This window comes from Lytechinus pictus, chromosome 18 (genome assembly GCF_037042905.1).
Source record: "Lytechinus pictus isolate F3 Inbred chromosome 18, Lp3.0, whole genome shotgun sequence".
Classification (NCBI taxonomy): domain Eukaryota; kingdom Metazoa; phylum Echinodermata; class Echinoidea; order Temnopleuroida; family Toxopneustidae; genus Lytechinus; species Lytechinus pictus.
The window spans coordinates 22,353,559-22,425,647 of NC_087262.1; the positions used below are offsets into that span (position 1 = coordinate 22,353,559).

A 72,089-nucleotide genomic window follows, 5' to 3' on the forward strand; every position below is an offset into this window, starting at 1 on the left:
ACTACTGATGTATTATTATTATTGTTTCCACCTATACCTCCTACTTGCTCTCCTCATTTGTCTCCTTTTCTCCCTAGTCCTTAGTCTTATTTTACAATGTTAAAAAACAAATAATTTCATTGGAGCCAAATTACACAGTTTTTGTTTTTCAATGTCAAGTATGGCGCACATTTCATTAAAATTTGTATTCGTAAAATCAATATTCTACAGCTGTTATATTTCATGTATTATTAAAGGAAACAATTCATTATCCCAGTCTTGATTCAGAGTAATGGCAAAAGAATGCTGCAAATATTGCTTGTCAGATGCGCTCTAATAGTGCACGCTTCATTCATTTTACATCCAAATCAGCATGCTCCTTCACAATCCCGTCATATATTAGCCATGGATTTGAGCACATGTATTGGCAAAAATAATCCAATATGAGGCATATTGCACTATTACCCCTTTACGCTTCATTCCAATTCTGGCACTCCCGCCCCGGAGCGTGAGGAGATGAAAATTGGGGGAAAGGCGGAAGAATGCAGGAATGGTGTATTTTAGAGGGGTTTGATTAAGATGAGAGTGGAGCGCGGTCACCAGAAAAGCAATTGAGCGTTGCCGAATCCCCCACATGCATGCATTCTGGTTTTGAAATTTGTTGTCATCAATGAGAATCGGGATAGAACATCGCTCCATATCCCGATGCATTCGGTGAATGAGCAAGTGCATCTTCTGGATGCCTGGTTAGTTCGGACGGATGGTGTGCAGTGGTTGAATGCAAACTTTCAAGGATTTTCTTCCCTTTCTCTGATGCAGGGACGCTTTGATTGACTGAGGAGTAAAGTGAAAATTGAGAAGAGCGATACAATGGAGTGTTTGCACACTTGTTCTCTCGTTAACAATCGTGGGTGCCTCGATTGCTAGGTGGTGGTCGGAGCAGGTGGATGCCTGTGTAGCTCGGGGTATGCTGGTAGTAGTGCATGCATCAACAGTCGGATTGTGCAACTTTCTTTGGTTGGTAGTGGTTTCACTTGGGCCATGTGGATGATACAATGGAAGTATACTTGATGGAAAGCCTTTGGACTTGATGTTTGCAAGGTGGATTCATGTATTCTGATCCTGTGTCTTAGAGGCCGTTGTGTAGCTTCTCATGGTCTGCATTTGTTGAAGATCTATAAGTGGAAATGGGATTTTGAAATGCCACATGATGGTGTCTCATATGTTGGTGTTATCACTCAAGTAAACCAAATCAGTGTGATTTTCTATACAGTTGGATTGGGTTAGGGTTTAAAATCGGCAAAAAAAATTGAGTGAATTCAGCTTATCGTAAAATTTTAGTGTAGGATTCATTCTTTTTATTCTGGAATGGGGGGGGGGGTGGGCTAGAACTTGTGACGATTAGATATTACGGGAATGGGAGGTGAGTGAGAAGGGGGGGGGGACAAATATGAATAACACATAGGAATTACTCACACATGATGGGAGGGGAATTTATGGTTTTAGAGATGAATTGATTTCAAATTCAAGATAAGCAAAGAGTACATTTCATAATGAAAAAGTACACTTATATTGAATATTTAAAGCATTATGAATGTGTAGATGAGATATTATGACAGAATATGGGCTTACAAATGAACAAAAAGATGAGATTTAGCCTGGAACTTTCAGTAATTTCAAGAAAATGCAGGTGAAAAGGAAATAAAGACTGGTAAATATCAATGAGAGGAAATGGGAGAGAGAGAGAAAATGGAGGGAGGAGACAAAAATAGAGATAGAGGCATCTCATTTGGATGTGTTTTCTTCTGTGCAGGCAAGCGCATCTGAATGAGCATTCATGCTTGCATCCCACCCTTCCTATTTCATCTGCCAGAGATTTATTAGATGTGTGACATGTTTGGCTGCACCTCACTAGTTAGGCTAGATGTGTGTTTGTCCCATCTCTGTCTCATCACGCTCCGAGGATCTTAACTTAGAGATCTGTTCTCTCCGGGGTTTCCAAAGCTGCATATTTTTTTTTCTAAGTTGAATTTAAATGTTTTATTTTTTATTTTCTAAAGATAGAATCAAAAGAACAAACCTTTAGCTCTCATCTTTATACAGGTCATTAGTCATTGGGACTTTTAGATTATAGAGTACCACAAGGGTCAATTATGGGTCCACTTTTATTTTTCAAAGACATGTGAAAATCATGTGATTTCACAAATCATTTTGAGTTCTGACAATATGTTGGGATAACTTGGAGAGAAATGCACCACCAACCACAACTTGAATTATGCTTGCATGTGTTGAGATGATTAAAAAAAATCCTCTGAAGTTGTCAGATTAGAATTAAATTCCCTGCAATGTGACTTGGTTTTGGAAAGGCATTTATCTGTATCTGCCACAATCAACACAGATGTGGTCCATAGGTGGGAACATGCATGAGATTCATTCTTTAGAAGCACTGATTGTTATGGTTTAAGGGATTCTTCGAAACTGAAAGAGATGTAAAGAGAAATTTGATATGCACCGTAAGAAAAAGAAAGAACAAGAATGGTGTAATTTCATATCCCCTCAAAAGTTAGGATGTTTATGTTTCTTTTACATCTAATGTTTAAAAAATGGATATGTTCAATCTATGAAAATTTTCAACCATATCAAACTTTTACTGGCTTTACTTCATAATTCTCTTATCTTCATCTAAATGTGTTCTTGATCTGCGATTCAAGTAATATGTGAAGCTTCATATTCAAGAGGATTTATGCGTTATATGACAACAAATAATTGCCTTTCCATTGCCCGTTCAGCTCCTCATCAATCAGGAATGTTTATACCATCATGATGTGTATGGGTCATGAATACAAAATTAGCAGGCATTATTTTTTGCTTTCTACTGGTATGAACTAATTTCCAAGTAAATCCTGGATACGAATTAGCAGGCATTATTTTTTGCTATCAAATGGTATAAAATTATTTTCAAGTAAAAATTGATATTCAATATCATTTATTCAGCATACTAATGGGCTGTTTGTGTGAATCCATGGTTCAGGATGGTTTGCTTATGCATCCATGTACATGTATTTGTAGAAAAGGCCATAAAAAAAGCTGTTAGGGTTTGCAGTGTTGTGCTTCATAGGGGGTATTGCAAGAAAATACTTGCAATCAATTGCAAATATTCTGTTGCAATTTTACAGCTCATAGAATGACATAAGTTGTAGCAAATCAGATTACACTCTTTGTTTCATGGAGCAATGTGAGCAATCAATCACAAATTTGCAATTAATTTCAAGACATATGATTGATTTAGGGACCAAAATTAGACTTGATTGAAGTTTCTTGCAACACCCCATTAGTCTAGATTTGAACTAAATTCTTTACACACATTTTTTTATAATACACTTTATATGTTTGTCATTTAGCCTCCGACGAGGATTCTGCTAGGATCGAAAGCTTAGGCCCCTTTTGACTCTCTCTTTATAATACATTCTCAATTATAATAATGATATTACCAACATGCTTATATAGCGCAAAATGCGTCGCTATGAGCTCAATTGGATATTATAACCCTAGCTTTAGACCCACAGCCTTTTACAGCGCGGTGGCATTTCAAGGAATAAATTCCTGCCAGGTACCCATTTACCTCACCTGGGTTGAGTGCAGCACAATGTGGATAAATTTCTTCCTGAAGGAAATTACGCCATGGCTGGGATTTGAACCCACGACCCTCTGTTTCAAAGTCAGCAGACTAATCCACTGGGCCACAATGCTCCACAATGACCTATAGATTCATACTTTACTTTCAGATATTAATAATTTAGCTGTGGAAATGTATGCTTAGAAAAATATACACCAATACACATGTGTATAACTCTCAATTTGCTTTTAAAGTGGAAACTTATGTTTGGTTACAGCCGCGGAACGGTTTTCAAAGTGGGGGGCTGACCATGCAAAAAATCACAATCATATGGTAATTTTTACGTTTTTGTACGCGGTTTTGGAAAAAAGTGGGGGGGCTGAAGCCCCCCAGCCCCCCACCCCCCCCCCACTTCCGCGGCCCCTGGGTTGACCAAAGTTAGTGGTAAGATTGGATTTTGTTTGAAAGCATATTAAGACTACTTTACACAAAGTCTAATTATTCATTTATGTAGACAATTGATATTACAAAATGATCAATGTAATAAGTCTTAAAATCAGTCCTATATGATCATTGTTAAGTTTTGTGTAATGATGGTCTTGTGTTGCTCTTCGGGAACAGACCACTTAACTAATCGTATTGGTGAAATTGGCAATCTCTATGCATTGTCACACTGCTCTAAACATTTATGGCCTTTTTGAAAAGAGGGCACTTTACAGGCTCCAACAATCCTCCTCGTACTATCCACTTCAATGTTGGTTTGTTCCTCTGCAGGATTGGCTGTGAAGATCTGCTATAAACATAGCCTGCTCTCAGAAAGGACCTTGTTTTGTTTTTGGGGGAACAGAGAAGTACCATTACGCTGATTTGACTGAATTTATGCGCTGTGCCACTTTGAGATGTTTACGAGAGCGTCGCCAATTGATTTCCTAATGCACAATCATGCCTGATGCCATTTGCTTGGATGTGTTTGGAGCAGTGTTTTATTAGAGGCCAAAGACAGTCTCTCGGCTACTCGAAATTATTTTGTCAATATTTGTGCCAAAAAAAATGTTCTCTTGAAGAAAAATATGGGCAATATCATCTGTTCTCATCAGAGCATCAGAATGTTAAATTGTATTCTTTAAATGCCAAAGTGATTTTGCTCTAGGCTTTAGTCAGAGATGTATTGAATTCTATCCATAACAGATAATTTGCTGAACGTTTCTCCAAAGTTCCTAAAGCATGTTCCAGTTCTCATTTGTTTTTATTTTTTATTTTTGTAAATCTTTTTAAATCAAATATTATTTGAGCTGGGGTTATGTGGGTGTGTGTGTTTGTGATGAAATAGCTAGAGACAGGGTGGGGGATGATATCTACATGTATGTGTAAAACATGGTTCCTTTGTAGTGTATGATTTCTATGTATTGCCTGGGACATTGCTGAAGCACTTTACAGATTATTATTTCCAAGTTTTCAAGTTCTAACATGGAAAATTGGATTGAAACCGCTGACTGCGTAATGCGTATCATTCATGAAAAGTACCGACAAAAGCAGATTGAAAAATCTTTAGAGTGGTGGTTGCCATGGTTATTGGAAAGTGAGAAAATATATTCTTGAAAACTCTTATCCTTGTTGTAACCAATACGTAGGTGTCTCATGACTTCAGGGTTTTCCTTGGTGTTGCTGTTAATCCTGCTGATATTGCTTAATGATGCTCTAGCACATGGAAAGGTAGTCTTTGGCTCTTCTTGGAGCTGTAGTAAAGTCTGCCCATTTTCTGAACAGCATCTCATTGGAGATGTTGGAATATAAGTTATCGGAAGTGTAGTTTTATAATTTCAGAGTACTTTTCACTTTGAGTATTTACTTGTGATTTGTTTTGCATCGTAGCAAAATGACTTTTTCCAATGAGTAAAGCAAAAGCATGAGCATAATTTCAATAGTTTTTCACTGTCCTCACTATACTAAAAGGGGATACTATGATGACGTTATGTGGCGAGGATCAACAATACTGATCAGAAACAACAACAGAACTTCGACTAAATAGGACATTCATCTTCTGACTTTATTTTATGAAGATCCTTTATTTGATAAACGAAGCAGAGTGACATCTTTTAGGAGAGAACTCTTCTTGGTAGCATAAGATGAGCATTGACAACCACTGTGGAATGGAGTTTAATCAATGCTAAATGCAGTAGAAGTGGTATAGAACACCAAAAGAGGACAACGCCTCCAGAATCTATCTACCTATTTGGCCACCTTCTACATGGTGGAGACCCACCATGTATTAGGAGAACCATGCATGGAAATGGGAACTCACCACCGCATGACCTCACCACCTTCATCTGGGATAAGGTGTGTCATTGCAGTTCAGTAGCCTTCAATTTTGGGGCGGACGGATCTTTCGCGCCCAAGCACGATGCTCTCCACCTGCATCACTCCTTGATACGGGAGGACCTCTTCCGATTTGGAGTGGCCCTTACAGTAAGTGCTTGTTGTTTAGGGTGTTGAGAATAGGGAATTGGATGTACTATAGATGTAAAATCGTTCCCTGAATGCAAACTCACAATTATTTTCAATGAGACAATATTCCTACATTGTTTTTATGCCTCTGTTTTGTTCAGTGAGACTATATTCCTACATTGTTTTTATGCCTCTGTTTTGTTAGATATCAGAGGGATTATCGATGTGACTAGGTTTACAATAAATTGATGTTTTTGATGGTATGATAAATGAGGTGTAATTAATCAAACCTAAGAAAAAAAAACCCAAACGGTAATGAATGAACATATTACATTAACAATATGCACAAAAACAAAGTGAATACAAATACATTTTAAAAAGGATTTTTTTGTTTACCCGTTGCCTTGTGGAACAGGGTGTTCCATGCACAAAGCCTATGGGAATTGCAGAATCCAGTAGTCAATGGGTTAAATGTATTTACATGTATTTAGACTATAGACAATTTTGATAAATGCTAGCTTTTTGTACTGTAAGGGAATTACATGCACACTACTCATTATCTTCTTCAACAGTATACAACAGTATAGTATTCACATTGTTTTTACATCCAGCATTAACCAATTTACCCTTGGATTCTTTTATTTTCAAAGGCTTAATGCAGGTACGTTTCAGTTTCCATAGCGAATGTGTTTAATCAAACAACCACAGGTTCAAGTAGAATTATCAGAATACCTTTAACTGCAACAGGGGATTTGAAATTGTACTCATGGGGAACTACCCTGGATTTCTAGTAATTAAATGGCTCACGGCACACCATATTACTGCATGCATTCCTAATTGTAATGTGATCGACTTTTTAGCTTGAACTGAAATTGATGGGCTTTTCACATACATGCATTATCTTCATGTCATTTCTCAATACAGTTTGGATCAGGTATCTCCTTTAGATGTGGAGTTATTGAGCCACATTTCTCAAGTTTAAGAGTTTTATTTCACTTTCATTTATATTTGTAGTAAGACATATTGTGGAGTCAACCTTTAGGTAGACTATATAGAAAACTGGTCTTTCTGGCAAGTGGTCTTTCATGACAGGTTTCATTTAGCATTTGCTCCAATGAGGAGTCAAAAATGCCTGTGGGAAAAGAAAATAATTTGTTATTACCTTTTATATGATAGTGGTGATTTGTTTTTACCTACTTTTCATGTATCAGATACAATTTTTTTTAGAGGAACCAGCTACCTTTTTTTATAAAATATAATTAATATATATTGTTTCGTCTTGTCATCTTCCTTAGATATTAACCCATTGATTTTTTTTATTTAAACAACTTAACTTCTTTGTTGATTCTAATTACCACCTTTACCTGAAAAGAATATTTTTATTAAAATCGTAACTGCTCAATTGTTTATTCTATATATTAGTGACTGCATTCATTTTTGTCCTTTTTTTAATGTACTATTTTTATATGTTTGTACATCAGTATTTTAAATGAGGATGGTTACTAAATGTTTTGATCTTGAGCTAAAGTCAACAGTTTTAACAAATTTTAAATTTGAATTTGAAGTAACATTATTTTCATGAGAAATATAATGTTGCATGCTATCCTACTTCATCTTCAATGCTATACATTGTACATATGATATCAATATGTAATCTTACAATGACCAATCCTCTTTCAATGGCTTCTTTTCCAGGCATTTGCTTCATTTTAAAATTTCTCAAATCATGACTAATCTACAGTTTGTTTTACAGGCATCTGCTTCATTAAGTAATAACCATTGTAGCATTGGTTTATGTATTTCACCTGCCTCTTATTTCTTTTCCAGGTCTGTTTAAAGGAGCAATTGTTGCCAAATTGAAGATCAGTATATTATCATCCAAAGTAATGCCTAAAGCATGTATTCCCTGCCCGTAGGGTATTGTCACAGGTTTTTATAAGTATCTCCATTTTGTTTCCCCCACAGCCGACGATCTTTGGGACTCTCGCGAAGGATAAACCCAAGCAAGATGGTAGCCCAAAGGTAAGGAAATCATCTTCTTTTCTTTCCATCGTTTCTGTTGTTGCTCTTTTGTTGCTTGGAATCGATTTTATCCACATTCTCCATCTTTCTGTTCCCCCATCTCTTTACCTTGTCTATTTCAAAAGAAATTAAAGATTCGCAACAAAAAAATCTCCCAGGATGAAAATGTCTCAATTTAGAGAGGTGTTCAGTTTTAGACAGAGGCTTTATGTCAATTTGCAGATTTACGTCATGTGAAACATAAAACCCCCTTGCTATGTCAAGTACATATTTGCGTCTCCTTCGTTTGTAATATGACTCATGCAGAGGAGCATCGCTCCAGTTTGATCCAGACTGTATATAAAATGAGTTTCATGTCCCCCATTTCTACATTAGGTATTGAAGTATCTTCATCTCCCCTGCTCTTCTACAAAAGTTTGTTTTTCTTTTCATTGTTTTTATAAGTTTTCTTAAAATTTCTATTCCTATTCCCTTCAAATCTTTCTCGTACTTTTTCTGCCCTAATTTTCCTCCTAGTCTTTATTTTTCTATTTTCTCATATTACTCTTCCTCATTTTCCTCTTCTTTTTCTTGTCCTCTTACATATCCTTCCTCCTTTTTCATCTTCTACTTCCCCTTCCTTATCCTTCTCTTCCTTCTTCTCCTTATACTTCTATTGGCCCTTCCTCTCCTGCTCATCCTCCTTCTTTGCTATCACCTAATTACTTACATTATAATATATACCTTTCAACTCCTGTTCCTTCTTCTCTGTCTCACACCTTCTGTCTTTATCTTTCTTCTCCCTTCTCTCTCATCCAATCTCTCCATCTCACTCTGTGTAACTTAAATTCCTTTTCTTTCTCTTTCGTAAAAATGTCATAAACATATATCTATTTTTGCTTTCCTTTCTTTACCTCCCTTTATCCCCTCTCAATTGCACTCATCTTTTTTTTCAATTTCATGTAAGTGTATCTTCTGTAAAGAGAAGAATGATGCCAGATGAATTCTCAGACGTTTCCTCTTATATTGATAGACTTGTTTTCTACCAGTAAAACAGGACATTATTGAATGTTGAGCCAGTGTAAAGAGATAATGTTTCTCAATTTGATGACTAGTGGCTGTCTCCTGATGATTATTCGAAAATGATATTCCAATTTTATCTCATGCCTGAACATCAGTGATGATCGAATTTATCTGGTTTAAAAATGAAAATATAATTAATCTTGTCATCTAATAGAGCACATTGTCCACTTCTTTTGGAGTAATTCCAACTAGTAGGGAATGTATCACAAAGAGTTGATTATGACTTAAAAGCTTTCCTTACGTCCAACGCATATTATATTTTACTTCTAATCTCATTAATTGTTACATAGTACAGTGTGTCCCATAAAAAGTGATCTGACAAACTTGTTGATGTGGTATATATCACATGCACCTGTTAATTCATGCGCAACTTTTATTCAACACTTAAATATTTTTTATGAAGTCCCCAGGATTTGGCGCTCTTTCGATACAATATAGCAAACTGTTCTCATTGAAGTAGGCATTTATTTATTCAAGACCTGGATAGAGAGTGGAAATTATTAATGAATTCATTCTGAAGAAAGACCTGTGACTTGTAATTTAAAAATCCTTGAAACCCCTAACATCTTTAAAAAAGGACAAGTCCACCCCACAAAAAGTTGATTTGAATTAAAAGAGAAAAATCCAACAAGCATAACACTGAAAATTTCATCAAAATCGGATGTAAAATAAGAAAGTTATGACATTTTAAAGTTTCGCTTAATTTTACAAAACAGTTATATGCACATCCTGGTCTGTATGCAAATGAGGAGACTGATGACATCATCCACTCACTATTTCTTTTGTATTTTATTATAGGAAATATGAAATATTCTAATTTTCTCCTCATTGTCAAGTGATACAACGATTAATTCCTCCCTGAACATGTGGAATTAGCATTGTTTAATACTATATGGTTCAGTCAAGTTGGTCCTTCTTGTCAAATCTGTAAAAAATTAAATATTGTATAATTTAAACAATCAAAAACAAAAGAAATAGTGAGTGATGGACATCATCGACTGACTCACCTAGTTGTGCATATCACTGTTTTGTGAAAAATAAGCGAAACTTTAAAATGTCATAACTTTCTTATTTTACATCCAATTTTGATGAAATTTTCAGCACTATGCTAGTTTGATTTTCTCTATTTATTCAAGTCAGTATTTTACTGGGGTGGACTTGACCTTTAAATTCAATTCATTGTTGCAAAGCTCTTTATAAAAATCAGTCAAGGAGATATAATTAGACTTTTTTGCCTATAAGTAAATAAAGTAAATATCTTTACATTAATGTTTGTTCATTTTATGATTTACAGACTGTACACATTGTTATTCATAAACTGAATATATTCAGTGGGCATCATTTGCAGTACATAAGTGTAAACACCTCAGTTACCCTTATATGCATCCACCTATACCTGGATGGATCATTAATCAATTAAATTGCCAATTTAGTTGAATCAAATTACTTAATTCCCAATTAAAACCCTGTCAAGTTTTAATTGACCCTGTGCAAACATTCAGGAGAGGCTTGTTTTGTTGGTTTTAGGAGGTGCGTGTACATAAAACAATTGGTATCGTGTATGCTGGAAAGCAATTGCCGCATTTGCCTTTGTGATCTCACCCTCCAAGGGTTGTCATATGCCTGGAAAGTGTGACATTTTCGTTCTTTTTGACGATCTCCATGGTTATGCATGGATGAGAGGCCAGACGAAACATTCCCATGAAACTTGGTCTCGGCCAGGTTTTTGTGATAATGATGTTTCTTTGAACTCTCGTTGTGACTGAAGTGATGATGGGTGTCTTAATCCAAGCTCCCTTGATGTAATGACTCAAAAGGTGAGAAAGTGAGGGAGGAGTAGGTGGTAAAAGTGATAAAAAGAGAGAGAGGGGGGAGTAAGAGAAAGGGAGAGAAATAGAGAGGGGGAGAGGGTAAAAGAGAGAGACATGATGGGGTGGTATGCTGGTACAAAAATTACAAAATTGAAAGAAAATAAACTTTAATGGTTAATTTCATTCCCAATCAAAGAAGAAGTATAGGGGGATCAGTTCAATTTTTACTTTGGCCCTGCAGAGATACTCTGCTGTGAATGATGAGGGAGAAACAGAAGAAAGAGATGAAGGATGTGAATTGAAGACAGAAAAAAGTGAGAAAAAGGAAAGAAAAGAGGTGTATAATCTCCTCTATATATTTTCCCTAAATGATAATAGATGACTTAATCCCATCTCCTGTGGTAAAATGACTCAAATAGATCAAAAGATTGATACGAGGGAGTGGGATATTTAAGGTGAAACAGATTGAGTGAGGGAAGAAAGAAAGAGAGAGAGAGACAAAGAAAGAAATACAGACAGACAGACATAGATACAGACACAGGTGGATAGACACATGAATGTTTTAGGGGATGGGGTTAGAAACAGACATCAAGATTGAAGGAGGTGTGTGGGAGACCCCTATGTCATCACCTTTGATCCTTGTCTATCGGTCTGGTGTCCCTCTGGTTCAATTATCACCCGATGACTAATGACTTGATCATGGCTAGTTTAGCTTTCGTTTTGATCTCTTTATCCTCACCTGCCAAACTAAAACCATCTTGCCAATTTGCTCATCTTTACCTAATCAGTTTGTGATTTGTTCACACATACTGAGATACAGAGGTTTGGCCAGGATTGACAGATGGAGGGGGGAGGGTAGTTAAGGGGTCCACTTTTTAAAGGTACTTGGAAGATTGTGCATTAATTACAATGTATTAATTTATGTGTCTTTGGTACAAGGAAGATTCATGATTATTTCCAAAGATTAAATTATAGTAATGGTTTATTGAAAATTCATTCGCAGCCAAAGGCTGAATTGCAGAATATTTTACAAAACAAGTACAAGAATATTTGATAATCAATTGCATAATGACATAAAAAGATAATGATAATGATATTTAAAAAGAAACTTGCCTAAATAGATGGATACATGATTTTTTATCCATGCATAATCAAAATTAATATAAACAGTTGGTGTTATCATATATACAATGAGAATATTCATAACAAATACATACGTCAAATCTATCAAGCAAAACTAAAAATCGTGAGAGTAGGTTTAGCAGAGGTGAAAGGAGAGCAGAGATAGAACAGAAATGCGAGAAAGGAAAGAGAGAGAGAGAGGGGAGGAGAGGCAGATAGAGAGAGAAAGAGAGAGGGGGAGCAAAGGGGAGGAGTGGAGCAGAAAGTCGGAAGAAAAAAAGGTACAAACATTATGAAAGGGGTAAAAACATGAAGTTGTAATACAGCAAAATTTTACGCTAGAATAAAAAAAGTTGGAAGAATTTGAAAGTAAAATATTACCCTTAACACATATTGGTATATTGGTCCAGATTGTGAATTTGAGAGTAAATAATAATAATAATAATAAACAGTATTGTAATTTTTTTTAAATTCCAGATGGGTCTGGAATTATGGTTCATTCATGATAAAATATGATTGTTGGCTTGTCTGAATGAGTTGGGTAAAGGACTCAGGAGGTCATAATTGACGTGTTAATCTAGTGCAGTCTGTGTCTTGTTAAGATCATCTTCTATGACTATTGGCACGGAAGATCATTTAGGTTAACCTCAGTCCAATAACTCAAGTGAAATATTGTCTGCATTTTGCACAAGAAGTGACTATCAGTATCTTAATGATGAAATACTAGTTTCTAAAGCCCCTTTAGATATGAACTTATGAATATAATGATTTCCATCGTCTTGACTTTCATTAGTAGCTTGTTTGCTTAGATTTATGAGTTTGCCAATCTCATATTTTCTGTGGTGGGAAAATCATATCTGGCATGAGCTCCTATCCTGTAATCTATTCAGCTACATAAATCCTTTACCTTTGACCTGATATATTATCTGAAATAGTTAAACAAAAAAATGGGTTCTACTGATCTCATAATTTAGTAGAAATATGAGATCAAGTTACTTGTTTTTTATTTGCATACCTTAGATAATGCACAGTTTCGAGAGTAGCCATAAAAATTCATACTTTCACTGATAATTTTTGATAAATTTATGACCATATTTGGAATTTGTAATGAGTCAAAACTTCAAGCGATCCTCAAGCGACTATGTATCATTTAATCTTTATGGTATGGTATAGCTAGATTATGTGAGCCTAAATATATAACATGAAATCAATTATTGTATCATGATTGCTTTTAGTTATTGGCACTGATGATTCTAAATGTACTTGCCATACAGATAACTCTGACTCTACATTTTTGCAGACACCATAAACAAATCAGAATCCTTTAAATTACCCTCATTCCATATCTCATATGTCATTTTTCTCCATAACCTCAATTCCTCTGGCTTCCTGTATTCATTCATTTCCTGTGTAAGATATCAATGTCTAATGAAGAAGACATAAATTGGATTTATCATGTCTGTTCTTTCTCCTACTTGTCAAAATCTGAGACAAAATTGATATATTTTTCTCAGAGGCTGATTGGTTTGATGTAGAATATATGCATCTATGTCATGGGTGCCACTTTTGATACTGTATACCATACTGAGTTTGCTTTTATTTTTTAGAGGATAATGAGAATTAATTACTGTTGGTGAAGGTGATGGAATGAAATATCAGGAATTAATTATTCCTGATTGATTTTATATCTTTGTAAATAAATTCACTGTCAAGTTTAAAATTAATCTATATAATTCAGTTCTTTTTTAAAATCTGAAATATTATGCATAGCTGAGTGTATTTATCAAAAATATTTATACATAACTTTGGGAATGAAAAGAAGATGTGTTACCCATCCCCTACCTCCCCTGAAAAGATTCTAATATTTGAATACAAGATTAAAGATTCTTGACTTTATTAACCCTTTTTAAGACTTTTTTTGGGGGGGGGGGGGGCTGCTGAAATCTAAACAGTCTCACCTATTTATTGAAGCGGGGAGCATCTGTTTAGGTGTTTATATAATTTGCTGATAGTGAAGTTTTGGAATTTATTCTATTTCAGACGCTACAAAATTTGCTGACCTAACCTTCTTTTAGATCTTGAATTTATACCTCATTTCTCTATTTAGAACTGATATTTTTGGTCACTGCTTAACGCGGCGTGAGGGACCAGCACGCTCTCTCTCTTTAATAAATCATCAACTTTCACGATGTCAGAGTTTTCTATCCTTCCTTTTCCTTCCACTCCCTTTCCTTTCCCAACCAGACCTGTTTTGCTCTTAATAGATTCAATCATTCATAAGACGTACCAGTTTTATACTCCCAAGGTCATTATTCCATGCATACTATTTGCGTATTAATAAGATTTTCTGACTCGTTGACAGAAATATGTCACCTGTTTATTTTCCTTTCCCTTAATTTTTGAAGTGAAACGTTTTCAAATAATTACCCTTAAACAAGGGTCATGCTCAACTTGCATCTCAACCTTTCAATGGAGCTACCCCCTCCCCCTTTACATAATTTTCTGAGGTCAGTGGGCATGGGGGGGGGGATTGTTGGAAGTTTCTAAAGAAGTTTCTTCAGGGTACATCCTAAGTGTCTTAATATTTATTTTCTTCTCTTCTGAACTGATACTTTCCAACATTTCTGTAGAGAAAAGAAGATGCCCTTCAAGTACTTCAAGAACTGGCACAAACCTCGGCTCGTCCCCAAAATATGAGATCGAGATAGTGGCTTAAAAAATTTGATGTTTTTCAGATGCTAATAACTTGGCGCTTTGAAAGAAACCAGAAAAATTATAACAATTTAAAGTATACATTCTATCATTTTATAATATGCAAAATAAATATTTAAAATGAAGTGCAGGTATGCATTTCAGAAACTGTTTATTTTAAAGAAATATAGGGAGTTTCCATGCGCATTGTTAATTAAATACCAAGTTTTAGTGACACAAACCAGTTTGTAAAATCATTCAATGCATACGCACAACATCTAGGTCAGGTTATTGACCTCTGCACGCCATTCCGGAGACTGCTATAGAAAGAATGGTTTAGGCCGCTTTGTAAAATCAAAGGAGGAGTATGTGCTGTTTTTTTGCGAGATTTATATGTGCTGTTATTCTTAAAAAATCAGAATCTATATGATCTGAAATTTGGTAATTCTATAGAGTTAATGACAGGCTTGCAGAAAATGAAAAAAACTCAAGATTGAAAATTTGCCAAAAAATTAGGTTAGTGCAGGTTCATAAAATCACTGACGAATTCAGGAGTTGACAGTATACATGAACTGGTAGTTATGATAGGGATTTTTTGAGACATGAATTTCTGAGGTTTATTGCTGCATATTGCTGGTAAAAGAGTTGATAATTTGGGGGAAAGATTTGTATTTATTGTTTAGACTTTTGTTTGTACTATGCATTCTTTCTGCAAATTGAAATACTCATTATGCCAATCTGATTATTATTTTTCATTGTTAGAAAATAAAACAAAAAATATTCAAATCATGGTGCACATAAATTACTATTCCACTTATCTTTCTGATTTTGTCTTTTGTCCCCCCCCCCAAATGCTGATGCCTGTATTTATTTGGAGGTCTTGGTCTCACACAAATAAAAATGAAATGGAAATTATTTTAGCCATGATGGTGATAGATAATTTGCTGCAAACCTGAACAGCCTCCAGCAAAGTTATACTGTCCTTTACCAAGAGGGGGAGCTGTTTAGAATTCAGCTCTGAACTGCTAAGCATTTTTCTCGAATTTGCATTCCACTTCAAAGCAAATGATTTCTGGCTATTAGCCAAATAAGAAAACATCGATTTATAATTGGTTCACCATCTCAGTTCAGTCAACTTCTGGATGATGTGTCAACATTCCAACTTGCCAATATTTTTGTATAGGCATACAATCCACATAAAATCAAATCTAGAACTTTTTTTTTTTTTTTTTTACATATCATCAATAGAACTATTTTTTCCAATACCCCAAATATACATGTGTATTGATATTTTGTAGGGTCATTCATAAACTGCACAAGATGAAATAATCAAGAAGTTTATAAAAAAAATATACAAATTTTTTGTTGTAAAGTCAGTCAGTCATTCACCCATGAACTACAGTTATTAAATACCCATTTTAAAGAAGAGAAAACAAAATCCAAAAAACACGTCATCTCAGATTATGTAATGTATGTTCAATACCAAAAATTATACACTAGTATAATGTTCATATGGTAATCTGTCGATCTAAGTAATCATAATAATGTAATTAATTAGTTATGCTCTATCTTTGACTAAAGCCTCAGACCAACCGCACCATCTAAATATACACCATACATCATGACTACGGGCCCGATGTTGCAAATTACCAAAATCCCCCGACGGACTTCAGGACTTACCCCTAAGAATGTGTAATGAGGTTGTCATGGTAACGGTATTATCTTTGTGTCTCGAGAGCAGGCAGGAAACTTTGGACTATAGTGAATCAGCTTAGCGGATATCTGACCCTAATTTGAATGAGTGGAAGACAAAAGAAAGGTGTGTTATATCCCTTGTGATTATTGTGCATCAGTGAGAGGAATTATCGTATCGGAAATGTATCTCGGATCGAGATGATGAATTGGTTGTAAGTAGGGCCTTTAACTTTCACTTTATTTACAATGTATAAAATTGTTATTGGTATGTGATAATGACATTAATGAGGATATATAAGAATACTATAACTACTTCTATTCGTTCGCGAGTACTTAAAATATTTTTTTCTTCAAAACTTCTTACCAATGAAAATCGACTCCAAGTGACCCCCACAAACAATTTGCAAACCTTTTGAGCATGTACATGTAAGCACACAGTTTGAGGAGTTAAAATACAAATGTTTGACTTTGACATTTTTTTACATTCGCATCTTTGCAAAACTTTGTCAAACATTTGAGCCCTGAGAAAACTAGGCTTTTCTCACATGAACATAATGCTCACATGCATGCCGCAAATTCAGGTTAAACATACAAAGAAAGAAGTCACAGGTTGTATGTTGTCTTGGGAGCACTTAGCCCATTTGGAGGTGAATTATTGCCTATTTCTCTTGCCCCCCCTCTCTCTCTCTCTGAAAAACCACCTCCCTCATTTTCTTGGAACCAATTAAAAGGTGTCTGCACTTGCAAACATCCAACACTTGCCCTCAAACTTCAGACACGTCAAATCAATTTCTGAAGGTCTATTCTCGAACTTTTTTTGCGGTGGATGACATCATTGTCAGTCATGCAAGAGAAACTCCCTTCCATGTGGACATGTATTCCACATGATTCTTCCTGGAGTTCTTGTCCATTTTTTGTTTCTTCTTCTCTGGGCTGCGGTTATTGTCATTTACCCAGTCTAACATGCCAGTCAATGACAGAAGGTCGCAAGTAACATGCATCAATACTTGTTCAAAAAGATGCATGAGATCATATGATAATCCTCAAGATTTCAGTGTATATCTGAAAGGAGCATTGTGTGTGAGTTCAGCTTTTCAGCTTAATTTCATCTTTTTGTAGCTTTCCTCTGGACAAAAGTATAAGAGCTCTTTCAGTTTCATTTTCAGTGTATTTCTGAAAGGATTGCAATAATTTATGTAACATTTTAATTTTTATTGACCCACACATGAGTGAAGCCTTTTCCACCATGTAATCCTGGTCATTTGCATAATGTTCATGCAAGGGGTCGCTAACTATTGAGATGAATTTTCTTCAAAAACAAAATAAAAGTTTAGATATTGTAAGCACTTGGAGAGCAGTATTTCTCTATGTTTATCTTAAAATGATATTATTTTTTTGTGCATTTAACTTTGGAAATGCATTAATATGAAAGCCAATTGTATGTTTGTTAGTCTCAAAAGCAATTGGGTCCAACCACAAAATGTGATCACTTTTGCTCATTTACCAAAAATTAAACTATTAATTGTCACTTATTACTTTTTTCCACGATCAAGCAAGGACATTCAGAGGTAAAGTTCAGTGACAGTTCAGGCTTTATGAAATGATCTTTCACCTGTTCCCCTACTTACTTTGGATCACTTTTATTAGTTTTACTCCTTTATCTTATGAAGAAAACTGAAAAAGCGTAATACAGGTGTCCCTGCCTTCTGATGTGAAAAACCACCTCTGCATGAGTTCATTCGTTCATTTTGAATCTACTGTGGCTGTTTCTTTCAAGAGATGAATAATATACACTTATAATGTTGTAGAACAAACTGTTCTCTTAATTGAATAAAGGAATTGGAAGAGCCCTATACTGTTTGAAGTTTTAAAAATAATAATAATGATTAAGGCCTATTTTTGCATTTGAACTATCACTTTTTCTATCTTCTGAAGTCTAATTGCTCTACAGTAATTTGGCATAGTTACCCTGGCTTTTGCAGAGCAGCTGCTATGCACTTTTGCATAGGGTGAGCCATTAAACGCATGAAAACTCCTGCTCAGTCCCCTTTTGTTTGACCCTGAACTTATAACTTTTATTCTGGGTTCTCCTAAGTGAATTTAACCTACTTATAATAATTTATGAAGATTAGTCAGAGTTAGATATTAAATTTTTTCAAAATATTCAACTGACTTTTAGACTGCAAAAAGATGTTTGACGGATATTTTCATCTAATTCATTCAGAATTCTGAAGACAAGGGCTTTTTATCCTTGATTCATCGTTGCTCCCTTCGGAAATTTATTTGTAATTAAGATTTATTATCACATAGTAGTTTTAGGGTTACGGACATGCCCTGCTTTGCTCTTTTCGTATGATTTCTTAATTTTCATGATTTATTTCAAATATGAATTCCTTGACCGGTTATAATGAATAGTCCAGCTGACTTCATTAGAATGAGAGAAATGTCATGGTCATTGTAGAACAAGGCCAGTAATGGCTGCTTTCTTAATAAATCGCAGATGTTCTTTAGGCTCCTGGGTGATCATTCAGCATGCATTTGGTCTGAATGGCTTTTTGAAGACTTGATGAGAAAGTGAGATATGCATATTTGTCATCATTATTGCTTATTTTGTCTGAATAGCCTTTTAAGTTTCAATGAATAATTGTATTATACATATTTGTCATTAGTCTTATCACCATCATTACAATCATTGTAATAATCATTTTCAATCTCCTCCTCCTCCTCATCATCATCGTCATCATTTTCATCATCATTTTCATCATCATCATCATCATCATCATCAACATCATCATCGTTATCGTCATCATCATCATTATCATCATCATCATCATCACCATTATTATCATCATCGTCGTCATCGTTATCATCATCGTCATCATCATCACCGTCAAAAGCCACACCCATCACCGCTAACACCAAATCACAACCTTCTTTCTTTTCCCCTGTTTTTCTGCATTGTCATACTTTTCATAATTCCCCACATCCTCTTATTACATCATACCAGTTACTTAAAGTTTATGTCATGAAATAACTCGATAAAACAAAAAACCCGCATGTTGAAGGTCTATGTGTGGCTATGAACATCCTAAGCACCCTCTTCTCACGGTGACGTCAAAGACTGCCCCCCCCCCTTTGTTTACTCCATAGAATATTTGCGGAGATGACCACTCCATATTTTTTTATGATATTCCCACTTTGTAATTTGTAAAGTTTATTAGAAACCCTTTGTTCTCTACAAGGAAATTCAGTTTCTTTGGAGGGGGTTTACTTTCAAGGAAAGCAAGACATTTGCCTCTTAGTAGCAATTAACCTCCTTTTGCCACTCTTCCATAAATGGATCGCCTGTGAAGCATGGCAAGGTATGTATGTATTCCTTATCTGATGGAAGTTGTTTGTCTCAAATTCCTTTAGAGAAAATCCTATTCTGCTTGAAGAGAGGCTAGAAAGTCTGGGAGTTTGTAAACACTGTTCTCACACTCCTTTTAAAACTCTTTTGTGTTTTGGCAAAATTAATTTTGTGGAAAAAAAACCCCTGCTCTTCTGAAAAAGATGATGAATATGTGTTATCTGCTTCACACTATATTGTAAACTCACAATTTGCCCAGATTGAAAGCACTGACCTGCTTTTAAAAAATGTGGGAGTAGTGAAAGAAGGGGACATTTTTTTTTATAATGAAGTCACGCTGCATTTAAATTATATCATCCCTCTGTTTTAAAGTATGTCTGGATATAAGTGTCAGTTTGAAGACTGTTTAAAGTGGTAATAGTTTTTTTAAATAAAAATGAATATTTTTTTTCAATGCAAGAATTGTTAATTTCTGTTATGAATTTCCTTTAAAAAAAATAATCTCTCTTTTCCAACATTCATAGAAGATATTTTTTAATGGATTAAGTGTAAGATAAATAAACTTTAAACTTGAATGCAAATATAAGCATATCTCTTTATAATGGGTCGACACCCGATAATATGAACAGGAATATTTTTTGACCCCCCCTACTGCAATCTCAGCTGGGCACTAAACGAATTCAGCTCTCGAGGTTTGAAGTAATTACTTTCAAGTAGCAAGTGACATCCGCTGATGAGAAACGTGTGTTTCTCATTATATTCCCTAATGGCTTCTGCGTATCTTCGTCAACTGACAAATATTAGATGTATCTACTATCTTAGCAGACTGATAATATTCGATTTATACAAAACTTATCTTATCACAGATTAGGAATCCTCTTCTTTTCAAGTATGTTGTTGGTAAAGAGAGGATAGTTAGTCATTATTAGAAGAAAAAAAATTTCTATGATAATCTAAATAACCTAAAATGGATGATAATTATGAGGCAGTGGTGATGATAGCAATTATTTTACTGCTAAATAAAATAAAAGAAGAAAAAGAAGGAGACAAAGACAAGAAGGAGATGAAGATAAATAGGAAGAGGAGGATACAAATAAAAACGTAATAAAGGAATGGAAAATTAGGTACCAATGTAGGCCTAACTGGAAAAATCCAAATAGAGAATGTGTTATATGTTTAAAAAAATATCTCTGCAATGACAGTAATGCACATTTTAATAAGAACTGAAGATTCTGTTGTTGTTTTTTGACAGAAAGATAAAATGCAATAACAAAATGATCATGAAATAATAAAATACAGCATCTATATGGTGTTTATTTGGTTCCAGATTTTTTTCAAAGATCTTGAGATACAGGGAAGATAGTGCCCTCACAGATTTTTATGTTCAGAAGTACATTTGGTTTGTGGATCTAGGGAAATGTTTGATGATTCGAAGAAGATGATTGGTTGTTGTGGGAATTAATGAGTCATCATCATTGATGTCACCTCGTGTCGATACAAATAACAGAGGGGATACAAATTCTTGTCATTAATGAAATGAATACTTCTGAATTTAGAAGGCAGTGATGATCGTGAGTGATAAAGTAGTGAAGAATATTATTTCCTGATTTAAGAGGAGATGTTAGCATGATAAGTTCAAGAAAATTGTAAGCATATGCTAAACACATCTTTTTAATGGTCTTTATTATCAGCAACAAAGTTTACTTATTTTGGTAAACATGAAAGTAGGCTGGGATTTTTAAATGATCTTTGAATAGATATACATAGTAGAAAACAAATGTTTTCAACAATTCTTTTTTTAAATGCCACTAATGCAATCATTATGATGTATTGTTATATTTATTATTTTTTCTTCCTAATGTTGACAAGGTTCTTTAAGCATTTGATAGTTAAAGACACGTTTATTTCTCATCTGCGGACAAATTCAAGAAAACTCAATTAGGGAAAGACATCAGAGGGATCCATTAGCGTGCTCTAAAGCCAACGCTCAGGTCCCAAGGATAATTGTCAGTGTTGGCTCGGGTGCAAGTGGTACAGAATTTTATATCCTTTTATATACATATATACCATGTTGCGAAGATCTTTTTTTTTCTTAGGTGATAATTCATTAGTAATACATTTTATAAGTACACTTGTGAACGACTTAATGAATGATTGGAGCTTTTTGTTGTAAAGAGGTCAAACATAGTCCCTTTTCAATTTTGTGCATGGTTTTGAAATAAATTGTTGTTTGAATTGCATGAAATTGAAAAAAAGGGATTTTTTATGATTTACTGCATCCACCAACACCAAGCGATTATTTGTGAGAGTGAAATCTTATGCTTTCACTTGGCAAGAAAGGATGCATGTGTATGATGGAGATGCTTGTATTTTGCACCTTAATATTATAGTTAATGAGATATCATCAGTTGATTTGTGGAAGGGGGGGGGTCATTTTTGCAACTCATAAATTTTGAAAGGTGGAAGACAAAAAATTGACTTGCATGTGTTTTTTTAGGGGATTGGGTCATCATGTTCTCTATTCATTGAATTTTGTAAGCATCACAAAAAGTAGCCCTAAATTCTGATTAGGAGCCTTAGTAGAGCTGAATTATCTTTGTGTGTGTGGGGGGGGGGTAAATCACAGAAGGTGTAAACAAGGACTGGTAAAAAGAGACTTGGTAAAATGATCGGGGGTGGTGTATGGGAAAGGGAGTGCAGTCATTTATATTGAAAAAGGTATTGGGAGTCTGGTAAGAAGACTCAATAGATTTGACTTGTGGCCTCAGTGGCATGCTCTTCTTCTACCAGCTGAGAGAAACTTGACACACCTCCACCCTCAGGCCAAGACAGAGCCTGGAGTAGAAGAAAATTAGTATAGGAGTTCAGACTTCAAATATCAATCAATTATTCATAAAGCTTGAATACTTGGATGAAGACTAGCAAAGTGATAATTTTAAAATTTGCAAGACCCAGGTGTTGTTACAAATTGACTAATGTGTCTAATTGATTTCGTCTGATGAAGATTGAGATTATATTTACTGCGTTTTCAGTCTTGTTGGTAAGAAAGTGTCTGAGCAATCAAATGAAAATGAGAGACATGGTAAGAGAAAGAGAGAGAGAGTGATGGAAAGAGAAGGAGAGACAGATGGAGAGAGAGAGAGAAAAAAAAAAGCAGAGAAAAGGATGATTCAAGAGATACAGAGAGAGACAGAGAAAGAAATGCAAGTGAAAGAAAGTAAGGCAAAAGAGTGGGAGAAGACAAGGGGATGGATAAAAGAGTATAGAGAATTAATAGACAGATTAAAACAGAGAGAAGAGGGATGTAGTTAAGGTGATGATGATGAATAAATTGGGAATGGAGAAGAGAGGAACAGAAAAGGGGATGAGATGCTTGCTCATTCAAAGAGTTAGGAAGAGAGAGAGAGAGATGGAGAGAGGAGGAGGGAAAAGGAGAAACAGACACCAAGAGAGAAGGTAAGAGAGCTAGGGGGCTGGTAGAGATCGGATGCACGCATCCCTCTGTAACATCATCAGTCTGACTGGTTGGGAATCACACGGTCACGCATTATTGATCGGGCCCCAAAACATCCCAGCTCTCTTACTACCAGTACCGGTATACACCTCCTCATCACTCTGTGGAATATAGTGCAATCCCAATCTCTGGAACTGTTGTGTAGGCCTACATCAGTGGATTTTCCTAGTAATTTTTCTCTTTTTCGAATTTAGCACCAATTAGGAGACTGCTCTTAATCATCTGTCGTCATATATCTTTGAATCATTGACATTGTTTCTTGTGTTTTATTTTGATTGCTGGACTGCATCCCTGGGATGCAGTTCTTCGCTGATTATGTAGAGTGTTTATGAAGACTTCAATAAGGTGAACCTGTGCGATAAATCCCTCATGGTTTAGTAGTGCCTATATTGACCCCCAAGGAACCATGGTAGGATGTTAGTAAGCACCTGGCGACTGATAGCTTTGCATCCTATCCAAGGGACCTGGTAATAAGGATTAATGCTTTGCGGATTGGCACTGTGGATTTAAGAGAATATTTCTTCTCAGGAAAATAAACGTGTTTGGTGATTCCTTAATTGCTCTTGCCAATTGTGCTTTTTAAAGCAGCTTGATAAGAAAACTGTCCTTCAGTTCTTTGGGATGTTTGGATGGTTATATTCATCTCGGTGTATGTTTAGACCGGTAGATTCTTGTGTACCTTCTTGGAAGATACTTGGAATATACATAGTGACGACCTGGCATATCCTTGGCGGTAAACATGGAGCTCTTGAATGATACACAAACAAGGGCTTTGCTTTGCCAATTGTTCGGTTCTATAGTGCACATTTACTCTTTTCTGTTTAGCGAAATGGCATCTGATAAAGTTTTTATAATGATGTTTAGTTGTTGGTAGCAGTACTCTAAAGATGAACATGATGAAAGTAGGCCTAATCATAGTTGCATGTTAAAGAAGGCAGATGCATTTTTATGCCTGTCTCGATTGTAATGTCACTTAGACTGTCTGTAGAACTTTTGAGAGAGTAACAAATTCTAGTATTGAATTGTATCTTGATATCTGCCTGATTTCTGTATGTAACTTGATATTTGTTTAGCATTAATATGGTAACATAATGTGAGATAATATTGGGAAGTTGTTATGAAGACAGGCAGTTTGCCATGTGTCCGTTAAGTTCTACCATACATCAAGATGATGAAGGTGGTGTATGTAGAAGGCTTGCTGAGGGCATTGGTTGCATACATCAGTTCATCCATCTGAAACTTGAATGGATCAGTTTAGAATCAAGATCAAGCATACCGTTTATCAGAAGCAGAGGGGCATTAAGTATATAATTTGAAAGAGAACTAACACCCCTATTGCTTCAAAAAGAATGTCTGCCATTGCATATGTTTGACATGATATGCTTCTTTGGTTTTCATGTTTTGGAAATGTAATGGAGTCCATCAGGGAGTTGTTTAGATTGGGGTATGATGTCATTTTTGTAAGATCTGGATTTCAAGTCTCAGTTTTCAGGAGTACTCTCCTGTATTTGTCGGTGAGAAATACATTGTGTTAAATGATGGGAAAGATTAAAGTTTTCTTTGCCTCTAGAGACAGTATAAATATGCACCAATTGAGTAAGATATGATTATGATTTTCACTTAGCCTTACAGCATCCCTTGTTCTGGTCAAAATATTATTGATATCTGCGATTATTCTCGGCAAACAAAATGACAAAACAAAATAATATGCGATTATGTCGTGGCTTTATTCAATAGAGATGAACGCTTCCCGAAATTGGTGTCACAATCACATAAGTATAAAACATAGATATGAATACCTCTGATTAGAGACTTACATTCATGTATATCTGAAACCAACCGATAGCCTCGAATTAGCTCCCCGAAGGGGGGTTAAACCCCCGGCTAGAAGGCCCCCCTCCCAGAAAATTCAACGTTAAATTTCGCGGCTGCTTTCCCACTGGTTCTCTGCTAGCCGGACAGGAATACCAGCACAGCTATGAACTACATTTATGAGCTACCGGCAAATCGTTGGATTACAGATGTCATACTTATATCATATAATATACATATATATATATACCAGCCTTCCCGCATGAGAACTTGGGTGAGGCCTAAATTTCACGAAAAATATAAATGTATACAGAATACCAGCCTCCCCGCCTATGAGATCAGGTGAGGCCTAAACTGAAAGTTCGAGCGTGACACCCTTACATAAAATATAAATGTATACAGAATACCAGCCTCCCCGCCTATGAGATCAGGTGAGGCCTAAACTGAAAGTTCGAGCGTGACACCCTTACATTCAAATCTACAATTGCGTTCTTAAAGTACTATGTAAAGTTATAAATAAATCCCCTTCGTCTAGGTACCGAATGAGGACCCGATTCAATATGAAATATTAATCAACGTACATGGCATCAAAGTGGAAAATCTAATAACTAGAGGCGAAAATATAATTCACTGCTTTAAACACCTTGCAAAAGTGACCATTGTGGATTAAAGAACATATGCCATGCCAATATATCTTATGTCAACAGTGTTTAGGCGGCATAATTTGACAAATTACCGCCAAACGAGAATATATTTTATATATATGATCGGCCGCCAAACACTTCATTCATTTTTTTTAAGCCTTCGTTCATAATTTAGTCTAGTTTTGCATTAGCTGGCCAAGCTAAATCAGTTATCATGCATATGTAGTCAAGTAGGCCTCCAAGCCCTCCAATAATTTTAAATGAATTTAAAATATATCATCTTTGTATAAAATCTTTGTACAGCCTTGACGTCGCTGTCTTACATGACACAGTTACCTGAAGGCTGGCATTCTTTGCCTCTAGCTATTCTGGCTGATATAAGAGTGATCATTTTATACGCAGTATACCTGTTTTCTATTCTTGACCAACATACCAGCCCGTTTTAAACCAGCATGAAATGACAAATACTTTGCACCTGAATATTTCACTTATTGCATTCCAAAACCAGATAGAAAAATTCAATTCAAGTATATGAACAAATATCCATCTCAAGTATAATGAGAGCATGAAAAACACTTCAATGTATTCAGCTGTTGGAAAAATCTCCCAATAGAAATACATTAAAACATAACCGTGTCAGAACTTCATTCACAATTAAAATCTGATTACCATGCGCAAAACTAAACAAAACATATGAAGGAAGACAAGATAATATGCCATTTGAAGTATCATGATTTTGATACGAATCTATTGCAATCTTCAAAATTGAAATTCATTGCATCACCAATTTTGATAAGTTATCAATGGTGGCTGAACGCCTTCAGCTTGACCATATAATTAACAAATACTGGCATCCCAACATTGCTAAACTAGCAATGCATGCCGCACTGAGGTACTGCCTCTGTCTTGTTGTCCCATTTGCCATATGTATAACAGTGCATAATCTAACCCTATGCACACAAATAATTCAATTGTGGACAATCGATCGATAAAAACCAAACACGGCATTTAGCTAGTCACTTCACACTTAATTCCAACAAATACGGTACATACCATACTTTATTTTATTCATTTTTTCATTATTAGTATTTTTTTTTTTTTTTTTTTTTTTTTTTTTTTTTTTTTAAAGATAAAATAAGATAAAATCTGAAACTGAAAACTTGAGTAACATCCACAGAACAACCCCATATAACCTATGGGGTATAACCATGATAACTGAAGGCACTAAAACCAATTAGATGGCCGAAAGCCATCAGTTTGACCATATAGTTAACACATACTAGCATCCCAACATAGCTAAACCAACAATGCATGCCGCACTGAGGTACTGCCACTTTCTTGTTGTCCCATTTGCCATATAATTATAACAGTGCATGACTTAACTCCATGCACCCATATGATTCAATTGTGGACAATCGATCAATTAAAATCCAACCACAGCATTTAGTTAGTCACCTCACTCTTAATGCCAACAAACAGACATCATACCATTCCTGAGTTATAATGGATTTTGAAAACTGTTCTGTTGGAAATGAGATAAAATAAAAACTGAAACTGAAAACTAGAGTAACATCCACAGAATAACCCCATATAACCAATAGAGTATAACCATGATAATTGAAGGCACTAAAACCAATTTGAACATGAACCCTTCCCGTCAGAACTACTCCGTTTATAGAGCTACACCCCTCATGCAGCTAAACTAAGAACCAGTGAACATAAACTGGAATTTTACCGGGGATGTTTCATTTTTCGATTATGTATTCACATATCGACGTAAAACATGACTGACTTTTTGTCTTATCATCTTCACCACATCCATGAAATAATTGTTTATTTCAAAAATAAAATAACATCCGACGAGTAGTCCTTCAAAGGATAATGAATAAAATTGAAGTGCCTTATACATTTATACATGCACATATATATATATTTGTCCTGAACAATATGTTACATTCTTGTTGGCAAAAGCACAAAGAGGCAAAGGGCTTTCTTCATATGTTCAAGTTCCAATCCCTTCCAAGTGAACAATATGGAGGACCTCATAAAAAGTCTGAAAATGAAATCATAATGAACTCATCCTCATATCATGGACTCATTATTCAAGATAGCCCACTGTATCATGATGTTTCAAACATGAAATTGTTTTCCCTGCTGCAATACTGTTCCTTGAAGGCTAAGATGTTTGTTCACCATTTTTTTTTACTGAAGAAAACCTCGATTCCTTGGACTACGTATTATAAATCCACACCTGTCGGTAAATTATTTATATGAAGATGAAGACGTTGACCACTGCTCCAATTAGGGTAATTTCCGGCAGCATAGTTCTCAGGCTATACCCAGTTCATTTCTATTTATTACAAGAGCGTATTAACGCCACAATTGACATCCATTACCATGGACTCTAGGCTATCTGGTCAGGAACTAGATCCAACCAAAGGGAAACTCTTTGGCAGCCAGACTTGGAGCGTTCTAGGTTATACTATAGTAGGTCCAATTGTCATCAAACTTTCCTGCCAGCCTACCTTGCCTCGCAGTAGTCAGCTTGAATCCATTTTATCTAAAGAGCCGGCTCTGCAAAAGAAAACAAGAAAAAAGCCTGGGCAGAACACCTAAATCTGTATCTCGTACCAAAACGGGTTTGTCCCTCTGCTTTCCCTTTCAATTTATCACTCAATTATGAGCTTAACACGAAAGGAGCAGCTTCCCGAAACATCTGAAAACCGCCTTCACGGAATAATCAGTAGTCCTGCTCCTTATGTTTCATTTTTAACTTTAATTTTCCAATTCCCTACAGTACAACCCCAACCAGCGATGCAATATCATCTGCATACATGTGCGTGTCGCAACTTAGAATATATTTCAAAACCAGATTAAGCTTCAAATAATCTGTTCCAAATGACTATAACTTGTATTATTTTGAAATATATTATCATTATTATATCAGTATTCAGTTTACCTCATATCACTGCAGAAATAATCGAGCCAAATTATTGCATCCAGCCCATTGGAAACATTTTCATACTCAACGGGCCACCAACAAAATATTTCAAACGCTGTACAATTCCAAAAAAGAAGATGTACTTTTGTAACCTGGTTCCTGATTGTGCAATCGGTAAATTTCGTTTGATTGGCCAGTTTACCTACATGGCTCATTGCATTAAAGGCATCCGTATTGTGTCCCCCGCAAGCAAAGGGGGGGGGGGGGGATGACAGCATGGTGCATCTACAAGATTTCAGACTTTCCCACACATGCCCATTTACATAATTACATAATTATCATTCTTTTTAAAATGATATTATCTCAGTTCAAATCATTGACCAGCCAAATAGGCCTATTTGATAAATACCTTGAACCATGAGGTGTAACTAGGTTCAATTGTGAAGCGCTTTGAGCAGTTCGACTTCGAGGTTGATATAAAGCGCTATATAACAACCAGTAATTAAATTCAATTCCAATAGGGCCTAAGCATTTCTACTTTTTTTTTACACAAAATAAAATCCACACAAAATCATCGCACATAAACGACTCCTATTACATAAAGGTTTCTTATTGGGAGGCCTATAATATTATAACAAACTGCTCGTTGACCCCTTGACTTCAATCTAAACTAATTTGGGGATTCCAAGCTAGTTTGAAATTACATCCGACTATTATGTGCATGGTAAGTCCACTTTTACGTGTACCATGTTTCCTCGAAATGTGAAGCTCACATTTCCACCAAGCATCGGCATTCAATTCATGCAAAGTGAATTCCAAAAACCAACCCGTTTCAAGGCGTAAATGTATAAACAGAACTGCTTGGTGCAAGGTGGAGGTATTTATATTTAATGTATAATCATTATCACACTGTATCATCAACATCAGCAATAAATAGTATTATTTTCAATACTATAAACTCTAGTTATTTTCCTTTAAAAGACTGTAAGAAATCCATACAATCGCATGTCATAATGCTAAGCCACATCCGCTACTTTTCAAGTGACTGATTCAACAATAATATCATGCCCGTCGCAGTCTGTAGATGTTCATTTAAAAACTGAGTAGACGTATACATATCTAGTATAAGCTCTTCCACTACCGGTCTATCCACATAATTTTTAGACCGAGAACACAGCTCATGCTGGCCCATATCCAGAAAAAGTCACAGAGGTCAAATACTACTTTTATAGGCCTAACTGAACCAGCTGATTTATCCCCAAAACAGACATGTAAAACCGCGTCTACTGTTAGTAGATCTAACGTTGGACTTAGCCTAATTTCCTCTGTGGTGTCACCATTAAATTGTAGTCCGAGTACCTATACTAGTAGTAGACTACTTGTAAATTTATAACAAAGACAAAGTGACATTTCTCACTCAGTTATTTATCAGCACCGAAAAAGTTCGAACTTTTTGCCAATCACTAGTAGACCCTCTGCTATTCTCACCATTTTTGCCAAAAACGGCGGCTTAAAATTAATCATGGTCTTAAATACATCTTAGCCTAGCCCATCACTAGGCCTAGAATAAGCTGTAATGGCTGCTAAAACCAATTTCATATCGGCCTCTATAGACTTCATTTTTCTTTGATTTTCCATCGTAAATATACATCGATTCTGGCCGAAGCTTTAGAACCTCAATGTAGGCATATACTGAGGAGACTAACCCCAATTTCCAAACCACCGGCTGTGAAAATGTATTTACATCCATATTAACCACAGCCATGAACTAGGGCCTAGGCCTACACCTAATACGATACGGTAATTAACGTTAATAAAATTGTTGAACTCATTTTAAAAATCACCATGACACACCTAGTGACCTAGTTCAGACACTAAAACAAGTCGTCAAGTAGGAACAGGCCTAGCTAGGCCCGTGTTTGAATTATGACGACAACCCCTCCCTTTTCCATCATGATCGTATAAACCGCTTGGACCAAATTAAAATTAATTCCAGGCCAAGTCCAAGCTATGTCTTATTATGGCTTGACATATGACCTACATTCAAATCTAAACATTGTGTTGACAAGCCAAATAGCCCCCCCCCCCCATCGAACCATGTTTGCCTGACTACCTTAACTAGTCTTATGCCTGGCCTATGGTTGGTAATAGGATCTTCGCGTTCTAACGTGAAAACCGGGGGGGGGGGGGGGTTGACGGGCCATGAAATTGAAATGAAAAGGACTCAGAGCCTATTAACTCCTGACCAATAAGAACATGATTTTGTTCGAAATCTAAAGCCAGGCCTAGACAGGCCTACCTGCTCGTTACACTTACAAAGCAGGCCTCTTCTACGATTCATTTAAGCCTAACTTCTACTCTAAGTTAGTACTAGGCCTACAGTATACTAGGCTTAACGTTAGGCCTAACGTAGACCTACTAGGCCTAGGCCTAGGATACTATTTGACACTAAACCGTAGACCTAAATCTAGACTGAGTCTAGCCTAGATCTATTCCTGCTTCGTACTCACCGGATAGGCTAGGTCTTGTAGAGACTGAACTTGTGAATTCTCTGGTAGTGGTACCGACCACGAGTACCCCGTTCCCCGTTCCGTCTGCCAATCCAGACCGTCGCCTCACCTCCCACAAGCAGACTCGAGAGCTCGGACTCAGGAGTAGGACCTCTGACTTCCGACAAACATTAAATACTCATAGTCATAGTCATATCATTGGGTGATCATGATGAATCATAGTCGACTGTATCATGGCGTCGCCGACAATGTCTAACTTATGCATGATTTTGTTGCCAATGTAGGCCTAACTTAGGCCTAGTCTCTAACCTTGTGCCAGGGTCCGTGCTCAAATGTTTTGTTGGCTGGGTTGGCTGTTGCCAGTCCCAAATCCTGCACGTTAACGACAAGACTCTCAGACTCAATAAAAATTCTAGGCTTATGAAAAGCCGAATGAACTGAATTCCACCTAGCAGCTTGAGTCACATTCTCATCATTCGTTCCCATCGTTGCTGAAACCAAACAGCTCAAAAGTTAGGGCCCAGCCGATCTGCTGACTGCTGTAATCGATACAGTCGCTCCCCGTCGTATTAAACTTGGTTCAAAGTCAAAGCAGACGAGTTGTTGTTAATGTTAGGCCAGGCAAGAAATAGAGTATCATCAAGTAATTCGGACTGCATTTTCAGCTTCATAAGCGAAATTGTTGTGAGTCCCGATCGATGATGGTTTCAACAAAAAATTCTTGTAGATTTCGTTGCTCTTTGTAGATTACGACGTCTTCAAAAATGCAAGGTCGTAAGAAAAATTACAAGCGAATATTTTGGACGTTCATCTCCGTTGAAAGCCAAGACTAAAATGAAGGATTTTTCGCGCCTTCACACCTAGGCGCGCGCGCCAAAACATGCGCGCTCCTTGCGCCCAGTACAAATTATTGTCATTGTGGGCATAAACCAAACAGGCTGGCGCGCCATTGTGACGTATCACCTCGTCAACCGCGCCATTCCAAATTACAAATACCTTCATGACCTGGCATTGTTCACCGACTAATAAATCATTTTAAATCGCCGAGTCGTCTTTAAAATACATTATATGCATTTTCAATTCCTTAAAAAAAATCATTTTGTCTTTTATCAAGGCTAGTGTTCTTTCACTAAATTGAATATCAAACCCATAACGGAATTGCATTTAAATACATATTAATAATAAATGTAAATGAATATTCTCACATCCTAGTTCATGAGATGGAATTCTACATAATTTCTATGTTAGTTCTTGTGTCTTCATTTGTGCGATGGAATTTTGAGAGACATTTGCTGTCACTATTTGCAAACATGGATAGCTACTTACCTCCCGTGTGTAATTAGAGGCATTTGCTGTTGCATATTTCATACTTTTGGCCCCACGCAATGAGGCATTTTCATGGATATCGATTGCCCGAATATTGAAATGGGACCCGACGCTCTGGAGCGGCTAGACCGATAACTCTTAGGGTCTTTATCGAGCGAGATATGGAGGTGCGATGATTGATGCTAATGCTCTGATGTGAATCACATTTCCAGCTTTTCACTATCCATCCCAGAAAATGTTAATCAGCTAAATACCAGACTGGCAATTGCACATGAGGTATTCATTGAAACACATCCAACCGTGATAATCCATTAGCGTAGGCGCTCACATTAATCCTGGGGAATTTCACAACCATGACTTAGTAGCTAGTTGGGTCATGAATTGCATCCTAATAGGGATTTTTTTTATACTTGACAAAGTTTAATGTTAATTCAGCATCTTTTATCTGAATATTTGATGCATTTCTCTTCTCAAAGAAGTCAATTTTGTACTTTCAGATACCACCATGTGGTTCTGAATTATCAATATTCACTTTTGTCTGTTTTCATCAACCAAGTTTTTAATTAATGAGATATAGGAGAATAAGTGTTTTGACAGAAATTTCAAAAATATTCTATTAATGGTTGAACTGTCAAATGTCAGTTGTACTTTCTTTTAATTTGCAATAAACGAATCATCATTTACAAGTGATTTTTTTTAAAAGCTTTTAAAGCTTTAGGTCTGTAACTAAGTCAAAACAAGTGAAAATCTTTTAGCGATTTCTGTAACTTAAAAGGAGCTCCATATTCTGCTTAGATGTGAATTGACTCTCATACTCAGATGCCAAATATCTTAATCCATAATAAGTTTCTAAAATCTTCTCAAAATTTTTGTAAAAGTGAATTGCAAGCAAATGTGACTAGAGGTAAACTGGTGAATCAAGACAAGTTAACAATGTATTGGTTTCAAGTCAACCTATGTTATTTTTTCTATTGAGTAGTCTAAGCAGTGATGCACATTGAACAATTAACTTTTGTTTGTTTTGACAACCCTCAGACACCTACTATAAGTTCAAGGTGTTGCTCCCTATTGAAATGTACCCTCGACATGAATCATATTCCTTGATCTATACACCATCTCATGTACCAATGAAAACTAAGAAGTGTATTGATGGGACTACACATTTGACATAGGGAAAGAAACAAATAACTTTTTATTGTATGCCAGGTGTTTGTACATGTATGCAATCATCAGCCTGTGTATGGAGCCTGTATTGATATCTAAGTGGCACAATATGGGCAGATTCCTGGAGTCTTATTGCATTGTTTCATCAATGGATTTTTATTTGGATTATCTCTTCCTATTGTGGATATTTTAACATTTCACTGGAATATTTAAAGATGTTGTCAACTTATCAACTATGTGCCAGTTGTGATCTATGCAGAGTGTTTAAGGTGATGAAAAGTCTGTTGGATTTGTTCTTCAATTGATTCGCTTCTTTCTTACTTGCCTGCAGTAGACGTCTTTTTGTTTAAAAAAAATTCTAGGATATATTGATAAAAGAAAACAACATGCACTCATAAATGTATATAAGAAGCTTTGGTATTGAAATAGGTAGATTTCCAAGAAGATACAGAAAAGATATATATATTTTGAAATGTTTGACAAGGTTTTATATTTTTGTGTTTTCTTCCCATAAGCTTGATTACAGATCTTTGCAGTAGGAGTTGTTTAAAATATGATAATTCCATGTTGAATTTGAAGAATAAACAATTAGACTTAAGAGGAGAATCAATGAAAATTTAAAACTGAAAATATGATTTATAGCCTATTTGAATTGCACCGTCGAATGTGTATAGTCTGAGAAAAAACACACACTCTTGTCTCAGTTCCTCAGAGCTACCGTGATATGAAAAACTAAGTTCATTGACATACTTTAACCCTCCAAAATAGATTTCAACAAAGTTATCACCAAATTTGTTAGTGTCTACGTAATATTCTGGGACAGTTCATGAAAACAGTGGCAAATTGATCATTTAATTTGTCTTTGCAATGTACGTCAGTAATCAGTTATACCTTTGTATCAGTACTACTTTCTTGACACTAAGTTCTAAAGGGAGTGGGTGAAAACACTTAAGAAATAGTTGACGCCTATCCGTCTCTTGATGTACTACCCTTAGGTTTTCCTTTGGGGACTGAAGAGCTTTCTAAGATTTCTTTGTAAGTTTGTATCATGAAGTGAATTTTTTTCGCTGGAAAATGTTGCTAAGCTTAGGGCAGAAGAAGGAGTAGAGGCTTTGAAAGCCCTTGAATTGAAAGAGGGGTTACAAACCTTTCAGTTTATCAGTAGATGGTGTCTCCTAGGAACTTGTTGCCTTTGAGGAAAGATCTCTTAATGGACCTTTCTAGCATGCATTGTTGCAAGTGTACTTTACTGGTTCAAATGTTGCTATTCCCAGAAGGCTGACTCTTCATGTCTTTTGAAGATGGTGAGAGCATCTAAAGTGCCTATGTTGATATTCTCTCGAAAGTATATTGTTGCTAGGCATTTTTACCTTACAGCATTGCTTTCCAATGAGCAAAAATGCAATTAGAGTCTTCCAATACTTCATCCTAGATCTTATTTTTTGCCCCAAAAATATGGAAGAATATGAATAACACAACACAGGTTCTATTTGCTGGTACCATTCTGCAGAATCAAATATACTTTGTAATAATATTAGTAGATAAAAACATGCATATCATCAGGGTATTGAATTATAAATATGAAAAGAGATTAAATAAAACATCAATAGTGAAAATTGCAATTGAACAGGAACAAAAGATAAGATTTTATTCACTTTTGCTTAACACTGAAATATTTTTTTTAATGAACAATAAGCATGAATTTATATAGCACAGCTTTTATATGAATAGATTCATCTGCGCTAGTTCAGAGCTCTTTTTACTTAATTCTATGTGTACACAGCGACTTTTTTAATTAAAGAGATTTGTTTTCAATTTCAATTTGAAGATAGTAAGTGATGGAGAACTTCTTATGTCTTTTTCATGACATGTGATTTCAAGTAGGTATTTGGATTCTTTCTAAGTGTGTTGCCTCACAGGAACCTTGAAAATTAAAATAATTTTCAGTAGATGAAGCAAAAATTGAATCATTAACTTTATTCTAACTTAATAATCAATTTTGTCTTCATGCTAAAGCTCAGATTGTCGGAGGAAGATGATTTACTTGAGCATATTGTGGAATGAGAATTGAATTAGCTCTCTTGTTTAAATGACGATGTTATATATACACCTTGTGTATACTACCATCCATAGATTTATCACCGATGTGATATGTATATATAGGTTGAGTCAGGGTAATGATGCCTCCATGATGTTTTATCATCGGCATGCAAGCAACGGACCCTGCAAGGAGGTCATTGATAACGAAGGAATGCGATGGCTGTCGTCCGGCGGCACGGGAAGGCTTTGACAGTTTGTGGAAGATGTCCCCTCGTTGCTCATTCCACAACACTGTCTGTTTGTGTTATGGGATATGTGATATATCTCTTTGGGTTGATCGATTTGGACTTACGTCAATATCTGTCTTTCATTAGCATGATATTTTATTTGAGTATACACATATTCATATGTGAACTGTTGTCATTGTTTGAATGCTAGTTTTGAAGATGGTAATATACATAGTTATATAAATGTTGTTGTAGTTGTGTTTAAGGATCTGTGATATATCTCAAGTTGACTTGGTTGGACTGGTCAGAATGTAAATGAAATGAACCTTGTGTTATGAATTAACACATGGATAGGATAATTTGAGTATTATTTGGGGAACATTTCCCTTAAAACAAGCCCATCTACAAGAATGAATATTCCTTTTACCGTATTCTTTCCCAAATAGACGCACTGAAGTATTTGTTCATTTCACCTATGGTTGTAACACCATTTATGCCATGAAAGGATCACTAAGAAATAGCCCTTTTTATTGTATTCTCATCACATTTAATCTGTCAAACTACATCATGTGGAAAAATAAATGATGTGAGAACATCTCTCCTAAAATCTGATCCCACTTCCCCCCTGTTGCTGTTTGATGATTTGACCTCTGACCTAGATCTTGAACTTGGAGCAGTCGGAGACCTTGGTTCCTTTGCTGGTGGGAACAGATTAGAAATACATCTCAGATTTGCGATTGGGCAGGGATGGATGCAGGGAAAAAGAGGAGGAGCACAGAAAGTGGGTCACTCTTTCTAGTTAATGTTTGCACCCAGAAAAGGGGGCACTTGTTAGAAGAATGCAAGGACAATCTACATTTTAGGGCAAAGTGAGGAGGGAGGGAGCACAAGCCCATGTCCCCCCCCCCATCTATGCCTGTGATTCAGGTGTGTTTCGTTGGCTCCTAACATGTCCCATGTAGGATATCATTTTGGTCTGTTCAAACTTTATAGAGATTGAGAAAGTTCAGGTATGGATAAGTTGGATTTTCAGATAGCAGATCAGGGCCCTGTCTTACAAAGAGTTACGATTGATCCAATCAATTGTAACTCTATGGAAATCCATCAGTGTCATAATTATTTCTATAGGAAATTTGCACAATGTTCTTTGTAAACAAAGAGAAGCACAGTGAATTTTCAAGAAAACAATGAATGCATGAATATACATCAAAGTCAGAACATATTTTGAATAAACATAGATAATTCATGTTGACGTTGCTGGCCGTCCATAGTGTGATTGAACAGATCAAACCCAACTCTTTGTAAGAACGGGACCTGTAGTATGCAGTGTTTATTGATGTGTGGGTTGAACTTGAAGAAGACATTTGGAAATGATATGACAAAAAGAAAAGATTTCACATAATTTTGCAGATCCCCTGCACAGAAGAATGGAAATTTAGAATCACAATAGGGGGTATATGATACTTAATTGGAAGAAGAAAGGAACTTCTTTTTTAATTTCTTATCTTGGAAAACCACTTTTTTTTTTGGGGGGGGGGTGTTTCAAGGTTGTATATCAAACATAATTTATGAGAGAGAAGAGCTGGTGAACATATTATGAAGGAAAGAAATGAATCCACTTACTTGTTGTACTTGCATCCAGTTAATGAAATTTGCTTGCAGATGTCTTCATTTAGTAATAGAAGTAATCTTTAGATTTTCATTAAATATGTTTTTAAACATAGTTCATGTACATTTTCTAGCTCCAAGAAACAAGGAATTAGAAGAAAACCACAGAGAGATCTACTCTTGATTTTGAGACCAGTTGCAATTCAATATTGACTTGTTCGAAACTGAAACTTGAAATACAATTTATTTTGAAAATTAAGTTGATAATGATACTGGCTTTAAACTTGCTTTTCTCGAATCAGTTACTGTTTCTTCTGAACTTTATTATTTTTTTTTATAAAGCACTATGTTTAAGGATGCTGTCAGTATTTTAAATTCATCATTTTCTTCTCCTGCTTCACAATCATATTTATTGCAAGAGACAGTGTCATATTTTGTTTTCTTATATTTTCCACTTTTTGCCCCTGAAGAAAACTTATCACTTACAAAATTGATTATTTTTAAGATTCATCTTGTATTTGTTATCTTGATGTTTTACACTAATTGGAAAGGAAAGGATAGGTTGTAGCTAGTGGAGTTAAGCACTCCAGTGGCTGACTTTTGAACTACAAAAACCTTCATTCCAGAAAGCACAGTCCCACATAGTCTTTTTTGTGTCCTCATCTACTGGATGACCCTAAGGAATTCCTTGCCCTTGACACAGTCTTGTTTACCATCTACAGGAAGCCTGAGTATTGTCTGAGTTCATCTTCACTCCTCGAATTGACATGTTTGTAATCACATCCAAACATTTTGGCGCGAAATCCCCTGCGGGCTTTAGGGCTCGGCATCAAAGCATTTACCGGAGGAGGATAGGGTTACCATAGTGATAGAGATGTATATGCTCATGGAATAAGAAACGACGACGACGATGCTGCTTCTACACACTAAAGCTCTCCATGAAGATTCAAAATGTAAATACCCTTTTAGCATGTTTAGAGAAGTTGCCCTTTATCTTTCTTTCTTTCCCATCTTATTTCATTTCATCCAGCAAATGTCACTGCTCTTTGCACAGTATTTGCTTCTTTTTTCTGTACTAAAGTCAAACCTTTTTTAACGGCCCCCTGTTTATGGCAGCCACCTTTCTAAAGTGACGACTAAAACCAATTTCCATCGAGGCAGGTTGTGTGTATAAGAACTTATATAGTCATCTGTCTAGCAGCCACTGTCTATAAAGGCCACATTTTGTGTCTCTCTTGGGTGGTCACTATAGACAGGTTTTACTGCATTTTATACCACACTCCCTCTTTTAAATAGCTTATTTTGCTACTGCTCTTTTTAATCCTCTCAGAGAGATATATTTTGAATCTGGGAGCCCCAGTACATCTACAATATATGTCTTCTGTATTGATTTTGCTTCAGAATTGAGCTTTAATAAGACAGGGTAAATTGAATTACATGGGTAGCTCTCTATTTACCTACTAGCCAGCTGGGAGATATTCTGTATTTTCCTTTTCTCCTCTACATCAGCAAACGTGTCAAGAATACTCTAAATTGAAGAGAGAGTGACATATTGTCCTTCTCGTACTCAGAATATGGACTCAGAGGAATGGCTCTGAATCATAATAAGAAGAATAGAAGTTGATGTAGTGCCTTACAGAATAAAGCCCCTTTTTTCTTCTGCAGGCATTCTTAATGTTAAGATGTATTCTTCTGTGATATGCATAAAACATGATTTAAAAAAGCAATTGTAAAAAATGAAGTATCCATCTTACACGCACAGCAGAATGCACATAAAGTTTGGTGAACATATGCTATACACTGCATACATGTTTGATCAGCAGATTTTTCAATGATGTTCAGTTTTCTTTATGGAGTTTTGCTTTGGTTTTCATGGTTTCCACTGCATTCTTAGTAGGCCTACTTCAGTTATTCTTGCTGACAAATTGCGTCTTTTTTGAAATCCTGTGAATTACTCGTAATATTCAAATTCGGTGCTTTTTTTCTGTTTGTATAACTATGAAAACTTTGGACTTTACCTGAGACATTATATAGCTATTGATTAACTTTCATTTATAGAGATTCCTTGTGGTTTTGTTTTCGATGTAACATTTGCATTTCATGACGGATGAGAGCGAGACAGATGCTCGTTGTAAAAATAAATAGTGTTGGTTTCTGTAGGATTCCTGCTTGGGATTTATTTTAATGGTTTAGTGTTAAGGTTTTGCTAATTCTTATGGAGTGGTTTTCTATTAATAATTCTGATTCAGTTTCCTTATTTGAATGCTGGCAATAACATGAATGAAAGTTGGTGAAGAAGACTTGATGTATTTGATGGATGTCAAGTAATGGTTAAACATTAACTGTTGAGGTTTTACTTCTTCAGATGGAGTAGCTTGCTAATAATAGACTATTCATGATTCAGTTTCATGACTTATTATTATAATGCTTAAGTTAAAATAAGATTTATGGAAATTAGTGTAGCAGGTTTTCCACTTGTGATGAATTTTAATGGTTAAGATATCATATTTAGATGTTTTTCATCGGAAGGTTTATGCTGATATTAATGGTCTAACTTCATGGTTGGTTTATATGAGAGTGCTTAAGTTGGTTTATAAGTAGCTGTGATGGATTTGATGGTTTAACAGGTTTTACTTTTGAAGTATATTGCTGGTATATTGTCATATATTCATTTGAGTTGTGTTTTCCCCCCTCTCTCTCTCTCTCTCTCGTGTCATTTGATATGGCTTTTCTAGATTGTGACTGTAACAAACATGTAACAAAAATGGCAAGGTATTTCTCAAAGAGTGATGTTATTTCAGGCTTCAGAGCTCATGTTTTTAGATATCATCCATGCATGAGTTGAGGACATTGCCTTTGTGCTGTTTCATCTCATTAATAAGCAGACATCCTTTTATTTCTTCGGAAAAGGTAATAAGCAAATCAGATATCAGAATGAATACGACGAAAGGAGATTCTTAGAGTGTCTCATGCCATAAGGAGGTTTTCATCAATATCACATTAATGGGTTTACCTGCAGCCATCAAACTAAGCCGTTCTATTTGAGAATAGGATTACACGCAACCATCTGATGCATTCTCCACATCGCCATGACGATGACCACATCCAGGTAGAGCGGAGGAGTAGAGCGAGCGCCTGGTATTGACGGAGGAATCCTCACCATTATCACTTATTCATTATTTTCCTCCGCCCCCTCCTGCTCTGCATTGTGGATGAGAGAGGGATTTTGCCTGGGGCGTTCCTTGTTGAATGGAGGGCTGGTTGTAGGTGATGCCCATCCAACCGCGGTCCAAGGCATAGGATAGTTGATAATTGGCATCTGGCCTGTGTTTTAATGGGTGAGCAGCGCTAACCAAAGCTGCATACTGCATCATCAACGGCCGTGAATACACACACGCACGCATGCAAGCGTGATCACGCCCGGACAGACCAACGGACAGGTGCGATTGGATACACTCCCCCTCACATACTTACGCACGCACTGACAGAGACTTGTTGTCATCCTCGCACCCCACCCCTGTTTTCTCCGGACTATGGTGCCGAGGCGCGTGAACAATCGCACGGCCATGCATCCTCAGATGTCTTCGGACGATGACGAGCCCTCGCTGCTCGACAAGTTTTCCTACTCGCTGAGTTTGGACGACCTCATCGCAAACATGTACAGCGTGCATTCTTGGAGTTATACCACCACTACTTTCCATCCAGGCGGCGTGGTAAGACCATATTCTTTTCCCCCTCTGTATGAGTCATCTTTGTTATTAGTCATCACTAACCCCATTTGTTACTTCTTTTCCCAGGGTGCACTTTACTTGTTTCACTATTATAATAAACTTGCATAATCTTATTTTGAATCCTGTTCCTTAGTCATCATTTTGCTCTTCATTGCATCATTGAGAGCATATCATTGTAACATGATTGCATTTAGTATTGATTTTAATCAAAATCAATTTTCAAATTGTGTCATTGTCTTTATAAAGCCTCATAATTCATAGAATTATTGTTATAATTAATTTGGAAAATAAAGAATTACTAGAGATTCGAGGCATGATATTTTGTATCTGTTTGGATGTGTCTCATCCAGTGATTAATGTGTAGAAGTGAATAGAATGTGTATGATATCAAATCTTGCTAATTCAGGCTTTTGTCAAGAAAAATTGATTTTTAGATTTTACATAACCAAATTCCCCTCAAAATCTTCCAAATGAAAATAACATTGAAAGATTGTATTCATTTTACAATATTAATTAAGTGTAATTCTGATTGATAACTTGTGATTTTTATTTTAGAGTAATACTCAGTGCTTAAACCAGGGTTGTGATGTAATCAAATCAAACTCAACTGAGATCGTTCTCCAAATGTATAATTGAGAGATGCTGGACATTCATTTCATAAAACAGTTACTATGATAGCAACTCTTGCTGGAATGACAACTGCTGTGACAACACTGAAATTTCTGATTCCTGATTTGCTCTTCCAATGAAAGTTGACCTACCAAGAGTTACTATCATAGAAACTGTTTATGGAATTAGACCCTGGGGCCCATTTCATAAAGGACTTACAACTGTTGTAATTTTGCCATTATGGCAACTACCATGGAAACCTTGATTGTGTTTGGCTTCTGAGCCCTGTTGCCATGGTAGTTGCCATAATGACAAGGTGACAACAGTTGTAAGTCCTTTATGAAATGGGCCCCAGATCAATCTCAGTTTGGGTTTAATTTGAATCAATTTTAACTCTTGTAAGACAGGTGCAAGAGATTGAATAGTACTGCCTTTTACTCGGGTGTTAAATTTGTGGTGTTAGTTCAACACCTATGGGTTATATTACAACACCCTTGGTCGCTACTTCTACACTCTTTGGTGTTATGTTCAATCTATACGGTGTCATTCCAACACCTCAGGATGTGGTCCTGTAGGGGCACCCATTGGTGTCAATTTTAACACCCCAGATTGTACAGTGAAGATAAGGTTATTTGGAGTAGATATGGAAGTAGTGTAATTCAAACTGAGAATCTATGAGCTCAATCTCGAGGGTGCCATTTAAACATATCAGGGTGTGGTCCTGGAGAGACGCCAGCTGGTGTCAATTTTAACACCTCAATTTCTACAGTGTGCATCAGGTTATCTGGAGTAGATATGGAAATAGTGTAAATCAAATGAGAAAACCGTGAGCTCAATCTCTATGGTGTAACTGTTAACACCTCAATTTTTACTGTGTGCACTGTGCATCAGGTTATCTGGAGTAGATATGGAAGTAGTGTAATTCATATTGAAATCTGTGATGCTTAATCTCTAGGGTGTAACTTTTAACACCCCAGAGTATGGCCATGGAGTGACACCAACTGGTGTTAGTTTTAACATGCCAATTTAGTGTCATTTTTTTCAGTGTACATAAAGTTATCTGGAGTAGATATGGAAGTAGTGTATTAAAAATGAGAACCGGTCAAGCTTAAACTTGTGGGAGTGTATTCAAATTTGAATGAAGAGTCACATGTACCCACGCATGCCAGCAACGTGATACAATCATTGTATTTCTCTCCTTGTACACTTATACTCTGTTCACCAAGGCACTCATTACTTACTCTCTTGCAATCCCTTATATTCTCTCTCTCTCTTTCTCTCCCTCTCTTCCATTCCTTTTTCTTTCTCGCTCTGTATCTCCCTTTTTCTCTCTCTTTCCCTTGTTCCTTTTTTTCATTCTCTTTTTTTTAATCTCTGTTTTCCTTTTTTTAATTGTTCCGTTTTCTCTCTTTTTTTCTTCTTTTTCTTGTCCTCTTTACTGTTCCCTTCTTTTCTTCTTTTATCTCACTCTCTATCCTTTATCACTCTGAATATCTTTCCCATCCACATTTTCCTTGATTATTATTTATCTTTTTCACTTTTTTTTTTAATGTAAAAATACTTCGAAATACTACATTATTGTATTCTAATAATGAATCATTATTCCCCTTTCATTTTTTTTTCTGGTTTTGATTTCATTCCAAAGATGTGTTTGTAATGAGTTAAATAAGATCTTAATCAAAATGTGATTTGCAACACATCATCACATCCGTCTCTCATAAATTATCATATTACAGTCGCCTGACAGCAATCACAATCACACATCAGATGTAATTAGTCGAGACATGCAGAGAGTTTGCCTTTTATACTCCAGAACATGTTATGCATGCAATTCGCACCCTACCCATTAGTAAACATATTCTTAATGGGTGAATGCAATCATTCTGGAAGACTCGTGCAGTGAATTTAATTAGAAAGTTGGGTATTGCTTGTTTCTCTTTCTACTATGTCTACATCTACTCTTGATTCTGCAAAAATTTCTAGATCACCTTTTCTATGAAATTCTACCTTTTAATGCATTTTTAGTATGACCTTGGAGAAATAATACACAAGAAAGATTTTTGTTTTCTTCCTTCCATCCCATTGAAGTAGGTCTATCATGATCTTCTCTCTGACTGTACCACTTGTTTTTTTACCATTATTTTCATTGGTATTATTGTCACTTTATTGATAGCAAATTAACAAGACTGAACTGTTTTGTTGTTGTTATTATTATGTCTGTCTGACTCTCTCTCTCTCTTTCTTTTTTTCTTTGTTTGTTTCTTTCTTTTTTCCTCCCTCCCTCCCTCCCTCTCTTACAAACGCACCCCACACACATATATACATGTGCATTGTTCTGCCTGTATGCCATCTCTCTCTCTCTCCTATCCCCCCCTCCCTTCGTTCATCCTATCTACCTGTCAATTTTTTCTATATTGCCGTGATGCCAAAGATGTCCCTTTTTATACTCCTCACAATTTTTTCCTATGAAGATATCTATCTTTCTGCCCTCTGGTCAGTTTTATTTTCAGTCTTATATGTACCAGGTGTTTTCATATTTTGCTTTCAGCAGTATGAATTTCACATTCTATTTTAAGTATTATAGAAAAGGTGTTAAAAAATGCTTGTATATTTTGGGATTGGGAAAGCAACAAAGCAATATACATATTTTCAAAAGAAAAAAATTTGCTTTGCAATCACTGTAAGAAATATTTTAAGTGTATGCTTTATGCGGAATGTTTGAATATCGTATGATACATCAACTTATTCCTGAATAAAATCTGTTCAAGTTAAGAAGTGAACATTTTTTTGCAGCAAAATGTGTTTATTACAATGGAACATGCAAAAGGTATACTCAAACATTCCATGCACCGATGTTCCTGCTAATTCCAAAGCCTGCATGCAAATAACAACATGCTATTAATTACAAGCGTGTCGCGATGATACAGCTTAATTACGCATGCACTGGTGGCCTAAGGACTTCAACGACTTCAGCAGATAAAGCCCATAATTTGCTGTTGCTCCACGTAATATTGTAAATGAAGCCCTGGTCGAAAGCAATGAAGCCGATATTGACTTAGGCAATCAATAGAATGAAGGCTTCAGTATGCAGCATGGGTAATTAGAGTCATGTTTACGACGATGATGATGGTAAATTACATTAGTAGAGTCATTTTGCTCGTTAAATTGTGACCTTGTTTGGGTATTTTGTCATGCATGTGTTCATAGATGATTGTGTTATAGCGAGAAAGAAGCAATAATTTACTTTGGAGGGTATTACAGAAAACACTGAATCTTGATTACTGGAAATCTTGTATGCAATAATTGAAAAGATTTATTGGGCTTTTGTATTTTTTTAAAGCTGTTATTTCATTTGGACAGAGGCAGTTAAAGAGAAATTCCAGTAGTTGCAGTAAACACTGATTTCATGAGAAAGTCTGTAAAACCAGGCTTAATTGTCAGTATATCATCGAGGATCTAGATCTGGTACAGTTACATAAACTGAACTTTGTGAAATCTTGAAATCTACGCTGCATAATGTTCAGACTGAACTTCCCCAACACAGATAAGCGCACGTGGGACAGTGTATACTCTTTGAGCGTCGGGCCCGACGCTCTACCCGAATCCTGTGCTTATTTGCTGATTTCTCAGCAATTACACAATTTCTTCCAGAATCCTTTGGCACATGCGTTTTATTTATACAAACAGACACTTTGGTGGTCATTTCATTAGATTCTGTACGAACTCATTTTGATATCGTTACCAAAACTAGCATTTACCTTTAACCTGATTTTGAAGGCGTTACACTAGCAATTACACCTCATCTATGATTGTATACTTATCTAATTTATCCTGATATATAAAGAGATTTCTAAAATGAGTATATATTTGATTAGAATATTCTGCACGTAAATTTATTTGATCAATTTTTTTTTCATTTACAAGAGAATACAATAACAATGAATAATTAACAATATAATATGTAAATTACAAGAAGAGAATAGTAACAAAAAGTAAAGCAAACATAAATCCTGAAGACGGACAAGATCAACAGCTAATGCCTGCTGATTACACCAATAGAAATATAATTTCTGCAAAGGGCTACCTTATTAGCAGGTGAAAAGAATATTAATATAATGATGCACATTAAAATACACTTCAACATTATTGACTAAATATTTGACTGAATCCACATTTCCCTGATGCTCAGGTACTATAAACAAATGTATACATATTTTCATCTTAATGCTAACCAGGCGGCTACATTCCTATCGATATTAAAGGGGGCTATGCATAATTACAAAATACATGCTTATGGATTGGAAATATGGACAGTATGAAAAACCCTCTAGGAGTTCATTTTCAACGAGAATAGCTGAAAATGAGAGAGAAATGGTCAATAAGAGAAGGCTATCTAGGGTAATGCATACCGGTCTTTATTGATTCGTAAAACGTAGAGTGAGTTTGTACACTGTTGAAATTTGAGAGGCTAGACGTGTCCAGGCATCAATAGCCTTATAAATCAATAGCACCATGGGAATAGACCGAGAGAGAGAAAAAAAAGGTAGGGTGGAAAAAAAATGTGCTGGTTTGGAAAGCTAGGAGGTGTTATCATCGCCCAAGGGCGTATGTGACATTTCTGTAACTATTAAGTCTGAGGTATTTTGCTTTTGTTGTGCTGATATAGGTGATCCTGGTTTTACCACTTATGCAGTTTTGCTCAAAACAATACGCTGGACGTTCATGCTAGCATAGTTTAATATTTGTTTTTAATAATGCAAGTGCCTTTTTAGGGGAAAGCATTTGATTTTTAAAGCAATCTTCTCAATTCAGTAATCCCAAAATCTAATTACAGATACTTTAATATACTTCAGTAAGGCTTTTCCAGTTGATTTGAAACAGTATCTTTGATATAAATTTCACCTGACCAGAAGTGAACTGTAGGCCCACCTTAAAAAGCACCCAATTTAAAAGTGTCACACCTAAGGTGAATATAAGAAGGGATTAGACATGAGAGTTGCAAGAGAATAACTGGAATATATACAATACCTGACCAGGGAATACACAGAAGAATAGAAACCCCTCACTCTCCTCTCGACATTTATGAATTATGAATCCATTGTTGAGTTGCCATAGCAACAGAGGAGTAAATTATGCACATCTTCCCGACTAAGTCGTGTCAGAGAAATAATTGTGAATTCTCCCAAGGAGAATCGCTTCCCACACAGAATATTAAATAAGCTGGATAAAAGTGAACTGTTTAAATAAAGGATGTCTAGAAAATTGATTTTTTTTTGGGGGGGGAGGGTATTCTTTACATAAGGTAGCTCTTTGTTTAAGTTTATTTGATGAATATATGGATAAAAATGTTATCTGTAATTAATTACAATGGCTGAACCATGGAATGAATAAAGAAAAGAACAAAAAATGTTGATTGTGATTCATATACCTCATTGTACATTGCATGTTTGCTTCAATCATCCATGCTTTACCAAGTGTTCATGATCCTCCTCCCGCAAAAATTATTGTCACTGAATTAATTTATATCCACAGCGTCAATGGGGTCGCAGATCCCTGTATGATGTTCATATTATGATTCTAAAATTGGCAACAAATTGACCCCATTTTCAATCAACGAGTTATCATACCATATGGTGCAACAATCAGCTTCTTTCACTGACGTAAGAGAATCAACCCGGGACTTGTCCCTTTGCCATACATTGTAGAATATTTGTTCCTATCCACATGCTCTGTTGTAGTTTATAAATGTGAAACAATATGTATATTCTACCATATATGTATTATTAAAATTTCCCAATATAAAAACAAAAGACAATTGCTTGGTCAAGGAGATTCTCTTACAGAAATTGTCGCCGGACAGATTTTACACCTTGAGCAGCATTGGAAGAAATATGAAATGGGGTGGGAAATATTTTATGAGTTTGTGTGGCTTAAAACTTCATTGAATTCCCAGTTGCACATATCATATAAGGCACCGTCGCAGTGGTCAGATCAGTGGTCTGATCATACTCAATAGATGTGTTCCTGGCCTCATATTCATCAATGAGTTCATGTATTAAATAGCATGTCCCTGTGAGCAGTTAAACATGAATTTAAAGTCACACTTAATTCCTCGTGAAACACATCAGATTATAATAATTTACCTTGCACTTTGCAGAATGAAGCAATGTTTAAGTGTATATTATTTTTGTAGGATTGGAGGGGGGTGGGGTAGCATAGTATATTTAGTAGCAGTCACTCTTTTCTTTTTCTCTTTATTCTATCTTTTGAAGAAATATATGTACTCTGTAAAATTTCATATATTTTAAATTGATCTAATAATGCCAACTATCTCGGTATTTCCATGAGAAATATGATTTTTCTACCCCACACCCTTAAGTGGCAGATTAATACATACCCTTCTAGAAAAAGATATAACCTCTATTGAATGTATAGGAATGGAAAAATTGGGTTGTCAGTGTTAAATTTGGAGACATATGCAATCTTTGAATATCATGGGAGGCGAAACCTTCAGGGATCTGTTCCCTAACCATGAAAAATTAAAAATAAATTGGATATCATTAGCTAGCCAAGCCCACACTTTCCTGAAGACATTAAAACTTATTACTCCCTGCCGCGCTTTGAAATCTAATTCAGATCTTGACGCGAGGGAGAGCGCTTCATGGCCAAGATGTTACAGCAATCATTAGTCTGGTGTATCTGTTTTGTTTGCTCTTCTACATAATAAAAATGCTGTTTAAAATTTACAATGCGGTCTACTCTATGAACCTAACAGTAGTTGGTTAACAGTATAAACAAACTTGTTTGATTTATTGAGAATGAATATTAGGTATTGAAAATGTGTTGTTTAAGATTTTAAACAATACTTTAACTGTTTGAAAAACCCATTGTAAGGTTCATATGGTAAACAGCATTGAATAAAAATTGTAAACAGCATTTTTACTGTGTAGTGATATGTAACAACTTGGATTTAATTTTTTTTTTTACATCTTTGTAGGTTTTATTTCCATTTGATCTATTGCCAGTTCATCTATTTATCAACTCGTCTACTATCATTTGGTCTATCATCAATTCGTCCACTATCCTCATAGTCTAATGCCATTTCATCCACTCACCATTTCATCTAATAACCAGCTGGTCCAATAGACATTTAGTCCATAAACCATTTGGTCTAATTGCATAAGTGTTAATTGGGCGAAATGAATGAAAAGAAAATGGGTATTAGACCAACTGGTTATTAGACGAAATGGTCATAGATAAACTGGTGATTAGACGAAGTGATTATTGGACAAATGGTTATTGAACCAAATGGTTGTTGGATGAAATGTTGATGGACGGAATGGCATTAGACTAAATGAAGGTAGACCATGTGATGAGTGGACCAGTTGGCAATAGACAAATGGGCAGTTTATCCTTTGTAGGTCCAGCTCTGAATTAAAACTTACGTTTTGAGTTCTTTGCATAGATGTGCCTATAAGTTTGCAATGATTTTTTTAAAGAGAGTATGGACCACCATTCTGTTTGTTTACAGGGCTACCCTGTTTTAATAAAAAAACAAATAAATATATGAATAGCTCTCCTGGACATTTTGATTATTAATTTCACTTTGTACAGTCTATATTGGTCATATAGTTATATATTAGTTACCAATTACCTATTGACCAATCACCATCCTCCTGCTTTCCTATTGGTTCATCTTTAATTACCTCTTCGTTCCTGCTTTCCTATTGGCTCAACCTTAATTACTTCTTTATAACCAACCTGGTTATATACCCAAGTTTTCAAGTGGATCATCATTCCTGATGACGACCAGAACACGCTGGTCGAAACGTCGTTAACACTTCTTTTCAGAGCTAAAATACAATCAAGAAAGAACAATAAACAGTCCTTTTCAGGACTACATACATGGTGTTTACCGTAAAAAAAACCTCCATTATATTGGTCATATGTCCACCTCTGTCTCCCCTTCTCCATCAACCCTTTCCCTCCTCTCTCTCTTCTCTTTCTTTCATTCTATCTCTGTATTAATTCCATCTCTTTCCTCTCTCACTTTCTCCTCTGATCTCTTGATATTATTAGTTCCTTTACCCCCCCCCCTCCATTTCTCTTTTCTCTCTCACACATAAACATGGCATGCATATAAAGTTTTACTCAAGCATATTTTTTTTCTCTTATCCTATACCTGTCTGTGGCATTGCTGATCAGATCACCTGGGCCATATGTCTGTCCACCTCACCTCACAACCAATTAACTTCTCTTCTTATTGCACCACAGCTTGCCTTTCTATCTTTCAAACTCAATGACTAGTTCATATGCCATGGGGTCATTCACACTGCACAATCATAATCTGAAAACATGATGGTCATTTACACTGCTGGTGAAAACTCACAAATTTGTGTCTTTATTTGTTAATTCCTTCATTAATTTCATCATGCATGCACATGCTGTAGCTAACTACGTGATAGCAGTGAAGCGATGATATTTACGTGACTGGAATTCATTATAAAACTTTGCAGCAAGTATGTTTATTGGAAAATAAAATAGATGTATTACTTTGATTTTCATTTGAATTCATCAGGTTCTCCAACCCAGTCATTAAAACACACTGGCAAAATGTCAAGCACATGCAATGTGAATGCAACTCTTATCTCCCTCTCTAACTTTCTCTCTCCACGTATGATCACATCCTTGATGATATATCCTCAATTCAGAGCTAAAAGGGCATAATCACTGCGTTGAATAGCATTTACTATTGCCCTCTTGCTTCTAAGCATACAGTATAACAAAATACGAAAATCATCTCTGAGCTGCGGATTCCCTCGTGCCGAATATGATATGCACGACCTTGTAAAAGGGCCTTGTAAAATGAATGCTACTTCCTGCCCTTGGAGTTTTGAAGCTTGTAAGGGTCTGTTTCGTACATGCTATCTGATGTTAAACCCTTACTGTGTCAGAGTATCAAATTGGCAACTTCATGTCAGAAACCCTAATGAGGAACCCTATATCCTCAATTGCACAAAACCTCTTCATATTTCCATCAATTGGAGGTGATTTTGGAGAAGTTATCCATAAGAATAAAAATGAAAAAAAAAAATAAGTAGGAAAAGTGACTGTCTGCATCTCTGAAATGCTATAGTGAAGTGGATGAAATTGATACAAAGTGGTCTTCCTTTGAAGGTATTTTCCAGTCGTTATTGATTACAGTCAAGTAATCTGTTTCATACTCCATTACTCATTTCTTTGAGCCCTATTCGGATGAGTGTTTTTAGTATTTTTTATAGTTTGTTTGTGATTTGTTTAATTGTAAATGAACTTTTCAAGGGTAATTGTAACCATGATATTGTCCAGGGCACATTTCACCACTTACGGATATGTTTCAATCAAGTTTATATTAAGGGTATATTTTTCTCAATATTGGTAAGGATTTATTTACCTGGAATTAATTATTAGGGGGTATTAAAAATTGAAATTTGTGAATAGGGCGTAAACTTTTGATGAATTAAAATTGTGTTTCGATAACTTTGACCAATTAAAATTGTTTTTAGCGATGGCTTTTAAAAACCATGGTCTGGCATGTTTACAGTGATAATTATAGTTAATTGGTTCCTAAGAGCGTTATTTCTTAAATTTTGTCTTCTGACACTGCTGAATTTGATTCAAAATCACCTCAGTATAGTTTTCAAGCATTATTAAAGTAAGATTTCGACTCCATTTTTGTTGTTGTTGTTGTTGTTGACCTTGTCATGACTAAAAGAAACTAGTCAAGTCCTTGATACACCATTAGTCATCTTGTAAATTCATATAAAATTGCCATTTGATTGTCATTCAAGACATCTGCAATTGGGACAATTCATCCCTTCCTGTCCGTGTCTCCGGACTGTAATTCTGTCCAATGAGAGAATTTGCGAAATCATCTCTTTTTCATGTGTCGCACATGAGCCCCTCATGGAGATATACCATCTTAAAGAAAAGAAAGCAAATGGATTTTGGGATCACTTCTTGTATATGGATTTGAAGGAAGATTTGGTGTGGGCAGGGGCAAGGGGAGAGGAGAGGAGGGTGTGGGGGGGGGGGCTTAGAACAAGGAAATAAGTCTTAAATACTAAATTGATCTGTAATTGAAACTAAGTTTGTAGAATTCGCTGAACTAGTGGCATATGAATATCCTATGAAGGTTTTTTGTTTAATATACTATCCACTCTCTATGAGTATGAATGCATATGAGTACCAGCTAAGGATGACGTCAGAATGTGACCTATTAAAATGAGTTCTGGGTATAAGAGCACCCTTCCTAAAGATGCCCCTCCCTCCTCCAACCTTTTTCCTAATTTTCCTTCCTGAACCAATCACTATCAACTAACATGGTCTTGGAATACAGGCCGTTACAAGAAGGTAGCAAAGGTGATTATAATTAGCTTCTTTCTCTTGATCAGTCAAGAAAACACCTGTAAGATGTATCTATTGAAGAGGTAATAAGGGGGGGGGGTGTAAATATTATCATCCCCATCCTTTTTTGCCCTTATTCATAAATTGATATTATTGAATTCACTTTAATGTTCAATATGATAAATAAAAAGAAAGTTCTAGGCAATGTGTAGAAATTAGATGTGGAAAAGTAGTGCTAAATTCAATAATGTGCTCAAATATTTCTTTTTTAATGTATTTTAAGTAGAACTACATATGTATGACAGATGATTATTAGACTGAAATGACTTGAACAAAACTTGATATTATTTCTTTTTAGTGCATCATTATCAATATCTTGTAGATATTGTCATTCTTACATGATTGAAATGAATAAAAAGTAAAATCGTTTAATAAAAGTGACACCTCCAAAAAAAATCTTAAAAAGAAGAAAGAACAACATGCAGTGAGGTCTTCAGGGAAGCAACACAAGACTACACATTTCCTTCTTCACAATTACTTGAAGACAGTCGAAAATCGGAGAGAACAAACCAATAACAGGCCTATTAGGGGACTGAGGATGTCGGATCTTAATATGGAAATTTCCCGTTACTCATTCTGTTTTCTTAGACACTCTCGCTACTGATCTCATATACCTCGAATTTGTAGCCAGGATTTTGCATATTGTAGCAAAAAAATCTTGGTTACATTTCCCTGGGCACTTGTGGAGACCTGAAGAAGGCCTAAGGATTTTGTCCTTCATCTTTCTTTCCTGATGGGTGAATCTACTTCGCGACAAAATTCTGTCTGATGTCTCTTCGTTTCGAGGCCTAATTCATCGATAACGGATCCGTTTGAAATGTTTTACTGAAGGAGTTTATTACGGCTCTCGGAGATGTTGATTATGCGAAGGATGAAACATTGAAGTTTGTCATGGAGGATAATCTTCAAGTCATCTGAGATATGGAAACGATATCAAGGAGGTATTACAGGAAGCTCTTGCAGGTCTATGAACTATCAATGACGGTTGTTGAACTATTGCACAAGTGATAGAGTATTTCATGGTTGACCTATCTTTGTAGAGCATCAATCGTTTTGGAGATTCTTCTGTTCATGTGACACATGAAACTGAATCACGAACTTGATTTACTTATGTAATTTGGTGGTTTTGAACGGTAATTCTATCTAACAATTGATTAATCACTGATATACATTTTGAAATGACAAGCATTTCTATTCAAGTTATATTGAAATTATCAGGGACATAAATTGTGAGATCATCATATCTTCCTGGCTATGATGCGGTTAAAACTGTTCTGTGATTAGATTGCCAACTCATTGCTGAATATAGATCATCTTCTACACATTCAGAAACATTTAGGATCAAACCCCGTCCTTGTTCCGAGGCTGAACGGCTAAAAATGCTTACTCGCTGCCTAATCCAACGCAAAAGCTGTATTAAGTCGCATGCCGTGCCTTTAAATCGGAACTAGTCATCAGGGGTAATTAAATGAACCAATCGTCTTCGTAGACGCTGAAAATGTTAAATGTTCAAGTCTTTTTTTCCTTCTTGTAAGAACCTTTTAAGATTTTGACGAGTCATCAAAGTTGGGAAAGTACTGGCAGAGAAAGAGATAGTGTTGCATTCATCATCTCACTTCATAGCCTACCACCTGACATTGCGGCTCAAACCTCACCATACCAGCTGATGCTATTGTCAACGTCATACCCTGTTGGGATCTCTCGTTCCCTCGCTCTCCTAATCCCCCTCCTCTACCTAACATCAGAAAACGTGATTTTAAACGTATGATTAATTGCTACTCACTTCTCCGAATCATGCTTCGCCAAGCTTTCACCCTGCGAGTAACCTGTTGGGACCTTAGCATCATATCTTCAATTTTGAGCTAAGTGGATATATATATCGAGCTATATTTGTAAGGTTCATTGGCAAAGGGTTAATCGTAGCTGGAAGGACAAAGGGAAAACCGTTGTTTTGAAATGTGTTGGAGTGTGGATTACCAGCTTACGTGGATTTAATGTGCTGTTCATAGGGGATTACTGTTTGTGTCACTAAGCGACTAATCCTGACACAATATGATAGCCACCTTGGGCTGGATTCCCCTTGAAACGTGCTGTTCATTGTGCGTGTGAAAGCATAGACATAGCGTGATTAGAACATGAGTTTAATTATCCTTTGTGTTGCAGAAACAACATTTTTTGGCAACGTTGATTCTCAAGAGCAAAATCACTCATTGTTGCTGCTTCATGGTGAATTCCTCAAATCTGTCAAACATTCTACTGAATGTTTTATTTGATGTTTCCTCAGCTATAAATAATTATGATTAGGAACAATCACTTGATTATTCAAGCAGCCTATTAATTTATTTAATTAACTTCTAATCAGTAATTGGCCTCTTTACACTTGTGAACTTGCGGTTATATTGAACAAACTTTTCAGTGTATTTTTCTCTCATGCTTCAAGTGCTAAAGGAGTCTTGACTGGCGTCTTGTGTTTTTTCCAGAAACGTCCTTCCCACTGCAAGGTGTCTGCAGGGACCTTGGAATGTAATTATTCACTTTTCTCCCAGAAATCTGCTCATCATCGCGTGTAAACTCCCCAAGGAAGTGTGTTCATGGATTGAACAATCTCTGCTAACAATACCCGGTCCCCTATCCCAAGACACTGCAGAGATACTGCTGCTTACTTTCTATCATTATTTGGGGAACGAGGGACATCGTCATGAATTAATAAAGAAAATTACTCATGTACAGTCTCGCTTCTCAAATACATACAATTAACAACAAAAAACAATCCAGGACATTTTTGTCGGAAGTGCCGCTAATAGCAATTAGCTTTGCTTGGAGTAATGTCAAAATTGCTTCCAATTACTCATATGCAAGAGTAATGTTAGCATATCAGGAAAGCCGAAGCTATTATTGATTTGCTTAGGCTGCATTACATGAGCAGAAAATTATTGTGTTTTTAATACTATGATGGCTAGTACAGCAAGCTCTTTCTCACGGACTTGGCAAAGGCAGCGTTGCATATTCTTTGAGATAAACTTGATACAGTGACCTCATATTTCTGCCTATGCATTATAGAAGATTTTTAGCCATTTGTTAACAGATCTTGTGGATCATTGTGCATCAATGCTCTCCATGATTGTTATACCCAAGAAGAAATTTAGCCATAGCAAAGGAATACATTGAGTTACCTATTCTTATCAACTGTAAGATTAACATATACCCATCTTTTTCCAGCAAAGGTCATAGGAGCTATCATGTGGATATCTTCAGTGGTTGGAAAGAGCAGTTTATGTTGTGTGATACTTCTAAAGGATTTCATCTTATTTTGAGCACCATGGTGTTCAGTCTGAAGTAACTTGTGTGTTTTCAATGAATTTTCCCTTGCATATAAAATTGTTTTGACAAAGGAAAGGTAAAGAGGCACATTCTTAAAGATGCCTCCCATCGTTACCAAAGGATACCAAAGGATGTGGTCAGTGGAAGTCACTGTAACTTTCTCAAACAACTCTTATTTTCTACAGAGAACTCCTCCACAGACAACACAACAGCAACATCAACAACATCATCAGCAACAGCAGCAACAGCCACAGCATACAACGACCCATCGTGTGACCGCAGCGCCGCATAAGCCTCTCATCCAGGACAGGCACGTGACGGGGGATGCAAGCCGGAAGTGCAACGGGCTCCATGCGTTGGAGAAGTCTCCAGAGATCAAGAAGGAGGAGAAGTCAGGACCGGTAAGTCCTTTCTGCTCTCTTGTGTGCTTTGTTGGTGATAGAAGGAGTGATGTGCAATGTTGTTTGTGTAAATTAAAAAAAGTTGGTCTTGGATCTTTTAAGAAGTTAATGCCCTTCTGACTCTTGAAATCAGGAGTTCTAACTCTGTAAGCCATGCTGCAGCATAAATAGTTTCAATATTTTATTTGTCTTATAAATTTTCTTTATTTGATTTCTAATGAAAGTGAAGCATTGATAGGTAAAAATTTCTTTATTTGGGAATCTATGATAATTTTGTTTGTGGTCAGTACTGAAACTCTGAAGTAGCTTGTCTGGAACTTGCCAAATATCTTTAGAGGTTATAAGTTTCTGACTCATCATAATAGATATAACTGGATATAGAAGATTCCAAAATTGCACAAGATTTAACTATTATCAAATTCTTGTTGGTTTCAATACAGATGATTGAATTGCGATGGTGTAGTCAATCTCCTTTCGTAAATTTGCTTGATGGCCCTATCTGCACATGCCAATAACAACAGTTTGTGGAGTTTTCACTCTCTTTGGAAACTTTTTTAGGGTCATGATTCACTTCTGGCTATCCTGCCAATCAGTGGGATAATTCATCATCAGATGTATGTCAAAACTTATTTAGCTATACATGCCGACTATGCTTCAAACATGGTTGTCTGGGGGCCTCAGTTAATCTCTTTGTGATGCATTAAAAACCTGTTAGGTCATTGATAATATTGGGTAAGGTACCTATATGACAAAGAGTTTGCGATTGATTCAAATTACACTCAATTTGGGATTGATATGAAATTCCCATCTCTTAACCACATGAATCGATATCAGTCTCCATTTGAGTGTGTTATGTATGTATCATAACTGTTTGTGAGATGAGGCCCAGGCCTTTGACTGTGGATTCAGTGTGGTTGAAATAGATCCACCACAATTTTTGTCATTTAATTATGCTTTTGAAGAAAATGATATGATTTTTCTGCAATGGGTTGTTGTGTGATCTCTGTAATAATGACTATCAATTGTTAATCTGTTAAACGTTTAATGTATTGTTGGGGCCAAATTTCAGTGCAAGGGTATGTTCTTGATGACCATTGTAGGTTTAATTAAATTGAATTGTTATTATTTTTTTCAAATTCCGATTCGGAGTCTTCAAAAAGCTGAACAATACAAATTTTAAAAAATCCAGACATGAAAACTCCATGTACAATGATTGATAAAATTAAACTTTCAATGAAACATTTGATGAAATTATGCATTTTAATTGAAAATGAAGTGATTGCAAAAACCTGAATCGAGAATCCCTTGAGCAGATTCCTTTGAGTTGGAAGACTAAAATTTGAATTTTTAAATCTTTTCTAGCTAAATTCCAATGTTTTCAATTGTCGCCTAAGGTAGGGGCAGAAATCATGCAATTTACTAGTAAGTTCATGGTATATTCCAGTATCAAATAAAAATGACAACAAAGATTTTTGCAGATTTTGATTAGGGCATTTGAGTGATCATTAAAGTTACAATAAACAAGAGCCACACAGCATGATGTGCAGGACAAAAAATGAGGTCAGTTTTAATTATATAGACAATTAGAGCAGAAAATTGGTTTGGATTAAAAGAGACAGTTATTTCTGTTTGTTGTTTGTAATACCCAGGAAATCTCAATTTTCAAATTATCTACCATTTGTCAACTTTGACTGGGGTATTGGAAATACTTTACTTGTATTTGTAGTGGGGTGAATTTGACTTTGGAGATTTGTCACTTTTTGTGTTGTTAGCTGTGAATTTCTAGGTTATGCTCAGACTTGGGAAAACCATTAGATGTAAACTGCAACATAGTGATGATTCATATTTTTTTTAATAAATCAGCAGAAATATACTAATTTTCATAGACCGGATTTATATTTCCCAGGTGTATTCAGATAAGAACTCCCTTTGTTTTTAGACTTTAGATAAAACTCAATAAGCTGTTTATTTCCTACAGGTTTTATATAAGCACTTTTTACTTATTCTGTTCTCTTTCTTTCCTCTTTATATAATTAGAAAATTTCCTTTACATTTGAATTACCCTTAATCTAGTATATTGGACAGTACTTGATCCCCAAAACTCAAGGTAGTGTGTTCTCACGCACTCTTTGGCTATGCCACAATAATTTGTCTTTTTAACAGATTAATACGCTTTCCCCCTTTCTTGTGGCCTATATTTTCCGAAGTATTGATTTAATGAACAGGTCTGTTATGTCCTGATTCATAACTGTGCCATTTCTGTCTTGTACCATTTCAGTGAGTGAGTCAATCATGTTGGAAATCCTAATTTGCCATGTATTCACACAGCAGTCTCTCTACCTGTAGGCATATCTATGCAAAAAAAAACAACTTTATATCACATTTGTATAAGAATTTCCCTATATCTTTGTAGTTTTTTCTTTCAATTATCTTATTTCATCATATTGCAGTGTACACTGTAATGTACTAAGCATGTTTATGAAAAGACAGAAAAAAGAGAAATCAAACAACCCCATGTTATTAAGTTTAAGGCCTTGACCATTTGTATGTTATAAAAAATGCTTAAAAATGCAGTTTTCCATGTGAAAGGAATGATTTCAAATCTCATTTAGTGTTTCCATCTATGTTCTTCAATTCATCTGATGTCATTATCAGGGGTCGTGGAACTGTTTTGAAAGTGGGGGAGGGGGCTGACCTTGAAAACAATCACAATCAGCCCCTGATTATACTGCATTTCTATATAATTATGAGTACAAGCATAAAATGGTCAAAGGAGAAAGTCCAACAGGTTATTGTAAAATGGATTTATCTATTTTTTAATGTAATTTGTTCAAATATATTAAAATAAAATGTTTTTTGTTTGTTTAAAATATGTGTCACTTTAATTCTATTGCAATATATTTCCATATTTAAACATATTCAGCAAGATTATTCAAGTAAATTTATCCTTGATTTTCTCTGTCATATTTGAATATTTTATGTTCCAACATAATCGTTAATTATTATTTTGTCCTTGCTTTTCTTTGAAAAGCATGTCACTTTTAATGAGATCATCCATTGCAAAAGTGGGCTAAAAGATGGCCTCTCATTAAAAAACTCTCACATTTTCCCCCATATTCTTTAAGCATATTTCACAAGAGGGTTCAAGTAAATTCATCCCAGCTTTTCAGCTGATGAAATCTATACATAACACACCTCATTACCATTTCGATTTGAAACCAAGGAGTTAAATAAGTTGCTTCCTTCTATCAGGGGACACAAATCGATCATCCCTGTCGTACTGAAAGCCAATTCGTTTAAAGGTATCTTTGTCGCAAAAGGATCACATGATCACCTACGTCGTCACGTCCATGACCGAGAGAGACGGATCCTCTATCTCGTGTCGCTTGATTAACGACTCTCATCATCGCGCCCCTCAGGGGGTCATCTTTACAAATGACCTTTTCCTTAACATTTTCTCTCTCCCCCTCATCTTCATCCATCTCTTGCCCCTCTTGATTGGATTCTGTCTCCCTTCTTGGGCTAATGACTGCGATGTTGTTCTTGATCTGGATGTGGGTGATTTAAAGCTCGTAATCTATGTCCGTCCCGTATCCGTGCCTTGCGTAAAAAGAGCCGAGTAGCTGCCAAGAAGGTGGGGTTTCTCGCCAAAAGGGCGCGTCTTGTCTTTGCCTCAGTGGGATAGCACCAGGAGAGTGTTTCATAGAACAAATAGTCAGTGAATTTTACTGACTACTTTGTTCTCAGCCAATCAGATGGCAGGATTTCAGTAGCTTATAACAGTTGTCAGTGAAAATCACTGATTGTTTGTTCATGAAATGTTCCCCTGGAATGTAATTATGAAAATGAAATTGTATTTAATGCAGTGAAATATGATGTAGACTTTCATTGAACCTGTACTGATTGCATCTTTTAATTTTGACTGTGTAAAAATACCGTTTTTCTGTTCCTTATTTATTTAGAAATAATTGTTTTCATACTTTTTCTCTCTTAGGAAGTTTGATTTCTTTCATTATAGTGCCTGAAATTTGATTCAGGGAAAAGTAGGAAAATTGACATAAAAAATCTTTAAAAAGAAATATACTCTGATCCTGTGTTTGCATATCAGAATCATAAAACTTGAGGGTTTCTCAGCGTTATCCACTGACCCTAATATGGTACTTTTACCCCTCAACTCTATCATAACACTATAGTCAAACTCTGATCAACCAGTAGGCCTAATGGTGAGAAAGAAAATAAAAAGGTTATTTGCCTTACAGCTCACAATTATAATTGGGTGTAGATTACAAATATTTGACTTTGGGTAAAGGTAAGGCAACTCATGCAGGTTATCATGATATTCTTGAAGAGATTCCTTTTTAATTCTCAAATAAGTGTTTCCTTTCCCACCAGAGGGCTTTTACACCCTCAGACAAATTGGATTATTTCCTTCATCTTGGGCATAAACTACCTTTGCAGTGGTTTGAAGCTGGGGAAAATTGGCCCCTCGACAATTGAGTTGGTAATGACAGATGCATGCAGTGACACCTGTCCTTAGCCCTGGAAGGAACAGAAATCAATTTTTTCGCACCCTCTAAATTGATGGTCAGTTGACCTTAAAAGAGTTTAGTCTGAGGTCATGCTTGTGTCCTGGGCAAACTTTCTGTTTTTAATGGTGTGGTACCAACGATTTCTTTATAGACTTTGGATTAGTTTACTTTCCGATTTCTCTTTTTCACACCCTCTTGATTGATGGTCAGTTGACCTTAAAAGAGTCTAGTTTAGGGTCATACTCTTGTCCTGGACAAACTTCCCAGCTTGACACCATGTATTCCAAAGTCTTTTTATAAAGGATTTGGGGTTGGTTTACTCATTTAGATTACTTCTCATTTATTTCCGATTTCTCTTTTCACACTCTCCAAATTGACGGTCAGTTGACCTTAAAAGAGTCTAGTTTAGGGTCACACTCATCCTGGGCAGCATCCCTGCTAAGCTAGGTGTCTGTGCTCCCGGGAGATTTATTGATGGGACTTTTCAGTATAATTTCCCTTTAATATTACCCCATTTTTCTTGGAAGTCTTACTAGACTGTTTCCCATGTTGTGAATAAAATGCATACATCTTGTGAGGGAAAGCTAGAATTTGATGACAGGGATAAATGATATCTTGTAAAGCTCTCGAAGAATCATTTCAATTTACTGCTATAGCATTTAGCAGTATGATATCATCATTCAAAAGAAATACAGATAATACCTTTCTTTCTCAAGTTCTTTGAGTACTTCATGCATTGGAGTAACACTTCGGATGTTTTGAACTGACTGATATAAAAATTTCAAGAGTTTAAATGTATACATAATACATAACATTACTTGGGCTTCCATAAAATGTCCCTCTCTATAATGCAAATAAAAAAAATAAAAATAAAAAATTACCTGTATATAAGTGGATTATTGTGTCAAATAGTACAATACACAATGTTCAAAAGACTACTTGACCACTATTATTGGTGTAAAACAGTTTAAATATAGTTTAAAACTTGTTAAGTGTGACCATTATTTTTTGTTGGAAAAAAAAATAAAAAAAATCTGATTTAAATCATAAAAATCCGATTTAAATAAAAAAAAATCCGATTTTTTTTATTTTTTTTTTTAAATAAAAAAAATCAACAACCCTGAACAGAAACACATACTTCAGGAATATGTTTTTCATTTGATATATTTTGTAGGCTCAATACAGTGGGGATAAAATTAAACCAATGTGTTTATTGTTGCATTTTGGAAGGCATCAAGAGAAAAGATATTTTATTCAAAGTTTAAAGATTAATATAACCAGATTGATTGATGTTATAAAAGTTTATGTTTATGAATTTGGTAAAAAAAAGAAGAAAATTGAAACAACGTAGCTCTTCAGTATGGATGCCTTTATTAGGTCATTAAATAAATGATAAATAGAATTTAATCTCTCTCAATGCTTTGAAATAAAAGCAGTTAAAATAATTATAAGTTATAACATTGATAATTTGATATGTTATATTTTTTATCATTGAATTATTTATGATCCAATCGAAATTGAATCATTACACAATCTTAAATATTTGTAGGCCATAAGAACTCACTAAAAAAATGTTTAAGCCTGTCACTGTAACAAAAAGTTTTTTTTTAATATCTTAAAATAATTGTTTAAACCTTTTGAATAACGTGTTCAAACCTTAACCAGTAGTTGTTAGAGTGATTGGTTTAAACAATGTGCTTAGAATTTCAAACTGCACTTTTTTATTAGCTTGTCAACCGAATCCTTACCATCCTGTAGATTGATGTCTGAAGGCTGTCTCAGAAACGTTGTCACCCTGATTAATCTACCAAATCAAAATAATATGCTTAATGATTGTTCAGTATGCACAAACTGTATTTAAAAGTAATTATATGTTATCAACACCTCATTCGGCCCGTAGCCCGGTTTTGACAGGAAAGTCTCCGCTCCCGTTGCCAAAAGAGCAAGTTAGTGGAATGGGAAGTTTGGAGAGAGCTATATTGATTAGATTAAAATAAAATTATGAATTCAGAGAAATATGCTGCGCCTGTCTTGATTGCATGATGAATGATTGAATGAGGTGAAGTTTCCATGAAATACCATATTGAATTATCACTTACTGTAAATTGATGCATGAATGTTTGAAAGGAAAGGGAAAAATAATGTAGAATTATTCAGTTATAGACCACATACATAATAATTGTCACTCAAAGAATTTTCATTGCCAAACTCGATGTACAGATTAAACTTGTATACAGACTTTTTACAGAAAATGTCAATGATCTAGATATTTTCATTAGAAGTACTTAAAGCTAAATGAACGTAGTTGCAGTAAAACACTGATTTCGTGAGAAAGTCTGTAAAACCAAGGTAAAGTATTGATATATCATCGTGGATCTAGATCTGGTACAGTTATATAAACTGAACTTTGTGAAATCATAATATCTAGCTAAAAAACGATCACACTGAAGATCGCCAACACAGATAGGCACACGTGGGACAGTGTATTATTATTGCTGGAATAAAGACCCGACGGAAGTGACCGAATCCGCGCTTATTTTGCTTATTTCTCAGCAATTACACAAGTTCTTCCAGAATCCTTTGGCACATATTTTTTATTCATACAAACAGACACTTTGGTGATCATTATATTAAATTCTGTAAAAAGTCATTTTGAGATCGTTCCCAAAACTGGAATTTATCTTTAAAAGGATTCTTTAACTCTCTGCCTCATCTGATGTACATTCCATTTTCCCCTCTTTAAAATCTACTAAGTGTGCTTTGAAGCCAAGTTGTACAAGCTGGTCTTATATTTTCAAGATTCTTTTGTCTCGATTATAATTATAATTCTATGTGATTTCTACAAAACAAAGCTAAACATGAAATTGAACTTGACCCCAATTATCCCATTGCCTATACTGGAACCGGATGGATCATGTATGAAGCCTATTCAGAATTCATACCTGTCACAATTTTTTTTTCTTCTGAATGTCGATAAATGTTAAGCTCGATTCAGAAATAGGTAGTCATGATTTTGATTGCATTGCAACCTGATACTATTGTCATCATGCACCCCACAGAGTCTATCGTCCTCAAGTTGTAAGTCATTTGTATAGGGCCGGAGGGAATGAGTACTGTATTTGACCTCTTCCTGGGGTTTAACTGGCTTTCAGTAAGGATGAACTATTATTTTCTATTATGTGAATCTTTGCGTGTGTAATTAATAGTGGAAGCATTGAATAGTTGTTACTATGTGCACTACCAGTGCATAAGAATATATTTCAGGAATTGAAAACAATTAAATTATCACATTGGAGGAAAAAGCGCATCCACATTCAAAGCCTGATAACTGCAAATGCATGATTGGAAGAAAAAATGTGCATAAATTTGAACCTATGAACCAATCTGAGAAGAAATTTACCTTTTGAATTAGCCCACTGGGCAATTTGTTACCGATTACCAATTTTACCGGTTATTACCGGTAATATCACCCGGAAATTTGAGTAACAACAAATATTACCGTTATTACCATGTTATTACCGAAATTATAATTCCTGTTGATACCTGTTACTGTTATCACCCTGATGAAACCTACATTTACCTAGTTACAACAGGGTGATGAGGGGTAATAAGGGTAATGTTGAATGACTTTGATTGGTTATATAAGTAAAATGTTTAATAGGAAAGTTTACTGGAGATTTTGAAACATTGTTCCTTGATTTAGACATTCATATCCACACTTATGTTTGATCACACTGTGGGTCATTTTCCACAGTGTTTCTGCTATAAGAGTGATATTCAATATTGTGTTCTGACACATTAAGTTGTGCTCAAAAGTTAGTGAATCCCAGTGAACCACTCTACAAATTGCACTCCTTCATACTGAGTGTTGAATGCAGACAACACCACTACAATGTTCGGCCAGCTCACAGGAACAAACTGTACTGAAAGAAATATTTTATCACCTGACTTCACAATTAGATATCTAAAACATGGCAAAGCTTTAACACTTTAAATAATTATGTTCATTTCCTGGTGGGGTTCACTAACTTTTGAGCACCACTCGATATATCCTGAAGCTCCTCAGACAATCAACTCATTAAATAATTTACACTAGTCCCTTTAAGACCTAGGGACCTACCAACTCCAACTGTGTTTCTCATTAGCTCGCCTGCTGATTTTGCGTCCAACAAATTCAATCTTTCAAGACCTTTTGATCTCGCTGCAAAGTGGTTCATCGGTTCGCTCCCCGGTGGAGCCAGTGAGATTATGAGAGGTGAGAGAAAGGGAGAGAGATTGAGATCAAGTTCATTCTTTGCAAAATTATATATTTTCTACAATTTGTTTTAAAAATCAATATTTTAAGGTCAAATTTGAGTTCTTTAGAGATCTATGGATTCATCCACCTTTGATTTGATAAAAGAGATATTTTTAAAATTTCCAAATGTGCCCATCAATAGTTAATCTTCATGATACCCCTTATACCCCAATAGAATTATTGTCATCTTATTAAAAGTAACGCATGAAAGTTCCTGTAAAATATATTCATCGTTAAAGAAAGTAAATATGACACAGGTGCAGAACAATTAAAATGTGATTGAATTAAATACATTAAACGTGGTTAGTGATGAGAAGAAAGTCCTAATCTCGTTCATAAACTAACAGAGAATAAACATCAAGCGAAAGATGCTGATGAGGTGAAGTTTTTGTAAAGCAGTCAGTGATAGTTCTAGTTTTCTATACATATTCCTGTTTTTCATCAAAAGAGGGCAGCAGACCACCCACTCCACAGAATTTGCTCAGCCACTTTACAAGATAGCATAAAGCCTATCCTGTGAAGGGTGTCTCTTTTATTGGTGACATTATTCTGTGAGTCATAGCTCATCATGAATAGGATCGCCATGGGAACTATTCAATTGCTGCCAGACTCTTTCATACCATATTGCTTCTTTCAATGTAAAATAAGGGTGAAGTGTAATCGTTCCTTTCAAATTAATTCTGATTCACGGTCAGTGATTGCCATACATCTTAGAAATGACCCTTGTATTTGATGTGATTCATGCACTGCATTGAGTGGAAGGATTCTATTCACATATATTCCTCATGAAAAGATACTCTGAAGATCACACAGGCTTGCTTAAAGCTATTAAAAAGACAAGAATATATCGGTCAGGTGATTTAGTTAATGACAATTCTCATAGCCATTGGAGTTTCAGAGATGTGTGTCATCGTGAATTTTTTATTATCTTCAGTTCATGATGTAATTTGCTATTTGATTTGACCATTAACTCATTTTAGATTGCTATGGCATTTTATTTGATATCATACCTTTAGTAATATCTTTTCCTATAAATCATTCCGAATTGCTCCTAATATTGAATGAATCATGATTTTATTAGCTGCTCTGAGAATGATATTTTTTAAGTATCCTATTTTTTCTTCATTGTTTCACATTACTTCCAAGAAGTATTAGCACGCTTAGTAAGCAACCATAATACCAACGATTAAAGGTCCCCCAAGGAAAACAAAAAATCTGTTATTTTTTTCATAAACAAATAAACACAAACAGATTTTCCAGATATAAATTTATATGATTGATACTTAATCCAAAGGTGTCAATACTCCACAATTTATTTTAAACATTTTCTCCTTTGTAACATGAATTTTGATACGTGCTTGTCTTTTATTTTTTCATCAAAATTTGATTTAGTTGTGAAGGGGATGAATAATGAAGTATCAAACTCTTGAATTTGAAATTGAACTTGAATTTTCTAGTTCATGTACTGAGTATATCCCATTCTCTCTCTCTTCCTCCCCCTCCCTTCCCAAATCATATCTGACAGATAAACTGTCACAACCAAATCTGTTTACATATCAAAGAAAATCTAGATTGATGGCAAATTTCGTTCCTACATCCTTATTCGGTCCCCTCAAAAAAAAAATCCAATATTACAATCCCCCAACCTTCATTGATATAAATATACCTGGAAGACATAACTACAAATCAGAAGAGATGTTTAAATCCTCAATTTTCCCAAAGTGATTTAAGATTTGTTTTTACTACCAATATTCCAACGTTCATTGAAATGAATATACCTGAGGACGTTAAAACTGCCAATTGGAAGGGATGTTTAAATCCTCAATTTTCCCAAAGAGATTAAAGAATTTCTTGCAAGACTCCATCTTTACCTAGAGCTCACAAGAAACATGATGAATATTTATTGTCGCTGCCATGCTGACAGATGTAGAGACTTGCCTTTCATAAGAAAGCCAGTCATTATTTTCTGATTTGTCTTCGTCAGAATGTTGATTGGATAAATTGGAATGACTCTATGTTTTACAATCACTCTCCCCAGATCAATGAAGATTGCTTTGAGCAGTCTCCAAATTACTCTTGTACTTTCCATGATGTTACAGTCAAGTGAATCAACTCAATGAATGTTTTCTTTTTCTTTTTATTATTTATTTATATTGTAGCTGCACCAGTATCCTCTAAATATGAGATGAATTATAAGAATTACAACCTGGAAATTCTGTGAAATTCTTGTTTGGTGTCTGGTCTGAATATATATTTATGGACAATGGTAGATCAAATATAGAGTGATATATCACCGTGTTTTTTTTTTTTTTTTGCAGGGGGGTAATGTATTCAATTGAAATCTGTGTTATTGTTGAGGGTTCAAGTTTGCATAATAGGCCTATATGTTCACTGAAGTAGTAGCATTCTGACCAATCGCATAATCCCTGATTTTATGTTTATTTTTCGTCATGTGGACACTTGACAATTAAAGACTATTGGAGTCAAATTGTTCGAACATTCAGATTTTATGCACATAGAAGGGGATGATTATGATTAAGTAAATTTGAAATAAAATGCTGTATTCTTCAAAAGTTGTACTTTACTCAATTAAACATCTACATCCAATTAAAGAGGATGCTTTTAAATAGTTTAAAGATCATCTTAGTTTGTCAACATACCATTCTATTCTTAATTTCTAACTAGTATTGTCTAGTATACACATACAAGAGGTTGATAATGATATACTATTGATCGTGACTCGTCAATCTTTATTTCCATCGCATCTGGTAAATCTTGACTTCTGTATCATGGCTCTCATATAAAACAACCATTCTTGATATCATTCACGAAAAAGAAAAGGCCAGGTCGGTCTATCGATTTGGATTATCCCTCAAACGACAGGTGATTGCCATCAAACGTCGATGAAAACAATGAAAATTTTCTTCACTGGGGAAGTCACAAAGAAGGGTACATATTGACTTATTGATTTTTCATAGCTGTATTGTAAACGTAGGAATGTTCTTTGTCGACAGACCTGATCATGTATTAGTTTGTTCTTTCATTTGAAGAGAGCAACGAATCAGTCTATTGATCTGTCTAACATTCAGCAGGTGCATTTTATTTCCTGTTTGAACAATTAGATTTCTCTTTCTGCATTTAGATGAAATGGTGTAAAAGGGTTATGATTTCATTCAAAATATCAGAGTCAAATTACCGAATTTGTTCACCTTGCAGGTGCATAATATTTTTAGATATAGAATAAGATTTTCTAAAAACGAATTCAATTGAATAGTTGTAGGGATTTAGTCCACCCATTCATTAATTTGGGATTGAAAATGTTTATAATGTTTTTGAAGATGCCATTAATTCTTATTCTTATATTGTGATTTAATTTAGGTTATCCATAGGGGAAAATATATATTGAGAATAGCATTTGGCTTTTTACTGCTTTAGTGGCACATATAATAATCAAACTAAATTTTGAATCACAAAGATTTTGAATTTTTATTTTAAAATTGGCCCTTATTGTAACCTGGTCTTTATTTTAACTTGGTCATAATTATAATAAACTTCCTATTAAGAAACATCGAAACTAACACAGTATTGTGTGGTTTTATCAATTTGAATAAAAGGAAGATCCTGCAACATGATCATATGAACTTTAACACAGATTACTCACTTGCTCTTTTAGATTTACATGACGGCCAAGTCTGATAATGTGCTTCTTTTAATAGTAAAAGGAAATTGCATCTCCTTTATTGTTATTTGAAGATTGTGAAATTTATGACCTGGCCACTTCCTCCTATTCACATCACTACAGTGTACATCCATAGAGCTAGGACCTCTATACACTATGTCTGTGTAGACAAATACGTTTTGTAATATCACCCGTATGAAGAGAGGCATCTGGAAATGACTTGAGTAGAAAACAGAATACTTAAATGTGCCAGTTAATTCTTGCCATCTAAATAAATAGGGGATGGTTGGAAGAAATTGTATTCAGGCCTAAGATATATCTTTGTTCTTTCTTATATTGAATGTTACTCTTAACACAGTAAATACAAAGGATTAAACTATGATGTTGATTTTTCAATCCATAAGGGTTAGACCGTAAATCATGTTTTGATGTGATCCCTGATTACACTCTGACCAATTTAGAATGTTGCTTTTGCATTTTATAAACAATTAACAGCTTATATTTTACAGTTTACATGGTAATATCTGTTGCAAATTAATAGTTTGTATGTTTTCTGTGGCCAATATTTGTAATCCTTTGTCTGTAGAGGCATGAGATTGGGAGTAAAATATAGGGGGTCTTTTTATTCAGTATAGATTTCACTGTGGGTGAATAATCAATTACTTGTGTTAATTGTTGTTTGTAAATGAACATCTAAAGCTGTTTTCCAAACATCCTAATGTCTAATACCATGTCAGAAACTGTAAAACTAATCAATGAAACACCAGGTAATAGTTGGACCAACAAATTCTAAAATTCCATCATCGATACTTTTTCAAAGCACCATAAGTAGGGCTTATTGTCCACCACAAATACCTCACTTTTCTTGAATCAATGTTTAGTTGTTCAAACCACGCATATTACCAGCTAATACTTTGTAGATTAGAAGTTAATAAAGACAGGCTTGGGATTGACTTTCATTGCAGTATTGGAGGTGGTCTTGATTTTTTCTGTACTAAAGGATAAAGAATTTGTGGTATTTATAGTTTTTAATGACAGTTACATGCAGAGAGGATCTCAGTCAGAATCAAAAGTGATATTCCTCCCGTATTCTCTGTCGTAATGTAACTTTATAAAATTAATGACCAGAAATTAGGTTGACAAGTAGGATTCTACGGTTCAACTCCAATTGCCAATTCAGAACGTTGATGCTCGATACCCATGTTCCTCATTGATTCAGGTTTGAAAGGATCTTGATCTTGAGTATTGCTCATGTCCAGTATATAATGATATCTTGTGTTTCCACCTGACACAAACAGGCCATTGCCAAACATATTTCCTCTTTCTCCCTCTCTATATACCCCATTCTCTTTTCCTCTCTTCCCCTCTCTCTCCCCCTTTCTCACTCCAAATCACATATTTGCTTCCTCTCTTTCCCCCTCCGTGCCTTTCTGTTTCCCTCTCTCTCAATCCAACCCCTTTCCACCCCTCTCTCATTACCCCTCCCCATTCTTTTCGCATCCCCCCCCCTCCTCTCTCATATTTCTCACACCACTTTCCCTCTACCTTATTAATCCTATTGCTACCCTCACCCACTAATTCCCTGTACCACCAGCTCCACAAATTAAATCGCCTCTCTATTTACCATCAAACACACCAGAGAAAATAAATTTGTTTAGCGGCAGCATATAAATGGAAGACAGACATTCTGTGCCCTCATGCAAAGTGGTGGAACCCAGACATTAAACATCTCAACTAATTAGTCAAATCTGATCTGTATGGAAGGGGTAAGGGACCCCATTTATATTATCAGAGAAAGCGTCCATCCTGCACCCCCTTCCCTTCCCAGTTAAAAGATATGGGGGATGTAAAGGTGTTTTACCTCCAAAGTTGCATATCAATTCAGTAAATTGTTCTTCTAAAGGTCTAATATAAAAAATCATGATAAAATACACTCTCGCAGAAACAAAAATTTTCCCGGCCCCATATTGCATTTGCAAGAAATTATTTCTTTCTATTTGACTGGAGGGACATTATAACGTCAATTTTTTTTAGTGAAGGAATTTATTTACTCTGTAATAGAAACCTTTTAAAAAACAAAACAGAACATGTATACACTTATTACTTCTGTACCATTTTGATGATTGCTGTTTTACAAGTAATTAAATGCACAGGGTACCAAAGCATGGAATCATAATATGCGAGGGTATTGTTAATGAGGATTAATTAGGGTTGACCATTACAGAGCTAGATTGGGCGTATATCTACACCCACGCATTGTGAATCAGATACGGGGAGTGGAAGATTTGCAACATCTGGTGTGAAAAATAAATGCAATGACTCTCTCTCCCTCATTCTCTTTCTCTTTTTCTCTCTTCTCACTCCCTCCCCCTCTCTCTTACTATTTCAATGGTTATGTCATGAGTAAAAAGGGAAAGTGATGTTGATGAATCGGGTGAGCATGAGGAGAGGAGGATGGAAATAAGGATGTTTTAATTGCATCCAATAACATTAGGGTGTGGTCTCTTTAAGTGATGCGATCCCTCCACTCAGGATGAGTAGATGACTAATGCTAGGCCTAGAGAAAAAGAAATGAGTGAAGCCACTTTGCTAGCTAGAGATGATGTAATTTGGGTGGATAATACAAGTGGATGTATTCAATCATTCATGGTTGAAATATTGGAGTCACATGATCTAATTTTCATCAGCAAATATTGAGGAACACAAGTTCTTCCATTTTGTACAGCAATTTGGAGTTATTACTATTATCATTTTGCATGTTAGATATTCTTTTTTATTCTCTTTACCAATTTCGTCTCCGATCATTTTGATGACTTTTTAGAATGATGAATTAGGATTATTTCATGCAATTCACAAGCCTATGGCGTCATAGATGTTGTAAACTTACTTTGAAAGAGTGGATTTCGTTTTATACCAAGTAAAAATTATATATTTCTTTATTGATACATCATGCTTCAGATGTGTATGGATAAAAAACTTGCAGCATCGCAAATTCCATGATGAGTGGATGTTGTCAAGTACTGGAATAATTGTGAAGCCAACTCTTTTAGGGTCTGCATGCCAAGACTAAATTGGGAGGAGGAGCAGAAATAATGCATGGGAGCACACACATTTACCAAAGGGGGAAAATTAAAACCCTGCACACATTGTGTGTGTTGAAATAAGATACACACAGCACTTTGTCAATACAAATTGCACGCACTCAGCGGAAACACACAAATTCCATTCAACATCTCTCCCCTCACTCCAACCAAAGAGAAAGAAAGGAGAGAGAGAAAAAGATGGAGAGAGGGGGATAGAGAAGGATTGACAAACTTGTTCAATGCATACAAACTCGTGGTTTTGCAACAAAACCGCCAATCTACATGCATACCAGAGTAAATAGGTACTTGAAAGGGGGTCTCGTGAGTGGAGTGGTAGGGCCAAGACACCGGTTTCTTTACCCCTGTATTGTATCCTCGCTACCCTCATCAGCGCCAGTGGAGTTGGTATAGACAC

At 35.6% G+C, this 72,089-nt stretch overlaps 1 protein-coding gene across 1 annotated transcript; it reads left to right on the forward strand.

Moving 5' to 3' along the window:
* The first annotated feature begins 49,117 nt into the window (after positions 1–49,117).
* Positions 49,118–56,534, forward strand: LOC135157452 (uncharacterized). The gene is made up of 4 exons (XM_064112799.1): positions 49,118–49,136; positions 49,493–49,549; positions 55,770–56,147; positions 56,527–56,534. The coding sequence occupies exons 1-4, from the start codon at positions 49,118–49,120 to the stop codon at positions 56,532–56,534; spliced, it is 462 nt and encodes a 153-aa protein (XP_063968869.1).
* The last annotated feature ends 15,555 nt before the right edge of the window (positions 56,535–72,089 follow it).

Coding starts and splice junctions, on each gene's coding strand:
- LOC135157452 (XM_064112799.1), top strand. Junction 49,550..55,769: donor CAGTCTATATTGGTCATATA/GTTATATATTAG, acceptor AAAGGTAAAGAG/GCACATTCTTAAAGATGCCT.